Genomic DNA, 71,072 nt, shown 5'->3' with positions numbered 1-71,072 from the left:
GTGTTCTGTATCATGTATTTGCAGTGTCCAGTATTGGCCAACACAAGAGCACATGCTGTAAACAAATGAGTCATGTGAAGATCACCCTTTACTATTTGAATGTGATGCTGACAGTTCTGGGGTCTTGCCTCGTCATACATCACTGGGCTTTCACTGGCATCTTGGCAGGACGTTATGTTACAAGTGTGTTTCAGTCTTATGTAATGACAACATAACACACCCAAATACTCACAACTCACAGGATGAACCCTGAACTCAGTGAGCAGAACATTCAACAGCAGGGTGTAATAAGAAAATATTGTGTTGCTGTTACATCAAAGTTCACAGTCTGAACTTTGGAAAAAGGGTTCTTGATCACAATGTATTTACAATGACAACTGGGCAATGCCTACATTAACTTTACAACTGCTGTTCTTATGTGCACATGTGTGTCACTACCTGCATATTGTTAAATTATTCAAATATGAAATGTTTTTGACATGCACAATGACAACTTGACAATGTCAATATGAACTTTACAACTTCATTGTGTATCAGTAACTATCATGTAAAAGATGCAAATGCAATAAACCATAACCCTAACCCTAACCTAACCCTAACCCTAACCCTAACCCTAACCCTTATCTTAAATAAATCTTTTTATTTGTAAAAATGTTGATAGCAATGTGCTTAAATGACAACGTCAACATAAACTATAACTTCAACATGTCAATTTTGTGTTGATTTTCATGTACAATAAATATAGTGTTGGGGCTTCGTTCAGGAGCAGATTTGGTTATTAGCAATAATTAATAATTAAAGATAATTATTAATTATTAAAATCAATAGAACATTGATTAGAATCAACATTAGCTTATTAATCCTTCAAATCAACAATCATCAAGGATAACTATCAATGATCAAAATCAATAGAATATTAATAAGAATTCATATTGCCAGGCAACACCCTGGAATCAGGGACTAATAACCAGACAGTATAGCAGTCTCAATATACATATACATTTATGCATTTGGTAGATGCTTTTATCCTAAGCGACTTACAGTGCCCTGATTACAGGGACAATTCCCCTGGAGCAACCTGGAGTTAAGTGCCTTGCTCAAGGACACAATGGTGGTGGCTGTGGGGATTGAACCAACAACCTTTTTGCTTACCAGTTCAGTGCTTTAGTCCACTACACCACCACCACCAGTATGGATTGTTCTGTTAGGAAAGTCGACATCCGGAGAACATCGACATTCAAAAGGAAAACAATGAAGACTTGAATCCAAGCACTGACATCCCCTGCCAGCCCTTGACACAGGTGCATGCTGAACAATACCAAAACACTTCTCTTGAAAGTATAACAAAGTTTATTGATGCAGTAATATCAATTAATAATCAATACAATGCAGTTGATAAACTTCCGACTTCCAACTACAAACTAAACAGTAACATGATTAGATATGGTAACAGATAAGCCTATAATACATGAGAGGAGGGTAGAGGTGTGTGTGTGAATGGGTGTATGTGTGTGTGTGTGTGTGTAAGGAGAGAAGGAGTGCAGCAAATGGCAGGCGTGACACACGCGAGGTTTCCAGCCAGAGAATGTGGCAGCAAATGTGGGCAGAGAGACTGGTTAATGGCATCTGCCATTTTAACATGTGTCTCTGCTGGTACGATAACTTAGGGACAAAGCGGGGCTCTATCGCCAAGTTATCTGTTCACCAAATGTGTGTGCGTGTATGTTTGTGAGGGGTCTTGTGTGTGTGTGTGGTTAGTACGAGAGAGAGAGAACAGGGTGACGGCACCGAAGCCAGTTTAGTGATCATGGGAGAGATGGCAATTGTTAGTTTTATCACTCAGAGATGCGGTGAACAGTTCGTAATCCTTCCGCCATGATCATTGGTTCTTTAATGGATAAACTCAGTGCGCCAGTCTCACCCGCGATGGCGGAAATGCACAAATAGCCCAACATGGTTGGATGACAACACAGCAAATCTTATTCGTGGTAACAGTAAGATAGAGCAAAACCTTTGAGTATTATTAGCAGCTATGAAAGGACTCGGCAGTCCGTAAACTGTACAAGCAATAACACTGATACACAAGAATAACACACTGTGGGGGCCTGGGTAGCTCAGCGAGTAAAGACGCTGACTACCACCCCTGGAGTCGCGGGTTTGAATCCAGGGTGTGCTGAGTGACTCCAGCCAGGTCTCCTAAGCAACCAAATTGGCCCGGTTCTAGGAAGAATAGAGTCACATGGGGTAACCTCCTTGTGGTCGCTATAATGTGGTTCACTCTCGATGGGGCGTGTGGTGAGTTGTGCATGGATGGCTGAAGAATAGAATAGAATAGCATGAAGCCTCCACACGCGCTATGTCTCCACGGTAACATACTCAACAAGCCACATGATAAGATGCGCAGATTGACGGTCTCAGACGCGGTGGCAACTGGGATTCGTCCTCCACCATCCGGATTGAGGCGAGTCACTACACCACCACGAGGACTTAGAGCGCATTGGGAATTGGGCATTCCAAATTGGGGAGAAAAGGGGAGAAAATTCAAAAAAGAAAAGAAAAAAGAACGGCAGGCGGTACGACAGCTGATTCTTGGCGGGTTGGCGGGGAAAACAGCGAAGTCGACTTGGTTGAAGAAGGAAAAGAAATCTTCTTTCTTCACTTCTGCAGGCAAAAGGGTGAGACGCGGATTGCTCAGCAGTCTTCTTCGGATCTGTTAGCGTGCTCTGTGGAACACGGAGAATCTCGGCTCGTGCTGCGAGATGGAGATTGTATGGCCAAAGTTCAGGTATGTACTTTACTTCTTTGGGCAGCGAGGCTACACCTGAGAGCAGCAGGGCTGCAACTGGACATGGCGCATACTGTTGCTGGAAGCAAGGCTTAGGGGGAATCTCCGGGGTTTTATGCTCCGGATGACATCATGGTTGAGGGACGCTTTCTGTTGTGCGTTTCATCCAATAGGAGTTGAGTTCGATCCTTCAGAATTTCAAACCTAGGTGTAAAGTGAGCAAGGCTTGATGGGATCTGTAATCTGTTTGGACTCCCTTTGTTTGATTTTGGCGCTGTTTTTGTGTTATCAGGCTTTGAGTGTTCCTACAGGCCTCAGTCAGGCTTTATGACTGTATGTAGGCCTGCCTTTGTCTCCTGTCTGAGCACATGAGGCCCAACAATAGGTTAATAGTTGTCTCTTGTAAATGTCAAATATTAAGTGGATTTTTTTGTATCGCTTACTTTGGTAGTTATTATTTAGAAATCAGGGACACATAATAATAATAATAATAATAATAATAATAATAATAATAATAAAAGTTAGATTTTTACTGTTTATATCTGTCTTTATAGAGTTTTATTTAAAGATTTTTCCATTGAAAATGTGCTATTCTAATAAATTAGTAACTAAAGAGCCTCTATACAGGATTTCTTTAAGTTTACCTTTTCTCCTGTTTTTTGCTGATAACAGCATTTGAACCTCTGCAAAATCTTTGTTGACAGCTTTTTGTGATTCAGTGTCCCGTTACTGAGGGACACACAGTGACGGTGATGTAACTGCACGTAAAGTAGAAGATCCTGTTGTTCACCTGTCAATCTCACCTCTCGGTAAAGTTTATTGGATGTACTTCAAGGGATCAGGCGTAATCCAGTACGAGATCAAAACAAACACAGGACATTTGATGCACGTTAACCTGGAACTTGACCTTAGCCCTGTACTGTGGTTAATATACACCTTTATTGGAGTTGGGCATCAGGTTGAATGTATGAAAGTTTTTATGAATGGGCTGTTTACATCTTCATGTATAGGATTAGGATGTATCCATCCGTGACATAACAGATAACGCTGAGGTCTTATCAGTATACAGTCAGCAGAATGCAGTCTGTTCAATGTTACCTGAAAAACAAGTTAGTTTGTTTCATCATTTGTTTTCAGAATAGCATTATCATCTCATGCCCTGATTATGACTGATTGAAAAAAAAAAAAAAATCTTTAATAAGGCAAAATAGTTTATATGAGATTAATTAAACACACACACACACACACACACAAATTAAATACTGTAAATGTTCATTTTGGATTTGATAAATTATCATGACCATTTATTTAATTTAAGATAAAGACTGCAGGTGAAATTTATAAAGGGAGTTGAAATGGGCTAAAGGCACTTTTGATTTTATTTTCACCCAAAACAGCAACAAAAACTACCACGGTACTTTCATAAACACCTGGGTAAACAACCCCATAAAACACATTGTTTTTCTTAAAAACAGATCAAATAGATTTGTTATGAAAAATGTTCAAAGTGGGCTCACATTGACTGATCCAATCACAATGGAGATTAATGTGTTTATAAACTACTATTTTATAAACAAACTATTATTTAAAATTTCACAACTCAGTACCGCTGTCCACATATGTGGACATAATTTTTTTTCTGCATGTTTATTAAGTGCTACTAGTTATGGAAAATGGAAAATGCACACAGCAGTCACGCTCGGGTCTCAGGAGGTTAAGTTACAGATTAAATTGCTCTATAAATATTCAATAAAAAGATATGAATCTTTTTCAATCTTGATACACTTTGCGACCAGAAAACAGCAAATTTTCTTAAAGAAATCGTTCACCCAAAAATTTACTTTTTAATTTAAGTTTTCATTATCGACTTGTTAATTACAGAAACCTACCGATTCGCTTTAGAAGATATTCATTGATCGACTGGAGTCGTGTGGGTTACTTTTATGCTGCCTAAATGTGACTTTTGGACCGTCAAAGTGCTGGGACGCGTGTACTTGCATTATAAGGACCTGACAGAGCTCTATCTTCTCCTAAAAATCTTCATTTGTGTTCTGCTGAAGCAAGACAGTCATACACATCTGGAACGGCATCAGGATAAGTGAATAATGAGAGAATGTTCATTTTTGGGTGAACTATTCCTTTAAAGGGTGCCTTTAGCCAGTTGTACCATATGTATAGGATAAAGTTCATGTTTTTGAAGCTGTAACTTGCCACTGGGTTTTATTATTTTTTTTATTACCTTTTAGCTTCTTTTGCAGTTTATTTCAATAGCCCTGCAGTCACATATGATTTTATTTTATTTTTTAAGTACAAATGCATGCTTAATAATTAGCAAAATGCTGTTTAAAATACCTTTAGATGGAGTACAGCCTGTCAACACCAGGATATGGTGACTTCCAAAAAGTATTTTATGTACATTTGGTCCTAACATATAGATTCACTCTGCAGTTTGCATGCTTTAACTGTCGTGAATAAATAAAACATCACTGTGAAGGTATCACAGGACCAAAAGGTTGTTTCTCTCTCTCCATCCCACATCCCTGTTTGATGAAATTAGAGAGCTGTACCGACTCCTAAAGCCTGGGTTCAGTGTATTTCACCTGTGTTTCGTGATCCCCTCTGTGTGACTTGGCTAAATTTAGTTTTTCGAGATCACTGGAGTCAAATGGTATCACAAGACCGGTGTGATACCCCCCTTGGGTCAGTCTAAAGCATATGAGTACTGAGACGTTAGTGAAGGAAAGCTGGTTTATATTACAAAGCTGAGCTCTTTTGACAAATGTTATGACATTACCCATTCTGGTTTGGGAGTAGTAAAGTAAAGGTTGATGAGTTCACTCAGTAATTACTCTCTCGTGTGACACACTATCATTAACCCCACTTTCATAGATTAAAATGAAAGCTAAATGAAAGAGTAATTAAAAAGTAATATTGTTTTATCTTACATTTGTTATTTTGAAGAGATACTTAATGTTATTATCACATGCTACATTGGTGCCGTTAGTGGATGAAATGATACATAGTTTCATGACGTTTGAGTTCAAGTTTTCCTGTAATAATTGTGAATTTTGATATTTGAACAGGTCTAATTCACAGCCATTTCAAGACTGGGCTTTTCCCTCGCAGTGTGCAAAATATCTCTGCCGGTTACAGATGGTTAATAAGTTAGTGTCCCCCTCGGCATAGACTACCTTATAAATCTCTCTGGAACTTGTCTTGGCAGGATCACTTGTCCTCCAACAGACTCTGATGTAAGATTGCAACTCGAGCAGACGGCTTTGCTGCAGCATTATGCCTAAGAAAGCACAGCAACAGTAAATTAGGAAACAACCTACTTAGTGGCCATTTATATAACATTAATTGCTGCTACTAACCATTACAACGTCCTATATGGACCTGCTGGCATTTTTAACTAATATTTAAGCCTTATCACTGAGAAACAAGTGCTATTTGAAAGTATGCCACTTTTTTTTTTACAAGCAATTTGAACAGATAAATCACAGGTGGAGCTATGCAAGTACGAATATCATTTCAATTTCAATCAGGATCATATTAATTTGCACTTATGGATAATTCAACATTCTGAGTCACTCCTACAGTCACAGTACACAATAAAATACATTATAGTATGAAGGTACAGATATCAGGAGAAATCATGAAATGGAGTGCAATAGTGTTGTTCATGTTATAGGAAAGTAATATCAAATATTATTATATTATTATATATACGTATATAAACAGTGATGGGCAGTAGCTTCGTTACAAATCGCTCTCACTTCTCAACAAGTTCATGTAATATTTTATAACACGGCAAATAAAGATAACGCTGGTTGCAGTGGATCTACAATCAATCAATGGAAACCAAACCTGCAAATCCATATCGTTTGCCAGTGATGAAGAAAGCCTTTATTAAGTTCAATACATGTGCAGCTTGTGAATGACTTCTGCAGGTGAATACATTTTCCAACCAAAAGAGTATCAAAACACTTATTAGCCTACACGAAAGGACTTAAAAAGTACCATGACATTACCATGTTTTTTGGACATGTACCATTACCTAGACGCATCATGTTAATACAGTGGTATATGAATGTTGTAATATAGCGAAGTACCATGGTAGTTGTATATCAAAGTACCATGATATTACCATCTGATACCATCAGAAATCACATTGTTATTGCCCAGATGTGCTCACACACACACACACACACACACACAAGGAATTTGGCCTCTTATCAAAAGCTTCCAGTACATACAGAAATACAACAGCTTGACACAGAATTACAGGATAAGATGAATAGTATACTGTATGTTTGCAAATTAAATTATGTTTAAATGGAAATTATGTTTAAATCCCCGTATGCCACTGTCTCCTCTTCTTAAATACTCCCTGGAACTGGATGGGGGGAGGGGGTTATGATGTGAAGATGTCGACCGGGGTGGTGGGGGTAGGTTGTGGCAATGTGTTTTGCTGTCATCTTCGCAATATTGTGGCACCATTTCACGGACCCCTACAGCATATCGTGGCCCACTTTGGCATATCGCAGCCCTGTTTCACGGCTGGCCCACCGGAAAAAGTCCCGGTTCTCCCAGTGACCTCTGGGCGATAGAACAAGATCTAGAACTCAACACTTGGTGCATAAAACACGATGACAGTAACAAACAACAGATTTGTATTTATTTATTTATTTTTAATCATGAACAGGTCATTTTAAGTAGAAAATGAACTTCAGACTTCACAAAACAAGAAGTTACCAATCGTAAAAACAAAATCAACAATAATACTAGTGTAAGTCAACTTGCAAACAGAGAAACAATGCAAGCTCATTAATTATTCAAGCCTGGTGCATGCTGGGAACACCAGCTTCGAAAAGTTCAGTAAAATTTACTTATTTTATTTACCTGTGAACTTTGCTCAAATTAGCAAATAAATATGACAATGTTTTTTTTCTTTCTTTTATTTATTTATTTTTTTTAATTTTTTTTTTTTCAGTATGAAACATTTTGCCTAAAATCAGACAGAATGTTTGGAACAATATTAGGGTGAGTAAATAGTTTAATTTTATTTTTAACTCCGTATTTTGGTCCGACATATCCTAAATGTCTCTCACTCTGTCATATGACAGATTTCTGTATGCTTTGGAGAGTTTCGACATTTTCGGAAACTGTACAGTATCACATGGTTCTTTCTGGCAGCTCATGCTGGAATTCACCCCGCCCTGAGTAGTGGAATGGGCGGGTCCCTTTCAATGGAACTGACCTGTGATTGGACATTCAGAATCCGCCATCATGGCCAGGCGTTCAAATGTACGCATGCGTACGAAACTCTAGCCAATCAGAGTGCGCCGCTCTTTACTAGATGGGCGTGTCTGAGGGTTTTTCTCGGCGTGATCAGCTACTTTACCGGCATTTCAGCGTTTCAACACCGGCAGGCTAGATTGTCCCTTGTACTATTTATTTATTGTCGAAGACTTTTATATAACGTTAAATATGTTGTGCCTTTGCCTTTATGTGCCTGTCCACAACTCCGATCAAATCGAAGTGGAGTATTTCGAATCGAAAGGATTACCGTCCGAGCTCAAGTCGCTCTTTAAACTCAGCGTTCTTCTGCCGTCCCAGGAATTCTCGACATACCAAAAATGGAGAAAGGTAAGAACTGATAAAATGTGCTTTTCTCATTAACATACATGCAGTGTATATATACATTTTAATACATTGTGACTGATAATAATATTCACTAATAAAGAGTGCGAACGCTAATGATTTAATATACATATTTGTATGTTAAAATTAAAATTAGTTTAGAATTTTTAAATAAATGCACTTTTTCGTCATGACTCATAACATTTCCGGTTCTCGTTTCTCTCTTTGCGCACTTTCCGTTCAAATGACCATATATGGAGTTCCACGTCCTAAAATTATAATCTGACATTGTGTGTGGCGCCCCTAGCGGTGCAGTTTAAACAAGGGAATACCATTGATCATGTCCATAGATTAAAAATGTATAATGAACTTCTGCAGTTAAATTCTTATCTGTGTTGTATCTGGATGAGTGCATTAACAAGACCGTGATCTCATGAGCTAATCTGAGAATAATTTCAGCAAGTCTTGTATGTAGAGGAATTTATTATGGTTGATTTAAAGTCTGATGAACATTTAGGGTTTTATGTTTAAACCTTCCTTTGCAGTACCAGTAAAATCACATATTTTTCCAAGACCTTATTGACAAGGCTAATAGTGGTAAGATGTTGGGTGTCCTTTAAAATGAGATGACCGCAATGAGGTTTGTTCAATTTACCCATGCAATAAACCTCTCGTGATTGGGATTTGTACTAGTTTGACAGCTGTTGGCATTCGCACACTTACCCCTGTTGATTGTGCAATAATTTACAGAAGTGTTTCCCACCTCTGTGTTTGATAAAATCCCAAGCGTATATATATATGCTTGCATTAAAATGCATGCAATCTTTTGCCCCACAGAAAGCCTTTAAATCCGAAGAGAGAGAACATGATGGGCAACTGGACTTCGAGGAGTTTGTTCACTACCTTCAAGACCACGAGAAAGACCTGAAGCTCGTCTTTAAAACCCTGGATAGGAAGAATGCCGGTATTACATCTTGATTTACAAAACTGCCTCTCATAGCACAGCTTGCTGGTTAAAATCTGCCTTTATTATTGAAAAGCTTTTCTTTTAATGGCTTTTCAAAGTCTGATGGACACTGTTTTTGTTTCATGTTAGGTCAAGTGAACGCCAATGACATTGTGAACTCCTTGCAAGATCTTGGAGTCCATATTTCCCTGCCGCAAGCAGAGAGAGTGCTTAAAAGGTGAGTTTGAAAGGCGTTTCTTTTAGAGATTTTCTGATAGGGCTGTGACTAATCATGATGGCGATTAAAGTCTTGAAGCTGCCATCAGTATATGTGCTCAAATACTGCCTGACTCGTTTCATATAAAGCATCAAGAATTTTAAACATCATAGTTTCGTGAGAATTATTTTAATTATAACATTATAAAGAAACCAATCCCTTCATTAATGACTCCTGTCAGTACTCATCAGAAATGGCTGAGAAATTTGAAAGGTTCTTGATGATTTTATGTATTAATGGTAAGAGCGGAGAGGTTTTTATTATCGCTTGCTATGCAATTTGGGCTTTACAGGCTTTTAAAGAGTTCTCTTTCTGTCTTTTTCTGTTTTTGCTCCTGTAGCATGGACAGAAATGGAACAATGACCATTGACTGGAATGAATGGAAGAAGGATCCATCGCAACAGCCTGCTGAGAACATCCCGGAAATCATCCTCTACTGGAAACACTCGACTGTAAGAATTCCTCTTTTCCCACACATTCACCGTATTTCAACCAATACCAGTCAAAATCCCAAGACGCTTACAGAACAATCTACAAATGTTGTGTAGTTAAAAGCTGCTTTACTCGTGACTGCAAATGGTTGTTTGTCTCTGTTTTGACTGCTGGGAATGATTTAAAATTCCTGTGTCTCAATTATGCTGTTTAGAAATTTTCACTGGTTAATAAAGATTTTATAAGCATAATGCCAGGTTGTAAAGCATTAGGCCTTATGGTATAGGTTAGTGACAGTCTTAAAAGACCTAAAAATATCCAGTCCCATTGGAACACTGTGATCTAGGACAGGGTCCAGTTTAATAGGTGTTGTGTTGCAGCTACTAAATCTCGACTAGTCCGTCTCCTAGGTATCCTCTAATCCTGTCTGGCATGAGTTTACTGCTATTAATGTGGCTGCTACAGTCAGAGCATACATCTGCCAATCAAAAATGTCTAGCAAATGTCAAATTACCCCAATTAAATGGGGGCTACTTGTCCTGGCTAATGGGAGACCACCTTATGCAATGAGTCTTCTTGATTTCTGTGCTGAATGTTGCTAGTATTAAGCCCTTGAGGCAGTAGACTTGGTGTGGTGGTTTAAATCTTGAATTTCAATCAGTGACCTACTTTAAACTCTTAACACTTGTTTAAACCGGACCGCAACCTTCAGACTTTGTCCGTATGTGACCGAGTAAGTGCGTAATGAGACGGACACAGAAAGTTCACAAGAGTTTGCAAAGTCTGCAATGGATTTTTGGATGAAGTGGCACATTTGTGCCCTAAAAAATATGTAGACTAGCTCTGACATTTTGGCTGCGTCAGTGGTCAGGTCAGATCCCGCTGACGCACATGCTTTTGCTGCCAGGTCATTGCACCTTACTGTGAAGTGAACTTAACTGAAGCAATGCTTTATGGATATTTAAACATTTCAGGATTGATTTAATTATGAATATAAAATGGCAGTTATTATTTTAAAGTTATTTTATTTTTTTTTTAAGATGGAATTTCCATGGTTATGGAAAACCTGACCATATCATGGAATAATAAAACTGGTTTCTAGACCATGAAAAGTAATTTAAATTTAAGTCACTGGGTCATGAAAATCTTCGATTTATGCTCCGTTCAAAAGTATTTCATGAGCTATAAATGTAGTAATTTTCCATTTGTTTATGATTACTGGATAGATCACAAATTCATTGGTCAATTCGTGTGAGACCCCTGTAAAGTAGAGATCAACTGAGTTTTTCAGATAATCAATTTAATAGAATGTTAAACTTTCTTAGCCTTTCCTTACTAAGATGGGCACATTTTATAAAATCCCAGATGCAGTTTGTGAAACTGAAAAATTAAGATTCGGAGCAAAACGCTGGACTACGATAGATCCCGAAATACACTTCGGGGCTCTTAATTTGAAATGACAGAGACTTGGCTCCGTTACAATGCTATATATTTAACTATTTACCAAGTTAAGCTTTTTATAGCCTTTAAAATTCACCAGATGAGGTTTTGTATTATTTACAAGATATGAAGTTGGAGACTCAATGTATGCACTGATGACGTGTGGTTGTATAGTTGCATTTTTCTTGTCCTGCTCTTGTCAATTTGGAACATTTGATTATCTAACTAAAACAACCAAATTTCCGTTTGAAGTGAGGATAAAAAATATAGATGAATATTGTCTGTCAGTGATTGTTTTAATTTCACCTCTAGAGGCCGTTGTAATACTGAACCAAGTTGTTCTAACTAGAGTCCTCCAGTGCCATCCTACAGAGGAATCGATCATTCCAAAAAGCAACTATCGGCACAATCTGTAAAACCGATATATCGTTCTACCTAGAATGTAAATATATTTATCTCTTTCTCTGTAGATCTTCGATGTTGGTGAGAACCTGATGGTTCCGGATGAGTTCACAACACAGGAACACATAACAGGGATGTGGTGGAGACACCTGGTAGCAGGTGGAGGTGCTGGAGCTATTTCTCGAACCTTCACTGCTCCACTTGACCGACTCAAAGTCCTTATGCAGGTGAGACTATGCATAGCAACACCTTTCATTACCTGCAAAAAGATGAAATCACACCGTAATCCTTTTGCCGGAGTACTTCTAGGTTCAATAGATCTACATTAGTGTTCTATCTTGTGTACTTTGATCATTCTTGATCATTGTATCCTATATTCAAATGTTGCATTCATCTTGCAGTATTATTGAGTAACTTGCTCTATCAGGTGTGTAAGGTTTTAATACATGCCAATTCTAACTTCTCTATACACCGAATGAGGTCATTTTTAATTATTTACCAAAGCAGTTTCCTTCATTTTATAAGCAGAGGAAAGTTGGTTTCATAACATTATGGGGATTTTAGTCAAATTGGAACAAATGGTCTTGTTGCCTAAGAGCCATAAATAAGTTCATTTGTATCAGTTCACAAGTTTATGTTCCAGGGAAAGGATCTTGACTCTTTGAATAGTTATACGGTCGAGTCAAGCACCCAATCAGAATCGGAGAAGTCCAGCACACCCTCTGTCTTGTGCTCTGATTGGTTACAGACAGGACTGTGTTTTGCAAGACCACCTTTGGTTTGATGTCACAGCTTGTGCAATAGTGAAGATAGGTCAGTTAATCACGTTTACGTCAGTTGTTGCGCAATCAGACTTTGTTCGTTCAGTGATTCGGTCCAAAACCTTTCACCCAGTTACTGGAGGTGTTTTTTTTTTTTTTTTTTTTTTTTTTTTTTTTTTATACACACTGAACATTTAACTGTGTTCCCTGTTGTCAAGTGAGTGAAAAGGCCCAATTTTTTTTGTATGTTTTTAGATGATTAGTGTCTTCATGATACACAATCTGATCAATGAAACCAAAAGGCAATGCAACAAATTATGCTATTTAATATTCTTGGCTGTTTTCAATATCCTTAACATCTGTTCTTTTGCTTTTTATATTTTTTTTCATCATAGGTTCATGGTTCCCATAGCAACAACATGTGCATCATGACCGGTCTCACCCAGATGATCAAGGAAGGAGGGATGCGATCGTTGTGGAGGGGCAACGGCATCAACGTCATCAAAATCGCCCCCGAGTCGGCCCTCAAATTCATGGCTTATGAGCAGGTACTAAGCTCTGACACGCTTCCTTTATGGTTGGATTTTGAAATAATATTTGTATAAATTTATTCATCACTTGTTTTTCCTTTCTTTACAGATTAAGCGACTGATGGGCAGCAGTCAGGAAACTTTAGGCATCACAGAACGTTTTGTAGCCGGTTCTCTGGCAGGAGTCATTGCCCAAAGTGCAATTTACCCCATGGAGGTGAGTAGCTGTCCAATATTGCCCCATATGTTATTTTTAGGACCATTTAGGGTCCTTCCTCATGCTTACAAATGGACCGTAAACTGCCACTGTACTTACATTTGTAATCCTGTTCTGTTCAGGTTCTCAAAACTCGCCTGGCGTTAAGAAAGACGGGCCAGTACAAGGGCATCTCTGACTGTGCCAAACAGATCCTGAGGGGTGAGGGAGTCTGTGCATTCTACAAAGGCTACGTACCAAACATGCTGGGCATCATTCCTTACGCTGGCATCGATCTAGCCGTCTATGAGGTAGGAAATGGAAAATGGTCTACTGGTACAAACATAAAGGGTCCAAGAATAAGCTCATTTTCTTTTTTGGTCTATTCTTGTTAGACGTTGAAGAACACATGGCTTCAGCGCTACGGTACGGACAGTGCAGATCCTGGTGTGTTTGTGCTTCTAGCCTGCGGTGCTGTTTCCAGCACAGGCGGCCAACTCGCAAGCTACCCGCTTGCTCTCGTTCGAACACGCATGCAAGCACAAGGTAAGCTCTCAGACCAGCATTTATATTCTTGTTTTTTCCTTGTTCTTTGGTTTACAAAATGTATTCCAATCAAAATCTTTTATTCTTCAGCCACATTTGAAGGTGCTTCCCAGGTCTCCATGACTGGGCTCTTCAAACAGATCTTGAAGACCGAAGGTCCCATGGGCCTCTACCGGGGTCTGACCCCAAACTTCCTGAAGGTCATCCCTGCTGTCAGCATCAGCTATGTTGTATATGAGCACATCAAGTCAATATTAGGAGTGCAGTCAAGATGAGGAGCATATGAAGGGACTTTGGGGCGTAAATCTTGGGGTTTTGAACCTTGAGGTGTGATCGCCATCTCATTCTGTGAATGTGAGTGGGTACGGGATGAAACCGTTAATTAACGTGCACAAAAGAAGTATTTTTATGGAGAAAGGGGAAGAATTTACTCCCCAAACCTAACATCTCATTTATTGTTCTAGAAAAGTAAGAAAATAGCCACAGTGTTAAAGTTGTTCTAAAGCTGAAATCAGGGACCAAACTTTTGGATTTCATGTGGTGATATGCTGATCTCTACAAAGGTGCCACTGTGAGAGTGAATCGAATGCTGTTATGATCCATTTGGGTAGTGCAGAAAGGTGTCAAACACTACAACCAAAACTGTCCAGTTTGTACTGTGAAATATTTTCATTATTACATGCACATCGAACTTGCACTGCCCGTGTTCTTACAAATGCTGCTTTATATTGACTAAAGTAATATATTTATGTACCTTAACCAGATATTTATTTGTTGTGGCATCCAGTGAAGAGTTTTACAAATGCATTTCTTGGCACATCTTAAAGCCTCTTTGTCAGCAGTGTTAACTGTTATAGGGTCAAACTGCTGTCTAATTTAATTTTAAATTGGCACACACTTGAAGTACTTTGCCTTAATATAAGAGAATGTCTGGTTGATTTGGAAAATGAATGCACTTTAATTGCTTTGGTCAATTTGGAATGTGAGCTTTAATAAGGAAACAGAAGTGTTAACATTGTCAGTAGGTGTGAATGATTTGTAATCGGGGACCACGTGTTCAACAAATAAATGCACATGATATGCTTTCAGTATTGTTTGGGTGAAGAGGCTTTGCGTACACTAATTTAAGCAAAAGTATGTGTTTTGAGATTAATTGGTGTGGCTGGATTTGTGGAAAGCTCTATCCAGTATACCTGGAACTGCTTTGAGGTGGATGGTGTGTGTTTTTTTTTTTTTTTTTTTTTTTTTTTTTGTCATGTCTGGTTTCATTGTAACGACAATGATGCCAGCGTGGCTCTTGTTTTAGTTTATTTTAAACTTTTTGTAATTTATTTTTCAATAAAGTGTAATATTTATGTTTTGTCTCTAGTGTTTAACTTATGCAAACAAATGAGCTACTTTTTAATGTCCTACAGTAAGTTTTGTTAACAAGAACTCTTCTAGTGGTAAATTAATATATGTTTTGTTAAAAATAGTGTTTATATAAATATGTGTGTGAAGGAGATTTATAATAAAAAGACTGCCCATTTTCTATTAAGAAAGCACACTGTTCAGGGAACATGTATTATGTGAATAATAATATTTAACCTATAACAGCTAGTAGTATTATGAATAACGGCTTTAAAGCCATCTAATACAATTATGAGCATTAATCTGGGTTGCTTTGGGGCTCGATACAAGAATCTGTTATGCCATCATTACATAATGTGTTGGTGATTAAGCCAGTGTGGCCGGCTTATTTTCACAAGGTTACAGCTTCAGCCCTAGTTAGATATGACCTGGTCTCTGAAGAGAAACGGATAATATCTCTGTTTTATCTTTACTGTTACTAACCACGGTAGTGCACGCCTTGCTATGTTTCTGATAGGTGTTTGAACCCTGCCACCTGTAGTTTAACTTTTATCACTTCAAATAACACCCATGTGTTCATTAAAGGTAAAAGACATGGTGGTTTGGCATCATTTTCTATAATAAATTAAGCTAATTTTTCCTTTTCTGGTTTAAACATACAGTGCATCCGGAAAGTATTCACAGCGCTTCACTTTTTCCACATTTTGTTATGTTACAGCCTTATTCCAAAATTGATTAAATTCATTATTTTCCTCAAAATTCTACAAACAATACCCCATAATGACAACATGAAAGAAGTTTGTTTGAAATCTTTGCAAATGTATTAAAAATAAAAAACGAAAAATATCACATGTACATAAGTATTCACAGCCTTTGCCATGACACTCAAAATTGAGCTCAGGTGCATCCTGTTTCCACTGATCATCCTTGAGATGTTTCTACAACTTGATTGGAGTCCACCTGTGGTAAATTCAGTTGATTGGACATGATTTGGAAAGGCACACACTTGTCTATATAAGGTCCCACAATTCACAGTGCATGTCAGAGCACAAACCAAGCCATGAAGTCCAAGGAATTGTCTGTAGACCTCCGAGACAGGATTGTATCGAGGCTCAGATCTGGGGAAGGGTACAGAAAAATCTCTGCTGCATTGAAGGTCCCAATGAGCAAAGTGGCCTCCATCATCCGTAAATGGAAGAAGTTTGGAACCACCAGGACTCTTCCTAGAGCTGGCCGCCTGGCCAAACTGAGCGATCGGGGGAGAAAGGCCTTAGTCAGGGAGGTGACCAAGAACCTGATGGTCACTCTGACAGAGCTCCAGCATTTCTCTGTGGAGAGAGGAGAACCTTCCAGAAGAACAATCATCTCTGCAGCACTCCACCAATCAGGTCTGTATGGTAGAGTGGCCAGACGGAAGCCACTCCTCAGTAAAAGGCACATGACAGCCCACCTGGAGTTTGCCAAAAGGCACCTGAAGGACTCTCAGACCATGAGAAACAAAGATTGAACTCTTTGGCCTGAATGGCAAGCATCATGTCTGGAGGAAACCAGGCACCGCTCATCACCTGGACAATACCATCCCTACAGTGAAGCATGGTGGTGGCAGCATCATGCTGTGGGGATGTTTTTCAGCGGCAGGAACTGGGAGACTAGTCAGGATCGAGGGAAAGATGAATGCAGCAATGTACAGAGACATCCTTGATGAAAACCTGCTCCAGAGCGCTCTGGACCTCAGACTGGGGCGAAGGTTCATCTTCCAACAGGACAATGACCCTAAGCACACAGCCATGATAACAAAGGAGTGGCTCCAGGACAACTCTGTGAATGTCCTTGAGTGGCCCAGCCAGAGCCCAGACTTGAACCCGATTGAACATCTCTGGAGAGATCTGAAAATGGCTGTGCACCGACGCTCCCCATCCAACCTGATGGAGCTTGAGAGGTCCTGCAAAGAAGAATTGGAGAAACTGCCCAAAAATAGGTGTGCCAAGCTTGTAGCATCATACTCAAAAAGATTTGAGGCTGTAATTGTTGCCAAAGGTGCTTCAACAAAGTATTGAGCAAAGGCTGTGAATACTTATGTACATGTGATTTTTTTTTATTTATTTTTTTTATACATTTGCAAAGATTTCAAACAAACTTCTTTCACGTTGTCATTATGTGGTATTGTTTGTAGAATTGAGGAAAATAATGAATTTAATCCATTTTGGAATAAGGCTGTAACATAACAAAATGTGGAAAAAGTGAAGTGCTGTGAATACTTTCCGGATGCACTGTAACATCTGTTTGATTTTTAATAACTCCTTTAATCACTTTATACATCACAGTTCTATAGTAATGAAGATTTGTAAGTAATGAGTGTTTAGTTTTTTTTTGAGGCTGCAGACACCAATCTGGATGAGCACACAGATGCTGTAACATATATCAGTTTCTGTGAGGATAAGTGTATTCCTACTAGGACTTATTTAACATACAAGGACAAACCGTGGTTTACAGCAGAACTCGGGCAGCTTCGTCAGGCAAAAGAGGATGCTTACAGGGGTGGGGATAAAATCTTGTACAATCAGGCCAGGAACACACTGAATAAGGGAATCAGAGAGGCTAAAAGAAGATACTCTGAGAAACTGAAAAACAAGTTTTCAGCTAACGACCCTGCATCAGTGTGGAGTGGCATGAAACAACGTACTAACTGTAAGACACCTACCCCCAACCCTGTGGTGGACCAACAACTGGCTGACGACCTGAATGTGTTGAGGACTCTTATTTTGAAGTCGGTTTTATTGAGGACTCGTATTTTGAAATCTGCTTTATTGAGGACTGCTGTTTTGAAATCAGTTTTATTGAGGACTCTTATTTTGAAGTCGGTTTTATTGAGGACTCTTATTTTGAAATCTGTTTTGAGGACAAATTTTTTTAAATTGGTTTTATTGAAAACTTGTATTTTGAAATCTGTTTTATTGAGGGCTCTTATTTTGAAATCTGTTTCATTGAGGTCTCTTATTTTGAATTCGGTTTTAATGAGGACTCTTATTTTGAAATATGTTTTATTGAGAATCAGAATCAGCTTTATTGCCAAGTATGCTTACACATACAAGGAATTTGTCTTGGTGACAGGAGCTTCCAGTGTACAACAATACAAAAACAGCACCAAGACATAGATAATAATAAAAAATAAAAAAAAAAAAAATAATTATACACATACGTACAGACACACACATACCTACATACACATCCACATGGGTAGTGCAAATCTAATACAATCTGTTATGTACGGTGCAAATACAAATCTGTTATGTACAGTGCAGAAGTTTTTTTTTTTTTTTTTTTTTTCTTCCCAGAGGAATGAAATGGCAGAAGAGGTTGGATAAATATAAGAAAGACTAAACTGTGTATTGCACATAGTTATTGCTCAATGGGGCAGTTTAACTCTTCATGAGATGGATAGCCTGAGAGTAAAAACTGTTCCTGTGCCTGACGGTTCTGGTGCTCAGAGCTCTGAAGCGTTGGTCAGAAGGCATCAGTTCAAAAAGGTAGTGGGCAGGGTGAGTGGGGTCCAGAGTGATTTTTCCAGCCTTTTTCCTCACTCTGGGAGTGTACAGTTCTGGAAGGGGGGGCAGGGGGCAACCAATAATCCTCTCAGCAGTCCAAATTGTCCTTTGTAGTCTTCTGATGTCTGATTTCGTATCTGAACAAAACCAGATAGTTACTGAAGTGCAGAGGACAGACCCAATGACTGCTGAGTAAAACCGTATCAGCAGTGTCTGTGGCAGGTTGAATTTCCTCAGCTGGCGAAGGAAGTACAACCTCTGCTGGGTCTTTTTCAAAATTGAGTCAATGTGGGTCTCCCACTTCAGGTCCTGTGAGTGCCCAGGAACCTGAATGACTCCACTGCTGCCACAGTGCTGTTTAGAATGGAGAGGGGTTCAGTGTTGGGGTGTTCCTCCTAAAGTCCACAATCATCTCCACCATTTTGAGCATGTTCAGATCAAGGTTGTTTTGAATGCACCAGACAGCCAGCTGTTCAACCTCCCTTCTGAATGCAGACTCATCGTCATCTCAGATGAGGCCGATGACAGTGGTGTCATCAGCAAACTTCAGGAGTTTGACAGAGGGGTCCTTGGCGATGCAGTCACTGGTGTAGAGGGAGAAGAGTAGTAGGGAGAGCACACATCCCTGGGGGGCACCAGTGCTGATTGTACAGGTGCTAGAAGTGAGTTCCCCTGTCTCACAAGCTGCTGCCTGTCCATCAGAAAACTGGTAATCCACTGACAGATAGACATGGGAACAGAGAGTTGGTGTAATTTATTCTGGAGTATAGCTGGGATGATGGTGTTGAAAGCTGAACTGAAGTCCACAAAAAGGATCATTGCATATGTCCCTGGTCTGTCCAGATGTTGCAGGATATGATGCAATCCTATGTTGACTGCATTATCCACAGACCTGTTTGCTCAATAAGCGAATTGAAGGGGATCTAGAAAGGGTCCAGTGATGATCTTCAGGTGGGCCAACACCAGTCTCTCAAATGATTTCATGACCACAGACATCAGGGCGACAGGTCTGTAGTCATTAAGTCCTGTGATTTTTGGTTTCTTTGGGACAGGAATAATGATTGAGCGTTTGAAGCAACATGGGACTTCACACTGCTCCAGTGATCTATTGAAGATCTGTGTGAAGATGGGGGCCAGCTTGTTAGCACAGGATCGAAGACACACTGGTGAGACGCCATCTGGGCCTGAAGACTTCTTCGTCTTTTGTTTCCGAAAGACACGGCTCACATCATCTTCACAGATCTTAGGTGCAGGTTAAGTAGCAGGAGGGGGGAAGAGGGGGTTGCAGGAGGTGTTGGTGTTTGTGTGAAGTGAAGTGAAGTGAAGTGAAGTGAAGTGAAGGTCAGAATGGGTGTGGAGTGTGAGATTGGGCCTTTCAAATCTGCAGTAGAACACATTCAGGTCGTCAGCCAGTTGTTGGTCCACCACAGGGTTGGGGGTAGGAGTCCTGTAATTTGTGAGTTGTTTCATGCCACTCCACACTGATGCAGGGTCATTAGCTGAAAACTTGTTTTTCAGCTTCTCAGAGTATCTTCTTTTAGCCACTCTGATTCCCTTATTCAGTGTGTTCCTGGCCTGATTGTACAAGACTTTATCCCCACCCCTGTAAGCATCCTCTTTGGTCTGACGAAGCTGCCTGGGCTCTGCTGTAAACCATGGTTTGTCAATGTTGAACTTTAAATAAGTCCTAGTAGGAATGCACATATCCTCACAGAAACTGATATATGATGTAACAGTATCTGTGAGCTCGTCCAGGTCTGTGGCTGCAGCCTCAAAATCACTCCAATCCGTGCAGTCGAAGCAGGCTTGTAGTTCCCGCTCTGCTTCATTGGTCCATCACTTTACAGTCCTTACTACTGGCTTGGTTGATTTTAATTTCTGCCTGTAGGTTGGAAGAAGATGAACCAGACAGTGATCAGAGAGTCCCAAAGCTGCTCTAGGGACAGAGCGACATGCATCCTTTATTGTTGAGTAGCAATGATCCAGTATGTTCCTGTCTCTGGTGGGGCATGTAATGTGCTGTTTGTATTTGGGCAGTTCACGTGTGAGATTTGCTTTGTTAAAATCTCCAAGAATAATAATAACTGAGTCTGGGTATTGTTGTTCCGTGTCTGTGATTTGATCAGCCAGCTGTTGCAGCGCGGCATTCAAACACACGTTTGGTGCGATATAAACACTCACCAGAATATACGAGGAAAACTCCCGCGGTGAGTAGAAAGTCTTACAGTTAATAAAGAGCGCTTCCAAATTAGGACAGCACATCTTCTTTAACGTTGTTACATCTGTACACCAACTTTCATTGATGTAAAAGCATGTTCCACCGCCTCTCGTTTTCCCCGTTAACTCCGTAATGCGATCCGCTCTGAACAGCTGGAAGCCCGGCAGATGTAACGCGCTGTCCGGTATGGCTTCACTCAGCCAGGTTTCTGTGAAGCACGAGGCAGCAGAGGTTGAAAAGTCCTTGTTTGTGCGGGTGAGGAGATATAATTCGTCCATTTTGTTAGGAAGAGAGTGGAGATTCGCTAAGTGAATACTCTGCAGTGCTGTTCGAAAACCGCGCCGAAGGAGTTCAACCAGCACACCGGCTCGTCTCCCTCGCCTGTGTCTATTGAACAGCAGAGCTGCGCCTCCAACTAAAATGTCTAGCAAAACGTCTGAATATTCGAAAACCGGGAAAAGATTGTCTGGTACATGCTGTCGAATGTTCAGCAGTTCGTCTCTGTTAAAACTGACTGGAAAAATATTACTAAACACAGGACAAACAAACAAAAACAACAAAAGAACTGAGGAGCTCCACACCGAGGCAGCCATCCGCAGCACCATCATGATAGTAATTGAGGACTCGTTTTTTGAAATTGTTTTACTGAAAATTTGTATTTTGAAATGATTTTATTGAGGGCTCTTATTTTGAAATCTGTTTTATTGAGGACTCGTTTTTTGAAATTGGTTTTATTGAAAACTCTTATTTTGAAATCGATTTTAATTGAGGACTCTTATTTTGAAATCTGTTTTATTGAGGACTCGTTTTTTTGAAATTGGTTTTATTGAAAACTCTTATTTTGAAATCGATTTTATTGAGGGCTCTTATTTTGAAATCTGTTTAATTGAGGAATCGTTTTTTGAAATTGTTTTATTGAAAACTCCTTTTTTTTAAATCGATTTTATTGAGGGCTCTTATTTTGAAATCTGTTTAATTGAGGACTCGTTTTTTTAAATTGGTTTTATTGAAAACTCTTATTTTGAAATCTGTTTTATTGAGGACTCGTTTTTGAAATTGGTTTTATTGAAAACTCGTATTTTGAAATGTTTTATTTATGACTCATTCTGAAATCTGTTTTATTAAGGACTCTTATTTTGAAAAGTGCTCATACCCGGAAATGTCAGACAACGCAGTCTGAGAATTAAAAACATTACCAGCGATTAAATGAGAAATGAATTGAACATTTATCTGAAATGTTTCTGAATATAAGAACACGGACAGCATAGTAATTGCATATTCAGTCTCAGCCATGTTTTGGATGTTTTCTTGTAATATTGGTTTATAACACAGAGGCAGGATGTTTAAAAGCATGTTTAAATCAGGCTGTTTAGTGCGAACTGCACATGTGATTCTCACCTGGCTCACAACTTTAATTCTGTTTCTCCATAACACAGGTACATTTGATTCTATAATGGATGTCTGTGATTTTATTGTGTGTGCCTTTAATGTGGAAATACCTGACAGTGTTATTTAAATGCCAAAGTATTACCATTGCTGAACCCTGGCACTACTTTTTACTATTAAAAGTCTAATAAAAATAATTCTCTAATATCCTCATAAAATCTTGCAGATGTTCGGAAGTGTCAGGAGAGAGGAGAGCTCTTACAGCCTGTGATGTTCACTTCTATAGTTCTGCTCTCAGTACTGCTGCACTTTACTGTGTCACTGATGGATCCTGGTTTTGTTCTGTCTGACAAGGACACAAAGGTAGCCAAGAAACCAAAGTCCTTATCAGATCATTTCTTACTAAAATAACTAGAAAGGTACTCTGAGCATTTCATCAATTTACGTCTATGTGATATTCGACCATTCATTATAGGAAAACCATCTCATCAGTTAGAAAACACACACACTGCCTGCCCCAATTATTTTAAGGTTGCTTCAACTGGTCAGGTCTAGGCTCAGCAACGTTATGCAGCAATAAAATGAAGTCAGCTGACTACCTGAATGTATCACATCAATGGATTTTTTCTTCCCTGACGGCACGGGCATATTCCAGGATGACAATGCCAAGATTCATCGGGCTTAAATTGTGAAAGAGTGATTCAAGGAGCATGAGGAATCATTTTCACACATCACCACAGAGTCCTGACCTTAACCCCATTGAAAGTCTTTGGGATGTGCTGGAAAAGACTTTCTGGAGAGGTTCGACTCTCCCGTCATCAATACAAGATCTCGGCCAAAAATTAATGCAACTCTGGATGGAAATAAATGTTGTGATGTTGCATAAGGTTATCGAAACCTTGACGAATGCATGCCGTAATCAAAGCAAAAGGCGGTCCAATTAAATATTAGATTATGCAACTTTTGTTTTGGCCAGGCAATGTAGTATACTAAGTCAGAACCGGCTGAAGGTCTGTGCCAAGTTTGGATTTAGGTTGAAATCTCTAGTTAGGAAGTCTATTTTATTCTTGGGCTATGGATTTTGACAAAACCGTAACCAAAGTTTGTACAATAGTATATAATTTGTCATGCCTGTATAACTGTTTAAAATAGACATATGTTTGGACTCTTTCAGGGAACCTCAGTGGATAATAATGAAGAATTGGAAAAGATGATTCCTCAAGAGGAAAGTGGCATAAAGCAGCGACGATGTGGCTACTGTTATTTACTGGTACAGTACCTGGGGCCGGATTCACGAAAATTAAAAAATAGGAGGACAGTCTCAGCTTTCTAATGATATAATTCAATGGGGTGGGGTTGGGGGGTAGTGTTCTATTTTTTAGAACAATCTTAAGAAGCTTTCTTAACCCTCATGCACTGTTCGGTCATTTTTGACCGAAATCAATTTTCTTTCTTCAATAAAACTGGTTTCCTTAATCTGACGGGTACGAGACTTGGTGACTTTTCGTCCATTTGCTATCTGAACACACACAAAGAAATTGGAGTTGATTCGATCAGTCTAAGTGGTAGAAAAAAAAAAAAGTTACACTTGTACTGTTCCCGGTCAAAAGTGACCGCCATAGGAAACGAATTTCATTATTTATTATATAAAATCTAAAAAAAAAAAACACACAGACATGAAGGGGTGAGACTACCAAACATCAAGAGTGCAAAACACACAAACGTACACACTCAACTGAAATGGTCAGACTATAAAACAGACAAAACAAAAAAAAAAAGAAAAAAAAATCAGCCACAATGCAGAACACACACACACACACACACACACACACACATTCATCTTGTTACAACCAGGGATAAATTAGGTTATTCTACTCATTTCAGGTATGCAAAAACTGACAAAAATAACCTCAAACTAAATGTTAAACTTTGACAAAAGTAGTCTTTGATCATGTTTAAATATATATCTACTGTAAATGCAGAACTTGACAAAATCTAGAAATCATCTGCTCTACAACCAGGGATGAATAAATTGCTCTCTGCAGCCATCTAGTGTTTATACTTGTAATTTCATCTTTTTATTTATTAATTAATTTATTTTTTATGAACAGCACGGTTTGATTCTTGAGACTTTAAGCTTTTAAAATGTATATAATTTATGAGGATTGGTTCAGTATTTGAGAAAATATTCATAAGAAAAGTAAAAAAAGGTCAATTTTCAAGCTCAAGGTTATATAGGTAAATAAATTAGTAAATTAAATAAAAAAGCAAAAAAAAAAAAACAAAGCAACTTTAGTGCTTTTACATTATTCAACTTAGAGTTGTTACATTTTTTCAATACAATTAAAAGAATTAGCCATTTATTGTTTCCGGTCACTTTTGACCGGGAACAACTAGAACATGATTTAATGATGAACAGTGCATAAGGGTTAAGAATTTTTTTTTTTCGGGAATTCAGAATATTCGTAACTTTTTCGTAAAGTTAGAAATTTAGAAGGAAATGGTAGTTAAGAAGAATTTTCTTCATAATAATGTTTTGTGAATCTGGCCCCAATCATAATTGATGATTATTTCGCTTGATATTGTAATTGCGATTATTCATTTCGATTAAAATACTTTTTGTGGGGCAACTGCGTGCCATATTCTTTATGTAGGCTACACATCTAAAACAAGCTGAGAAGTGTTCCTGAAGTGTTTTCAAATTTTGAATAAATTATACACGGAAAGTGTGAAACACAACAATAATTGTAATTTTGATTATTTTTTAGATTAATTGTGCAGCCCTATTTTATACCATGCACAATTTGAAATAGTTTATCAATCTATTACTTTCCCGCAATAAACTGAACATTGCCCATTTTATGTGGTGGAGTATGGGTGGTAGACATTAAATAATTAGCCAATTCCTTTATAATTATTATGTTTTTATGACCCATATTAAATGAAAGACTACATGGAATATTTGTACTTTTAAAAATGCATTTGACACACTGCAGGACCATTTAAAAGGAACTATTGAAGACAGAATATTGAAAAAACAGTTACAGAACCTAATATAAATGCTTTCCCCTTATATGTAATATTTTGTACATAGATTTTAAGTGCACAAGTCCATGGACATGCTCTGCATCAACTACTAAAAGACATTCTTGTTTCTCTTTTATGTGAACCAGCAACCAATGAGGGCAAAGCACTGTAGGATATGTAAGTGCTGTGTGAGGCGTTTTGACCATCATTGCCCCTGGATAGACAACTGTGTTGGTGAAAGAAACCACAGATGGTTCCTGTTGTATCTGTGTGTGCAGTTCATTGCTGTATTCTGGGGTCTACAGGCTGCATGGTGAGCAAAACAGAACCAGTATAACATGCTGTATTTGTTATTGTACCGCTAAGACAGACACCTATTCAAATACATAAATGGGCTATATTTGGAATAGCACACTAGCATATTAATACCATATTATTTCTGCATTGTTCCGTTTGTATGTTTTGTATACACATTGCCATGGTTCAGACATTTTTACACAAAATTGGATTTTAAGGAATATTCCACAAAAGGAATTGATTACCATATATTTTTAACAGCAGAATTAATATGTGCTTTTATAAAATTATAAGCTTTATACCCTCCAAAAACTGCCCCCATTCACTACCAGTGTAAATGCCTCACTGTAACCTCGAGTTTTGCTTTTTTTTTTTTTTTTTTTTTATGAAGAAAAGGAGGGACGGGTCGAAATAATTTTTTGTGGTAATCAACATATTCCACAAAGGCTGTCCAACAGTGGCATCTTGGCAGGGGCTTGAACCCCCAACCTTCTGATCAGTAACCCAGAGCCTTAACTGCTGAGCCACCACTGCCCCTATTCCACATATCCCAGCCAAGCTGGGTTCAGAGCGCAGAGTCAGCCGTGATTCAGCACCCCTGGAGCAGATGGGGTCAAGGGCCCAACGGTGGCATCATGGCAGTGTTGGGGCTTGAACCCCCAACCATCTGGTCAGTAACCCAGAGCCTTAACCGCCAAGCCACCACTGCCCCTGATGAATGTAATCATGCAAATTAACTGTTTAAAATGTTAATTGTTGCATAATAAGTATGGTTTCATTTCATGAAAAATTTGCATTTTTTTTTTCCTGAAATAGTTTTGCGTTCCCTTGTGATAAATTTACCATAGTTTTACTATAGTAACCATATTTTAACCTTGATATTTGCAAGATTAACCATGGCAATCTATAGTAAAACCATGGTTGCTATATGGATACAGTATACTGTATTAAAACCATTGTTTCCTCCAAAAAAAAAAAAACATAACCTACATAAGTCATAGTTACTACCAGGGGCGTTGCCAGACTTCATTGACATCCGGGTCTTAGCCCACAGGGTATATTAAAATATAAACATAAGAAGAATGCTTCCTTCCATGACATAAAAAATGACCACCCTACCTGTCAAATAACAATTAGGGCCTATGTATATATATTTATGTTTTCTCCCCAATTTGGAATGCCCAATTCCCAGTGCGCTCTAAGTCCTCGTGGTGGCGTAGTGACTCGCCTCAATCCGGGTGGCGGAGGACGAATCTCAGTAGCGCGTGTGGAGGCTTCACGCTATTCTCCGCGGCATAACTCACCACGCGCCCCACCGAGAGCGAGAACCATGTTATAGCGACCACGAGGAGGTTACCCCGTGTGACTCTACCTTCCCTAGCAACTGGGCCAATTTGGTTGCTTAGGAGACCTGGCTGGAGTCACTCAGCACACCTTGGATTCAAACTCGTGACTCCAGGGGTGATAGTCAGCGTCAATACTCGCTGAGCTACACAGGCCCCCAGTTAGGGCCTATATTAAGCGCACAACACTGCCACCTGTTCAGAACATTATATGAGCAAACGTCAAGTGCACAATAAATGGATCAAACACGTTTTTAATTTAAATTGCGGATCAAAGCGAAAATTACAACTTGTCGGCTCATTTGTTCATTGTGCAGAAACGAACTCTAACAATAAAATCAAAGTAATTTAACAATTTAAATTTGCAATTGTCATTTATCATAATATTTTGAGAATAAAGTAAAAATTACGAGAAGAAATTCAAAGCAGTATGGGATTAAAGTCGTCACATTTTGAATAAATCGAATGGAAAGTGATGTGGTGGACAACAGCAAAGTGGAGCGTCTGGGTCTTTACATACAATAGCACTAACCAGGGAGATAACTTGGCTGTACAAACGAGCTGAATTTGTGGGAAGTTTTTGCGAGCTCTCTGTTAATGAATGAGGCGTGCATTAGTACAGGAGTTTTCAACATGGGCGCCTGTCAAGGGAGGCGCGAGATACAGGCTCGCTCTCAAGTGAAACGAAAAATAATTGGAACTGCTGTAAATTATATACAGTAGGTCCATTTCAAGACATTGTATGTGGTAACATCCCCTCAGTTACAGTATTGTTTAGAGAGGAAAACCCAATAACAATGTCAAGTGTGACTGCTCGAATCTGTCTGGTTCTTTGTCCTGAATAAATGTATTTCCTACATAACCGCTGCAGAGTCCGGATACTAATAACTCTGTGCTGATGCGCCAAAAGTCCAAGGATTCCTATCCTGTATAGTATGATTTAACTACGTCCACATCCATCTCTTGCATTAATGAAGCTGCTGGCTCAGTGTCCGTTCTATCGATGTGATAATGGTGCTCTGTTTAGCCTAATATTGAGATTTTTTTTCTCTAATATTTCTACTTTATCCACACAATACTACCTTATTCTAATAATTTTGACTTTATTCTCAAAATATTACGACTATAATCTCAAAATGCTACAACTTCATTCTAATCATTTTGACTTTATTCTCATACGAAATTTAATATCGTAATGCTTCAGTTTTATTCTCAAACTATTACGACTTTTTTTGGGGGGGGGGGATTTTTCCCCTTTTTCTCCCAATTTGGAATGCCTAATTCCCAATGTGCTTTTAAGTCCTCGTGGTCGCGTAGTGATGCGCCTCAGTCCGGGTGGCGGAGGACGAATCCCAGTTGCCTCCGCGTCTGAGATCGTCAACCCGTGCATCTTATCACGTGGCTTGTTGAGCGCGTTGCCACGGAGACATAGTGCGTGTGGAGGCTTCACGCCATCCACCGCGGCAACCACGCTCAACTCAGCACGCGCCCCACTGAGAACGAATCACATTATAGCGACCACAAGGAGGTTACCCCATGTGACTCTACCCTCCCTAGCAACCAGGCCAATTTGGTTGCTTAGGAGATCTGACTGGAGTCACTCAGCACGCCCTGGATTTGAACTAGCGAACTAGCGAACTCCAGGGGTGGTAGGCAGCGTCTTTTAACACTGAGCTTTACGAGTTTAATCTCATAATGCTTCAACTTAATTCTCGTCATTTTTACTTTATTCACGAAATATTACAACTTTATTACCGAAATCTTTTTCTTTTTACCTGACAATAAAATGCCATCGTGGGATCACCGTCTAAAGTTAAAAAAAAATTTTTTTAAACGCATCTCGAAACACCTCCGTTGGGTTTCATGATTCCGGGTTGTTTATAACAAAGCAAAGTTTCAACGCGTGATAAACAGTAAGACCTTTTTTCTCTGGTGTGCAGACTTAAGTACAGTCATTTGACAAGTTCAGTGTAATTTTATTTTATACCTCTTAAAAATCAAGGCACCCCAAAGAGGCTATTTAAACGCAGCAGTTTAACTCCACGCACATGACATGGAAATGTCAACCAGCATGGGCAGAGCACATATACAGGCAGTGGCAGTTTGATCATTTTTGTTTGACTTTAATGTGAGACTTAGCATTTTAAAACCTTTGTATTGTGCTATTTAGGCTTATAGCTCACTGTGCTGCTAATCTGAGTAGCATTTGAGGAAATTCCACTGCAATAAACATTCTTTATTCCCGACTAAACCCGAGTAACCGAACAAGTTGACTGGTGCATGCATTAAAATCTACTTGGTGTGTGAAATGTTAAAAACAAATGAAGATTAGAAATGAGGCTTATAGATTATGTATTTAGAAATAAGGCTTGTGTAATAAAACCTCAGTGTCTCTGATACAGAATAGCTGCACCTGTGATAGAAAATAGAACAAGGCGTTCATTACGTGTCTGATGAACTTGTGCATGAACAGCTATAAAAGTCAAATCGCGAACTATCAATTAATGCAATGTTAATGTAATGTTGGGCTCATTGATCGGAATTAATTTACATTTGAAGCCACAATTGCAGCCTGCCTTGTTGCTTTTGTACCCTGATGTAATGAACATTAAGCCTTGCTTATTTTTCTTTCTTTTGCATCACAAAAAAACATTCGGGGCTATTAACAAATGATCTGTGGCTTCAGCCCTATCAGCCAAGGTCCAGCTACGCCACTGGTTACTACAGTATTACTATAGTAAAACTATGATTTCACCAAAAATATATAATCGTAAAAATATGGTTACTGTAGTAAAGCCATGGTAAATTATAGAGAGGGCAGCATGACACGCAAAACGTGAATGTGGCTGCTTGCTACGGAGCCCCTTAGAGGACAGGATGGGATTTTATTTCTAAAATAGTTTTGTGTATCCCTTTAAGCTGATTTACACTTTCCACCTTATTGATCAAATGAAGCTGCTTAACTGTCTTCACCAAGATTCTGTGAAATACAGATGATTCTGATCTACACTCCACTTGCAAAGAGCAGTAATGTATCACTTACAGTATGAATTAACCTCAAGCTTATGTGTCTGGAAGGTCTGGCATTGTCTTTGCGCCCACCTGGCAGCAGTGGTTCACTCAGAATGTCTTCCTGCTCGGGGCGCTTATAGTGACCGCTGTGTTTACTGTGGTCATGTTCCTCCTGCTGTGTATTCACCTGTACCTGGCCTCCGTCAACATCACCATCTGGGAGTTCATGTCACGCCATCGAATCCCGTACCTCAAACACTGTGACTCAGAGGAGAACCCCTTCGACCGAGGTGTGATCTGCAACCTGTGGAACTTCTTCTGTATCTGTGGAACTGTAACATGGGAGAGAATCTATATCAGACACACTAATGAGACTGTATGACTGATTTTTACTCTATTTTATTAAAGTCCAATAGAGAACTTTGATTGTTTTTTTAATAATACTGATGGGATGTATTGATTGTGACTACTAGGTAAGGAATCTGTGCTCTAAAACAAAGCTTATTTACAGAGAGTAAACCTGCAGGAAAATATACAGATTCTACGTTTATGAATTAACTAAGCCATTCATAATTTTTGTACCACAATTACTGTTGTTAATAAAAGAAGGGCATGTACCCTTTTTTATTAAAGGAATGGTGCACCCATTATTTACTCAGCCTCATTTTTTATTCGATAAGAAGAATAAACCGAATATATTCCTATAGAAATTGTATAGGAATATAGATGCACATTTAAAAAGTCATGTGACGGGGTCTGGGTAGCTCAGCGAGTATTGACACTGGCTACCACCCCTGGAGTTGAGAATCCAGGACGTGTTGAGTGACTCCAGCCAGGTCTCCTAAGCAACCAAATTGGCCCGGTTGCTAGGGAGGGTAGAGTCACATGGGGTAACCTCCTTGTGGTCGCTATAATGTGGTTCTCATTCTCGGTGGGGCGCATGGTGAGTTGTGTGTGGATGCCGCCAGGGGCGGACTGGGAAGAGAAATCGGCCTGGGATTTTACATAGAAACTGGCCCAAAAGTTGTTGGGGGGGGGGTGTCGCTTTCCTATTGTCCTATTGCAGCACCGTTTTGTGGCCCGTTCTGCATAACACGGTGGCCCGTTTCAGCTTATCGCAGCCCATTCGGCCCCGTTTCGTGGCCAGCCCTTCGGGTAAAGTCCCGGTTCTCCTGATGGCCAGCCCGCCCCTGGATGCCGTGGAGAATAGCGTGAAGCCTCTACACGCGATATGTCTCCGCAGTAACATGCTCAACAAGCCATGTAATAAGATGCGCGGATTGACGGCCTCAGACGTGGAGGCAACTGAGATTCGTCCTCCGCCACCCGGATTGAGGCGAGTCACTACGTCACCACGAGGACTTAGAGCGCATTGGGAATTGGGCATTCCAAATTGGGGAGAAAAAAAAATATATATATAAATATATATATAAATAAAAATGTAACGTGACTTTTCCTCAAGTTGTGTGAATACAACACAACAATATAATCGCATGGCATCTGAAATGTTGCTCTGGTTATTCTGAAACGCCAGACTGTACAGTCACAATCCTAAGAACGAGAGCTTTCATTTGATATATGACAGTGTGTGAAGTACTTTTATATTAATAGTACTACCACTTTACCTCTAGGTGGCGCTTATTTGCGACAAGGATTATTTCAGACCTTATTTTGTTACTGTATGTAGTATGAATGCAAAAGTGACTGTGTGCAATGGAAAGTTCAGATTCTACGCTTTCAAATGATACCACATATGCCTGACTTATGTAACCAGAGACTTTAATGTTTTAAGCGTAATTCTACTTTGCAATATAGCGAAAAAAATTGGCATAGGATCCCACGGATAACTTTATTTTCTGAGCAGAGGCACTGCTGTTTCTCACAGAAGAGACGCAACCATCCCGCTCACGGAGGATGTGTGAACCTGGCGTTAAAACTGACATATTTTGTACATAATTTGAAATGAGTTGTGTTAATTTTCTGTTGTTCAAAGTTTTGTGTGGATGACTGAAAAATACATCTGGATGAAGCATATTTTGTCCACTCATGTTTATAAAGATATTGCGATTAATCGCGATTAACTACAAAAAATTATGCGATTAATCACGATTAAATATTTTAAACGTTTGACAGCCCTAGTTTTTATATCACATATTATAATAGTTAAAAACTATTAAATATTATATTATCGCTGGCGGATCCACAGAGTTTAAGCATATAACTGCTTTATTCGCAATTTTTTTTTTATATATTCCGATTTTTCACAGAAAATTTAGTTTGTGAGAAACAAATCAATATTTAATGGAATTTTTACTATAAATTCTGCTCCCTGCCCAGTAGCTGACAATATGCACGAAGAATGCGAATCACCAAACGCAAAAGAATTGGAAAGTGAAAGTGGAGATTTATGGTACAAAGGACTTTAAAATTTGTTTCTCACCCACACTTATCATATCACTTCTGAAGACATGGATTAAACCACTGGAGTTGTATGGGTCACTTTTATGATGCCTTTATATGGTTTTTGGGTCTTTAAAGTTCTGGTCACCATTCACTTATGTTGTATGGACCTACAGAGCTTTGATGTTTTTTCTTAAAATCTTCAACTGAAAAGTAATTGCATTACTTATTACTAATTACTTTCTAAAACCCAGATCAACCTCGACCAGATGAAAAATACAAGGATAGACATGAATCTGTTCTTTTAATTCTTTCAAATAAATAATATAAAATCACATAAATTATTCATGAACTGGCCAAAGAATTTAAAGGGCAGCGTTAAATTAGAAAACACATATTTTAACATTAGACATTCAATTTCGATTTTAAATTTACTATTGTTTTATATAGAATTGTTCTATATTTAACACAATTACATCAGAAGTAACTGTAATTAAATGACTGAAAAATTAAGAATAATCCCTTGTTTTCTCAATGAAAAAGTAATTTATAGTAAGTAATTACTTAGTAATGCATTACACCCAACACTGCTTTAGACCCATTTAACCACGACTAGCTGACATGTTATGAGTTGCACTGAAGTCCCGCCCTTTTAGAGGCGGTTCCACGCTACGCCCCGCCTTCCCCTTGCGCCGCCCAATCAGAGCTCCGGACCGGGAGCGAGCGTCAAGCTCGGCGGGTTGTTCTGGAAGGGGCGGAGTTCATTTGTCGAGCGCATGTGAGTGCAAGTTTGTGTGTGGAGAAGTGCAGGTTCACTCATTTCAGTTCTTGTTCTAAATAAATCTACACAAACCGAGTTCAAGGAGGACGATCTTCTACCTCAAGGAGTTTGAAACCTCACAGTCACACTCAGTGAAATCATGTCTGCCTCAGCGGCGAAAGTCACTAAGAAGGAACTGAACTCGAACCACGACGGAGCGGACGAGACCTCGGGTGAGTGGCGGCCATTTTCACTTTCTCATGTATCTTAGAAGGGCTTTTAATCGCCATTATCGCCAGATAAATAGCGGGGACATGCGTATGCCTCGTTTATGTCGACAGTGGCAGTTTGGTGACCTCTCGATTGTCCGTTGCTCCAGTTGGAAGCTCGCTGAGAGGAAGAGCGGCTGCAGTAACCGCATGTTTGATATTCAGCGCGCCACAAAGCCCCAACATGACACGCACGAGAGCCGCATCGCGCGGGAGTTTATTTGTCGTCCGCGAGCGGATGGAATGTTTAAAGAGGCGCGTGAGAATAAAGAGCGTAAAACGCGCCGCATGTGGAGCTGAAGCGTCCGCGCGCTGCTTTTATTGTTGTTGTGCTTTAGCTTTAGCTTAGCGTCTCCGCCATGATGTAGCGCGTGCTAATGATTGCTTGTGCACTTAAAATGGGGAATGATGGAGGAAATAAATATTAAAGCGTCTTTAATCTTGATTCGGCATTTTAGGTAGTTGAAGCTCACTGCGGAAGCCAAAGGTGTGTTTTGGGGGGAATTTTTATATTTCAACCTCAGTTCCTATAATACATCTGTAATACACTGTGTACACAAAATAGTTACACTCAGGACCTTCCGGACAAAAATGTCCCCATTGAAACCCATTAAAACTGCAATATTTGATCCCAGTGCCAATAAAGCATAAAATCATGAATTCTATGATATGCTTTCATTCTGGAGCCCTGGAGTCAAAATGTAAATTTTTATATTTTCCACCAGATGGCGCCATTATTCTCATGTTTAGCCTATGGAGCAAATACAAGCTTTTTTCCTGTTTTCTGTTTGCTGTATTATAGAGCACTGCAGGCCAATTTAATAAATGATGCAGCTAAAATTGTGTGGGTGTGTTGGGATGGATGTCAGAGTGTGTTTTGTATGTGTGTATTGAGAAGTGTGTGTGTGTTAAAAAAAACAATAGTGGCATTATGTAAACAAACTGGCATTTAAAGGGTAAAAATCCTGAAAATGAGTGGATATTTGGTAGTTATGATTAGGACAGATGTTGGTTAAAAAATCTAAGTCAGCTCACACTTTCACTTAGCGCCTCGCAACTTTCGTACCGTCGCAGTTCAAGGCAGGTGTTCAAATGGCAGCTGTCTTGCCGCTGCAATCATGCTACAATATTAGGAACTCTGTCTGTGCTTTGCGGACATGTTTTACTGTTGTGCTACATTGATAAAATGCTTAGCACATGTATCAGCATAATGTTTCCCACAATCCGTTTTCCCTACCGTCAATGCATGTGACGTTTGCGCGTATTGACTCGCTTCTCATGAGGTTTGTTCAAAGGGTCATATTACGCGTTAACGACATAAAAAAAAATTTTGTGGCATTAAATGAATTTTGCGTTAACGTGTAAACTCCGATAGCACTAATAAAAACGCATTTTTGTACTTGCACTAGTTTTTTGCTGTTATTTAATACAGGAAAAACTGTTGGCTATGTTATGTGCATTGTATTTTCTATAACAATGTTTTCTCATTTATCCAGAAAAAGAGCAACAAGAAGCCATTGAGCACATTGATGAAGTACAGAATGAAATTGACAGGTATGTTGAATATTTATTGAATGCTTAAGTGTTTACTTTTACAATGTTCCCATTGTAACGTTGTAGGGAACACTGTTTGAAAGGTTAAAGTGTGTTTTGTGCCTTATTCTGTCCAGGCTGAACGAGCAGGCGAGTGAGGAAATTCTCAAAGTTGAACAGAAATACAACAAACTCCGTCAGCCATTCTTTCAGAAGAGATCCGAACTCATAGCTAAAATCCCCAACTTCTGGGTCACAACATTTGTCAACCACCCACAAGGTAATATCCAGTACGACCTGTTATACTTTAATATATTTCAATGGATAATTCAATTAACCTTTTGTGCACTGTTCGTTTTAGACTCGCCCTTTTACTGTTTGCGGTCAAATTTGACCGAAAACAATAAACTTGTATTTTTATTTTTATGAATGAAATGTAATAGCTCTAACTTCAATAAAGGAAAAACACTAAAGTTGTGCATATTTGGGGGGGATTTTATGCTTTTTAGACCGTATCTACCTTTTAGTATTCGCTAACCTTTCGGCTAGTCACCTTTTCTGAAGCTAATTTGCCCAGATTTCATGACTTGAATGATCATTTCATGACAAAAATAGCCAGTAAATGGCTGCAGAGATCCACTAATTAATTTGTTATTGTAACAAGATGAATTTGTACGTGTTTGTTCTGCACTGTGGCTGAATTATTGATTTTAAATAAAAAAATTGCTCTGTGTTATAGTCTCTCCCATTCATTTCCTATGGTGGTGTCAAAAGTGTCACTTTGTTACTTTGTCTACACTCATCAAATCCAGTCCAGATTATTATTTTTGTTCAGATGGCAGATGAAAATAAAGTAACCAAGCCTCAAGCCACTCAGATGAAGTATATAATTTTTATTAAAGAAACAAAATTGATTTCGGTCAAAACTGACCGAACAGTACAAAAGGGTTAATCAGTGCCGGTTGTTTGTATGAACATTTTAATGAATGAAATCTTGTGTAATTTGTTTGTTTCTCTAGTTTCAGCTCTTCTTGGTGAGGAGGATGAGGAAGCACTTCACTATCTGACCAGAGTAGAAGTGACAGAGTTTGAAGACATCAAATCTGGCTACAGAATAGATTTTGTAAGTATTAATAATTTGAATATTTTCATGGTTCAAGCTGCTTTACTTTCATACCTCACTGCCTCCTTTCTGTTGTTGTCTTTTAGTATTTCGATGAAAACATGTATTTCGAGAACAAAGTTCTCTCCAAAGAAATTCACCTGAATGAAAGTGGAGACCCAACTTCAAAGTCAACAGAGATCAAATGGAAACCAGGAAAAGTACGTATGATGTTTATCATTGGTGAATTCCTTGCTCCATTTGTCTTGCTTCTCTCAGTTTTACAGGCCTGGGGTTTTATATGAAATATTTGTTCTTTTTGAAAGGATCTCACAAGTCGCTCCGGTCCGACACCGAGTAAAGCCGGCAAGAAGAGGCAACATGAAGAACCGGAGAGTTTCTTCACCTGGTTTACCGATCATGCCGATTCAGGGGCGGACGAGTTGGGCGAAGTTATTAAAGACGACATCTGGCCAAATCCTCTCCAGTACTATTTGGTGAGAACATTTACATGCAAACGGAAAATGTGGTTGGATAGTTCTTCCTTGTGAAGCAGCTGAATGGAAATTCAGATTAATTTGCATTCAAACCACACCTGACACCAATATCAATCTGCATGCAGGTCCCAGACATGGAGGATGAAGAAGGAGAGGGTGAGGATGAGGAAGATGATGAGGAAGGTCTGGACGATATTGACGAGGAGGGAGAGGATGATGGAGAGGAAGATGATGACGATGGAGAGGTTTGTCATGTGCTGCAGCTGACTTCAGTAGAATTGATACTGAAATTACACCTTTTCAAATCTGAATGTTATTTGACAATGGGATAAAAAGTGCATTTAAAGTATTACCTCATCCCCAAAAATTAGAATTATATAATTTACTCACCCATATGTCTTTCCAAACCTGACATTAATTACACTACATATTTAAATTCTTTTGATCAGATCAGCGTTGCTGACTTTTAAAGTACATTACTTGAGTTACACATTTCCTAAATATTTGTAGAATTAGGGCTCTCTCGTTAACGTGCGCTAATTTAAAGACGCTGTTTACAGAAATGCCGGGTTTCCTTAAAGAGACAGTACCGGGTTTTTTTAGCACGTGTTCAACAATTCAATGTAAATACCTACAAAGTATGCAGTTAAACAATACAAGTTTTACAAAATATATATGCAATATATTTATTGATTTGTTCATTTAAAAAAAAAAGCTGAAATGTGACACAAATGATGAAAAACGAATACAGTATTATTAGTAAAATAAATGTTCGTATTGTATCTAGATCATTTTTAATATGCAAGCAAAAGGGACATTATAACTGAAATATACTCATATGAATCAATATCGAATCGAGAAATCTGTATTGATACCTAGCTCTATGTAGAATACTTTTAAAACGTGAATTATTAAAATGTATGTTTGTTTGCGTTTCTGTGCCCGCTGAAGTGCGTGCAACAAAACATACGGTGGCCCAGGGGTGCACAACAAAACAAAATTAGCAAAGTAAATAAAAGCTGAAGACACAAAGGCAATAATCCACAGCACAACGAAACTAAGCCACAACAGAACGGAAATAAACCACACATTGAATGAAATCATGACTGAGTCAGAACTCCACGCAAATTAAAATGCACTGTTAAAAAATCGTTATTTTCTGTTATTTATATAATATTGAGTTGTGGTTTATTTCTGTCGTGTTGCGGCTTAATTATGTTTTATTTTCAGTGTTTTCAACTTTTTTGCATTGCTGATTTTTTTTGTTGCGCACCCCTGCGCCACTGAAGAAAAAGGAAATATAGACGTTTTGAATTTGAGTTGAAAATCGTAACATTTCTACGAAAACGTTTTTTTTTTTTTTTTTTTTTGTTTTTTTTAAGAAAGTAACGAAAGTAGTTGGCAATCTGATTACATAGCAATGAAGCAATTTGTAATCTGGTTAGATTTTAGTTAATTTGTAGTGGATTACTTTTGAGTAATTTACCAAACACAGATGAATGAAAATGTCAGTATATCATTTGTCAACGCTGATGTAAAACGTATATTATAAAGTGCTTTTCTGCTTGCTTATACCTGATTTGCCTTTCGTTACAGGATGATGAAGGCGAGGATGACTGAAACCGAAGTCGAGGAGGAATATAATCCCGTAATTTCCCCAGTCCCACTTCCAAATCGCTTCTTTGGCTTTTTTTGTTATTGTTTTTGGGGAGCTAGATGCTTCGTTTTTTTTTTTTTTTTTTTTTTCTTCAGTTTTGTTTTTTGGTTCTGTGCTTCATCACATTTTCCTCTATCCTGATCTCGCCATGTTCAAGTCCCCCTCGAACAGACTCACAATAGACTGACTGCAAGATCTTGCCGACATGGCATCTCAGTTCCCAAATGCATTTCAAGGTTTATAGCAAAACACTGTAGTTATTGGCAGTACGCTGTCTGGAGTAGAATTGCAAGTAGTGTTTTTTCTTTATTTTTGTTTTTTAATAAATATATATATGTACAAATATGTATAATTTTCCTTTGTTTTGTGTGGTTAATTGAACTGAAGCCATGAAGCGCAGTAATTGCTAGTTCTCCACGGTTTTGTTACTTTATTCTTGGTGTTTAATCAGCAGATAGACATCAGTAGTTGTATCAGTGTTGCCTCTTGTAACCATGTCTGTTCAGGAGGGTTGAGGAAAGAGGGGTGTGACCACCATCATTGTGGGTTTTTGATTTTTATCTTGTCTTGTTTTACAGACACCAGATTTCAAATCATTTTTGATAAAGAAAATAAAATCTTCAAAAAAAAAGTCAACATGCTTGTAACTTTTGACCCCACTGCCTCATTCAAGTTTTGTTTAGTGGCTGTATGTACATCCATTTAAACCATGTTTGGGATTCGTCCAATGGCAAAGCTAAGAAAATAAAAGTTTTGTAACAAAGTGAACAAAAGATTTTCATTTCCTTTGGGTCACTCAAAAATAAAGGCAGGCAATCTAGTCATAATAAACAATTCCCATAAAAGTAGCTTTATTAAAAATTGACGGGACAAATTGTCAACTTCTATAAGACTTAGGTGTCATCAGAAGTGTTGCTGCGGTGATGAGCGCCACAAATGTGTGATCGGAATCTTCAAACTCTTCTCGGGTCACCGTCCTGGGCCAGTTGCTGGGCTGAAACGCCCAACCTTAAGAAAGAAGAAACAACGTTATACCATACACTACATTTCTAAAACTGAAGGTATTTTTAAAGCACCCCAGTATGAAGTTACTATGTAATTGACAATGTTATTAACGTCAGGATTTTGTGTTAAATGAATAAGGGAAAGTGTGTATTTTAGGTGTTGTGACTGCTCTCTTAAGTTTTTAAATGCCTTTAAGGGATTTGCATTTCACTTAACCCTCGGGTCAAATTTGACCGGGGAGCAGTAGATAATTTGTAAATGCCACATAGTTTTTAGTACGGTAACCAAACATTTGGGACTTTGACAAGACTATCAAAATACACATTTTTTTCCACATTTTTTAAAAAAAGAGATATAACCATTTAATTGTCCACGTTTATACTCTGCAGCCATCTGATGCCGAACCAGCTTACAGCATATGCGTTTGACAGTTCATGAGAGTAAATAGAATAGATTTAGCTTAAAAACTTTGTAAAGAAGTATTAATGTTGTATACTTGAGTTGTAAAGTTGTTCAAAATTATGTTTAGTTGAAAAAGAGTACGTTGATTTCATAACTTTTGACAACCAAGTTGTATAGAGCAGTTATAAGTAATAGGAAATAAATTCAAATGACTAATTCTCATTTTATATGTTAATATAAATTACATATTATATTTAGATTAAATTTTATAGAAATGTTGATAAAAAAAAATGTCTTCACATGTATCACACTGGTTTTGCTGTAGTTAATGTATATTTTGAAATGTCAAAGAATTTCTACATTTTATAATTCCTAAAAAAAAAAAAAAGGCATATTAAGAACTTTTGGTCAGTTAACATGCCAAAAATGTCAATCATGTATGAACAGTTAAGAACCTATTAATGACTTACAATATAGTTTTAGATGAAAACCATGGGGTTATGAATGATTTATAAGCTTAAAATCCACCGGGTCAAAATTGACCCTCGAATGCAAAATGTTATATGCATATTCTGAATGCAATAGGAGGGATAAATGGTCATGTTTTGTGACAAAACATTTTTTTAAAGTGCAAATAGTGCATGCAGTGTCTAAATTAATTATTTCATAAGAATTGTGTAGAATGATAAATACAAGTCGGGATGAAATCAAATGATTACAGATACGTCACGTTTACTTTGTTTACATACCAATAGCCAAAATACCATAGTTGCTACCAGGGTCTGAAATTAATATTATAATACAATATTTGCCCCATGCATTTGATACTCAGGGGCATTTTTACCTTTATGAGGGCTTTTTATTCTAACTATATAATAATAATATGACTAACTAGGCCTAGAATACATTTTTGCCCCAACATTTTAAATTATGGGGGTATTTTAGTCACTTTCAGGGCCATTGGTTGCTACAGTTACTGTATTGCTACAACAATAAAACTAGTTAATTGGTATCAATCACCACTGTAATACATTAATATAATAACAAAATGAAACATTCTGAAAGCTCATTCTGTTCCATGGAAGATTCCATATGATTTTACAGCAGGAACAATAATTCCAGTAAGTAACTATGATATTTTGGATAAAATTGGTTATCATTATCATATGATTTTTATTTATTTATTGTTGCTTTGGTAACACTGGGTTAAAGGGATAGTTCACCCAAAAATGAAAATTCTCTCATATTTACTCACCCTCATGCCATCCCAGATGTCTGACTTACTTTCTTCTGCAGAACACAAATTAAGATTTTTAGAAGAATATTTCAGCTCTGTAGGTCCATACAATGCAAGTGAATGGTGACCAGAACTTTGAATGTCTAAAAAGCACATAAAGGCATCATAAAAGTGATCCATATGACTCCAGTGGTTTAATCCATGTCTTCAGAAGAAATATGATAGGTGTGGGTGAGAAACAGATTTATATTTAAGTCCTTTGTCTACCGTTAATCACTTTCACTTCCACGTTCTGGTGTGGAAGTGACTTTCACATACCTACTGGTTGGGGCTGGTCAAAGGTGGAGATTTATAGTAAAAAAAGGACTTCAATATTGATCTGTTTCTCACCCACACCTATCATATCACTTCTGAAAACATGGATTAAGACCACTAGTTTTATGGATTACTTTTATGCTGCCTTTATGTGCTTTTTGGACATTCTGATTTCTGGTCACCATCCACTTACATTGTTAGGACCTACAGAGCTGAAATATTCTTCTAAAAATCTTCACATGTTTTCTGTATAAGAAAGTAAGTCACACACATCTGGGATGGCATGACGGTGAGTAAATGATGAGATAATTTTCATTTTTGGGTGAATCATTCCTTCTAAATGTTCTAATTGTTAATTTGAAATTACATTGTTTTTAATAAACATGTAATCTACATGACTATTAATATCTTGATATTAAATTGAAAAAAAATAGTTTGCTGCCCAAAGCCATGGGGCATCTTGATATATATATCACGTGTCTAGAAGGTAACCCCCCAGTAACCTAAAGTCTCGCAAGAGCCGCATTGAATGTTCACACACTGTGTTTATTTAGAGTCCTACAGAAACCCTACACATGAGAGTCTCATTTGCTGTTACTAAGGTTAGGTTTAGATTTAGTGGTAGGGTTAGGTTTAGGGGTATGTGTAGGGCACAGCTATTCAACTGGCAACCCGTGGGCCAAATCCGGCCCATTTGAAATTTTCAGTGGCCCACATGAGGTTGTCAGTTGTCTTAGGGGCTGTTCACACTGAACGCGTTTTGTGTCTGTTCCTATGTCAATTCGCGCTAGACGGACGTTGTGCCACGTCTCGATGTTTTTACAGTGTCTCGTTCAAGAGAGCCGAAAAATTCTGTTCGTTAATTTGGTCGAGAAAACATTCGATTTGGAAAGTCAAAAGTTTAAATCATAACATATATGGGGCCTGGGTAGCTCAGCGAGTATTGACGCTGACTACCACCCCTGGAGTCACGAGTTCGAATCCAGGGCGTGCTGAGTGACTCCAGCCAGGTCTCCTAAGCAACCAAATTGGCCCGGTTGCTAGGGAGGGTAGAGTCACATGGGGTAACCTCCTAGTGGTCACGATTAAGTGGTTCTCGCTCTCAATGGGGTGCGTGGCAAGTTGTCCGTGGTCGAGGAGAGTAGCATGAGCCTCCACATGCTGCGAGTCTCCGTGGTGTCATGCACGACACGCCACGTGATAAGATGCGCGGATTGACGTTCTGAGAAGCGACTGAGACTTGTCGCTTTGATTGAGGCGAGTAACCGCGCCACCACAAGGACCTACTAAGTAGTGGGAATTGGGCATTCCAAATTGGGGAGAAAATTATGTAATTCAATACGGCTCAAAAATTCACATTTGAGGTATGAAAGTGTGTAATTCGCTAAACGTCCACGGGCACGTATCGTCAAGTAATGTTTACAACAAACCTTATTTTACTCATAAGTTTAAAAACCCCATTATAAACACCCATGGTGAATTCTCTTCCGAATCTATTTATAGAAAATGCTGCCTGGAAGCGTTCCAAAGATGGCGAGTGGACTGACTTGCCTTGAAAAGCACTTTGGCATTACAGTACATAAAAGCAATATGTAGCTCATTAAAATATTTAGAGAAAAACTAGAAAAATATAGACTCAATATAAACATTTCCATGACTTTTCCAGGCCTCGAAAACACAATTTAAACAAACATTACTTGAAGTGACTTTAATGTTTTGTTTCATCTTCTGCACAAACCTTATCTTACATTACAGTGAAGATAAATGAAAGCCACTTTCTATGTAACAAAGCAGTGAATCAGTATACTCTTAAATATCCATGTCAATGTACAATTCATCCATATACATGCACATGAGATTAAATTCCATCATCCTATTCCAAAAATAAGGCTTGCGTTCAGGGGTGAACAACAAAAACAAAGCATTTACTTGCTTTTGGGATAACTGGAAATTGGATGGATACAGTGGTTAAAATGAGGATACTCGCAAATATTAAAAACCAATTCAGAAAGTCAATAGTTCCTCAAACGCACTGATAAAAGAAAATACAATTGAACTTAGGACGGCATGATACTAACATGAAATTAATCCTACAGACGCTTATGTACACAGTAACTGCGTATTTGATTGGTTAATATCCAGCAGAGGTACACAGTTGTCCACCAATCAGGACCTCCAGAACGCAGAGGTCAGCTGGCCCTTGGGAGAGGGGATCTGCTTTGTTCTTAGAGAGGTCTAGGGAAGAGAAAGATATAGCGTTGAGTATCACAATGGCGCACAAAGCAGTGTGCACAAAATATGCAATAAAAGACATAGCCTGCCTCTAAAAACTGCTTCAGTCTGGTTACAGAGCCCATCTGACCTGAACTGGTGACTGCTTCAATTCTGAAAAAATCAGATGAGGTTTAGAAGACAAAAATACAGTACACTGAGGTGACATGTGGTCATGTCATACCTTGGAAAATATTCTTCTTTAATGAGCAGTAGCAGTTTCCAGAACTGGCCTTGATATTGCTTCATAAGGGCATTTCCACAAACCTAAACAAGTAAACAGATACATATGATATATGGATGTCCTCACGAAGCAAAGATATAATATTACTGATTATTTTCAGAGAAAAGCAGAATTTACCTCCAGGAAGTCGAAGAGAATCGTTGCAGTGACATCAGCGAGAGGCTCCAAGTTGAGTATCTGTGCCAGCCAGCGCCAGCCGTGATTCAACCCATGAGGATGAGGCTGTTAAACCAGTACAGACACACACGAGCACAAGTGCATAGCAAAGATCATTTAGATAGAAATGTCAAAAGAATAGTTTCCCAAAAACAGTCATTATTTATTCACCCTCGTGTCATTCCAAACTCATATGCTGCTATTATTTATGTGGATCGCAAAAGTAGAATTTTTTTAATACATATGTCCCAATATAATTTTTTTTGAGAACGAGTATAAGTACCGATACTTCCTTTTTACTTCCATTTACCGATATGATTACTGTATTTAAAAAAAACAACAACAAAAAAAAATTCTTAATTCTATATCAACCGTTTATTTACATTTTTGTCTAAATAAATGAATTCATTAATACTATTAAAATAAAATATAAAATAGAAAGATACATTTTCAACATAATAATGTATTATTTTTATCAAATGAAGTGCTTTATATGGAACCTCACAGCATTGGATTTATATTTTGTCAAATAAAGTGCTGCGTAACAGAGCATCACAGATGTAAGCTATTGATTAAATATTAGGGATGCACCGATGTATCGCCTGCAAATATTTATCGGCCAATTATTGACTAAATTAAAACCATCGGCATATCGATAATAAGCATGAAAACGCCATTATGAAAAACTGATGTTTTATTTATAATTAATTAATAACACTCTTTTTTAAAAACTCCATACAGAAATAATAGCCACAATATGTAGAAGGGTTGGCACTCCTAAGAACATGTAACATTTAATTTATATTCTTTCTCGTCCTTATGTTAATGCAGAAGAAATGCCATAAATGGACGTGACAGTAGTGAAAGCGGCACTTACCTATACAGGCTACACGATGAGGGAAACCATCCAAAACGCTTTAGAAACCAGCAGGCTTTGACTTCTGAGATATCGGTATCATATACATTAATTCTGCATGATTGATTGAATTAAGATTGAAATTGCAATATGGCCTTGTGCGATTACTAAATCTTAAAAGGCTGCTTTTCAAATGCAAAAATGATTTAGATCATTTTTCATATCAATCATCATGTTATCATATTTAGTTATTTTTTGTCTTTTATGTATCCATCACTGTGGCTCTCTTTAAAATTTTGGGCCTGTCAGGTGTTTGACAGTGCATCCCTATTAGATATTACAATTACTATTGATTTATTACTATTAATAAAGTAGTAGTAGTAGTATTACAGTGAATATTACATAACTTTACAGTAGTGACATATTTCTGTGGTACTTTTTTCCATTTAAATAGCGCTTTTATTTTGGCAGAAGCTTTTATTTTGAAGCCCTTTTCCGTTTCGGTGTTTTTGACGTTAGCTTCTCACTTCTGGAAAAGCAAGTCACTACGTGACACAATGTGATTATTAGATCACCAAAGGCTGCTATTTAATTAAATAAATATGTAGTCTGTATGTTTACGCTACAAAGTGAATTAGCATTCTAATCACTAACTACGTTTCCATCCAAGAATTTTTTGCTAAAAAATAAAAATAAAGCCGATGGAAACGCAAATTATCGATAAAATTTCACAAGTGTCGACATAATATTAAATGATAATAATAATACTACATTCTGTATGGAAATGGCTCAAGGGCAGATTTCTTTTGCGCTAAACCAAAACTTATGCGACAAAGTGTTTTTTTTATTTTTAAGAATGATGTCATGACGCACACCATGTTATCGGTAAAAGGCCATTTGAATGGAAACGAGCAGGAGACAGCAATTTTTGCAATTTTCTTTTTTACGCATTTTCACTTTTTCGATAACGGAACAGCGAAAAAAGTGGATGGAAACATAGTTACCGTCATCTGCTACAAACAGAGCGCGTGATGCTCATGATGGTGTTTTCCGTAAATTAGTCAAGAAGCTCTAAAAGGTTTGAGTGGCTGGCGTCGGCACAACATTCACTTTGAAGTGCACAGCACATGCAAACTATGTATTTATCTCATTCAATCGCAGCCTTTGCCCTTTTAATAACCTCACTAGGACATCACGTGATTTTTATTTTATTTATGACATTCGTACGACAGAGGGTATCAGCTTTCAATATTGGTGCATTTTTACGAGTACAAGTGCATGAGCACAGCATCGGACCTGATTCCGATACCAGTATCAGTAACGGGACAGCCCTAATTTTTACTAATCTTTTTTTTTTTTATATAAAACAACAGGTTCTAGTGACCACGACTGTCAAACTCCAAAAAGGACAAAAACAGTTCTATAAAATTATCTTTTGTTCCACTGAACAAAAAGTAATACGGGTTTGGAACAACACGTTTTGGGTGAACGATTCCTTTAGGTTATGTTGACGTGTTGTAATGTAAATGAAAGAGCATGTGTTTGATGGCACACACCCCTTGTTTGTTAGTATAAGGCCATCTCAGCTGGATTATCGCCGCATACAGACGAATCATTCCCGACATTCTTTTCAGAAAACTATCCTGACCCTCTACTTGCGAGTCATCCACACGGTATCCCAGAATCCTGTTGGGCAAGGACATTCAACATACGTCACACCAGATTCTGAGTTTTAGGGGCTCTTAACACAGGACATGTTTTTGCATTTAAAAACAGCTGGATTGGAATCTTGAAACACGTTTTTTAAAGTTGAACTATTTTTACATTCATACGGCATCATTAAAATGCTGCGCTCATCGCACAAGATGTCCATCTGGCACGTGCACATAAACCATTAAAAAAAAACAGTGCAGATACAATGCAAATGCATCCTGTGGGAACGGCCCCTTAATAGTTTTTTGTTTGTTGGATTTTTCTCCCCTTTTCTCCCCAATTTGGAATGCCCAATTCCCAATGCGCTCTAAGTCCTCGTGGTGGCATAGTGACTCGCCTCAATCCGTCTGAGACAGTCAATCCGTGCATCTTATCATGCGGTTTGTTGAACGTGTTACCGCGGAGACGTAGCGCGTGGAGGCTTCACGCTATTCTCCGCGGCATCCAGGCACAACTCACCACGCACCCCCACCGAGAGCGAACCACATTATAGCGACCACGAGGAGGTTACCCCATGTGACTCTACCCTCCCTAGCAACCAGGCCAATTTGGTTGCTTAGGAGACCTGACTGGAGTCACTCAGCACGCCCTGGATTCGAACTTGTGACTCCAGGTGTGATAGTCAGCATCTTTACTTGCTGAGCTACCCAGGCCCTCCCTTAATAGTTTCTTAAAAGTTTTCTTGCGATAAATTACAGATAAATCAGGGCAAATAAACAAATGTTTTCACAGACGTTTGGTGTAATATTCATACTTCTGATACTCCTCTACAGACATGCCATCTTTCATAGGTGGGTAGTGTGGCACAGCATACGGGCACATCTTATGGATGTGAGCCAGTATAAGGTCTCCAACTTTAGGGTGAAGTTCCCATACGCCTGATGCCACGACTGCAATAGGGAACGCTGCCTCATGATGAGACGCCACCTCCTCTTCTCCTTGTTTCTGCAAATGGATTTCTGCCATCAGTTTTATGAGTTTGCAGCTTTTGATTCTTTGAAACACAAATGCACTTTAGATCAAAAGGTTTTTAAGTTTTATGTCCAAACATTTGACTGGTAGTGAAGGAAGTGATTTTCTCACCACAAACTTTTCTGCCAGTTTATAGCTGACAAACTCTTGCCCGTGTGGATGCTGCGATGTGGACACTGACTTTCCACTGGACGTTACTGATCGCCCTGATAACAGCTTATCGATCTTATCAAAGATCTCCCTCAGTGGGGAACCTGCATGCAATCAAGGAAAAGTTGCAAACATGAGGTGTAAAATCCGCCTTGGATAAATGAGACTTTATGTTGGCATTTCACACTATATGAAAATGGCATTGACTGTGTTTACATGCACAACAATATGCTGATAACTATCAAAAATCAGCTCATTCGAAAAACCAGACAACACAAGAAACTGTGATTGCATGAGATATGAAATGATCAGTGTTTTGACATAAATAGATATGCACACAATAAGACAATGAGAAACAAGGCGAAATTAGGTTATTGTGAAAATCTTTTGAACATTTATTGCTTTCGGTAAAATTACTGAAATTTCAACTTTTTACCGTATGCCTTCAGAGGACTTGGAAAATGACACTTAGGGTCCTTCAAGCTTTAAACTGTTAAAAAGGCAGCACTGAAGTAATACATATGACTCAAGTGTTTTAATCCAGGTCTTATGAAGCGATATGATCGGTTTAGGCTGAGAACAGACCACAATTTAAGTCCTTATTCACGATAAATCTTGACATCCAGCTTAACTGGAACACAATGCAGGCTGCAAGACGATGATTCTTTGACGCTGCATGCGAGTATTCCGGGTATCATAATACATCAATAAGACGTTGCATTTTCATTTTCTAGTGTTAATCATTAACCGTTTGCCAACCGCGGTACATTTTAAAGAGTATCCCCCCCACCCAAAAAAAAACTCAACCCACGACTTAATTTTAACTCGCGTCTGCATTTTCTTTTTTTGGGGGGGGGGGGGGGATTTTTCCCCTTTTTCTCCCAGTTTGGAATACCCAATTCCCAATGCGCTCTAAGTCCTCGTGGTCGCATAGTGATTCGCTTCAGTCCAGGTGGCGGAGGACGAATCCCAGTTGCCTCCGCGTCTGAGACAGTCAACCCGCGCATCTTAATCACATAGCTTGTTGAGCACGTTGCCATGGAGACATAGCGCGTGTGGAGGCTTCACGCCATCCGCCGCGGCAACCACGCACAGCTCACCACGCGCCCCACCGAGAACAAACCACATTACAGTGACCACGAGGAGGTTACCCCATGTGACTCTACCCTCCCTAGCAACCGGGGCAATTTGGTTGCTTAGGAGACCTGGCTGGAGTCACTCAGCACGCCCTGGGATTCGAACTAGTGAACTCCAGGGGTGGTAGCCAGCGTATTTTACCACTGAGCTATCCAGGCCCCCTGCGTCTGCATTTTCAAAATAGCCCATGGGGGCACAAAAAAAATGCGAACCTTGCGACACAGTGTCTGATTGCGTACAGCGCTCTGTGCATATGTAAAGCACGAGGAAGTGTGTGAATAAGCCTTAAGTAAGGGACTCAGAGGTCCTTAGAGGACAAAAATGCCAGCTTCAAAAACTGCCAAAATAATGTTATATATTAATATTATTTTCCACTTTCAATGAGTTAATAACCATCATCAGTCCTGATCATAACTACCTAATATTCATTCATTTTCAGGATTTTAACCCTTTAAATGCCAGTTTGTTTACATAATGCCACTGTTGTTTTTTACACACACACACACACACACACACACACAAAACACAAAACACAAAACACAAAACACAAAACACAAAACACACTCTGGCATCCATACCAACACACCCACACAATTTTAGCTGCATCATTTATTCAATTGGCCTGCAGTGCTCTATAATACAGCAAACAGAAAATAGGGGAAAAGCTTGTATTTGCTCCATAGGCTAAACATGAGAAAAATGGTGCCATCTGGTGGAAAATATAAAATATTTTGATTTTGAAGCCAGGGCTCCAGAATGAAAGCATAATATCATAGAATTCATTATTGTATGCTTTAATGGCACTGGGATCAAATAATTGCAGTTTTAATGGGTTTCAATGGGGACATTTTTGTCCTGAAGGTCCTGAGTGTAACTATTTTGTGTATACAGTGTATTATAGATGTATTATAGGAACTGAGGTTGAAATATCAAAATACCCCTAAAAATACACACCTTTGACAAAATGTATGCTGTTGGCATTAACACAGCCAAAATAATTGAAAAAATGAAAAAGACAAAAATGTCCTGAAGGTCGCACAAGGGTTAAAGCATAATCTGTGTGCATATAAACACGCCTGTTGTCTCACCTGAAGTGCTTGCTATCTGGCTAACAGGAATGGTTGCAGCCTTTTGGAGCTCCATTTTTAATTTCTTCGTCTGCACACATTCATAATATAAAAACCAAAAGGAGAAAGAAAAGATAATTTTCCAATAGAACACCATACCACATCGAACAGAATGACACACAAAGCTGATAGACGTCTCACCTGTATGTCTTTAGTGTTGAGGTCTTCAAAAGACTGAGCACACTGACTGGCCGCTTCCTGTAGCTCGTTGTACCACTTTAAAGTGCTGTCATCTGCTCTCATCTGTAGTCCTGTAGAGATGAAGACCATGTGTTCAGAGAGGCATTAATGGGATAGTTCCCCAAAAATAAACTGTCATCATTTACTCACCCTCATGTTGTTCAAAAACCCATATTAGGTTCTTACTTCCGTGGAACACAAATTGAATGGCAAAAAGATGCAGTGAGAGCGAATGGTGATTTAAGTTAACATTCTGCCTAACATCTGGGTTTGGAACAACATGAGGGTGGATAAAAATAAATGTTTTCATGCATGTTCATTTGCTTCATTCTTCACCCTCTTTTCTGGCTTTCTCTTTAGCAGACTGTTCTGCATTTCTCTTCTGCTCTTCTTGTTGGGCTTTCAGCTCAGCCTGTCGTTTCCTCTCTTCCTCTACCTCCTGTTCCTTCCTCTTCCTCTCTGCAGCCTGTGCCACCTCTTCCTGCAGAGCTCTGACCAGTGACCTCATTTCCTGTAGTGCTCGCTCTGCCACGGTCATATTCTCCACACTGAGAAACTGACCCTACACAATTATATATATATATATATATATATATATATATATATAAAATATATGGATGTAAATAAGGTGGCTCCGAAAAACTTTTGTTTTGTTCCCAATTATGTAATCTGTATCTGAGAAAACGTTTGTGTTGATACAACAAAGCAATCAAAAGTTATCGCATTACTAAAATCATAGTGTCCAAAAACGTCTCCAAACAAGTAAAACATAATAATTGTACATAAGAACTAATTACACATGCAAACACAACAACGACTTAAGGTTTGCATAGCATGCAGACATGATTTTAGTAATGAGATTTCACAGAATGAGTTTCATTCTGTGCCATTTGAGTCATCAAGTCTGTCATGTACTTGGCGCCATCTTCTGGTGGCCATATGTAATTACAATGAATGATCACATGACTCTCTGCCCAAATATGGAGGACTATCACCACTAGTTTGAGCATTCTGAAGCCAATCCGATTGGTTTAGCATTACATGATGCTACAGCATTTCCAATGATGTCATTTGATCCAGGAAAGCTAACGTGTTTGTAGTCAGATAGCAAAATTCTGTGAGGACATTGTGCTTCAGTGTGGATTATCTAATGATCTATGCATCCGATTACCTTGTGTGTGGACTATATTTTATGTTCTGTTTATTTTTCGTGAAGTTATAACCGAAAATGGGGCATATAAGCAACACCTGTTTACATGTAACACGTATGTCAAATACGTATCCTCGCTATATTTTTGTCTGGGAGTAAAAGAAATAGGCTGGTTGTATTCTACTCTTTGAGAGCTTTACAACAACATATGACACATGGCTATTTGATGAGTTTGATGTTTTTTTTCCCAATTACAATAATATGTATAGTACAAAATTATTATTAAATTATCAAAATTTAACACTTCTGATTTGTCTGCAAATTTAAAAGCATTTATTCAGTTTTGGTCATAATGTCTGCAAGCATTGTAAAGTAGCGATTCTAAACTTTAAAACAATTCCTATTTTGTGTTGGTCAAGACTGTAGTTATTAATATTTTGATGTTAATAATTTAAGCTTGGGCCCTTCCTCATGAAGGACCCACAAATCTCATGGTAAGATGAAACAGATGTTGATTCACCTCTGATGTGGTCCGCACCACCTCTGACACCTGAGAGCAAAGCTGGTTACTGCGGGTGATGTAAGAGGTATGGTCAGGGGCGGGGCCTGTCTGTGTGGGCGGGGCCGACTGCAAGAGCTGGTTGAGCTGTAGCACTTCCTCTTGAATGGCATTAAGCGCTCGGAGTCTCTCTCTGCCCTCCATCTGCCTCTGCCGCTCAAGCTCCGCCTCCCGCAGGCGCTGTTGCTCCGCCTCCCTCAGACGCAGGTTCAAGATCTGTTGCACAGGCAATCAAAGTCACTATACACTCACAACAGAATGTTTTTGAGAACTGAGAAACTGACCGACTGATTCTTCGTTTAAAAAAATCTTATTTTCGCTGCCTGTTCTAATATCTTGAGGGCAGGGTGACTGATGGCCGATATGTCGAAGATGTATACATGATTCTTGATCTTGAGGATTGCAAATGAGATGGATACTTAATTGCTGAAGGAACACTTCTTATCCATAACTCACCTTCATTCTGTGTCTGTGTTCCTCTCGCAGTTTCTCTTGACGGCCGAGACTCTCCTGTGTCCTTTAAATACATCATCAATGCTCATGAAATATCATCATTGTAAATCTCTGACACTTAACTATAATGAACACGTCAGTGTAACAGAGCCAGGTCAGAGGTCACCTACTCTTTCTCCATCATGTCTCTCATACTCTGGTATTCTTGTCTCTGTTTGAGCTCCATGAACTCCTCGAAGCGTTTGAGCTGCTCTAACTCGCGACATGCCACCGCAGACACCACACGCTCCTGCTGCTCCTGTCTCAAACTCAACTCCACCTGTGATAGACAGAGAGAGAAAACATACGTACCTCCGTTTATGTGTCGCCATTGACCCTTTAGACCTGATATTAACGTGTGTCTCCAATGAACACTTGTGTTGGGATTTCATGTCGACATACATCAATCATTACGTCAAAGCGTTACTGCATGACGATAAAGCGCAAAAAGTTAAAACAGTGCACCATTTCTCCCTATTATACTTGAATTGTATAATAGGGAGATTTAGTGTAGATGTGCGTGCTTGTCATCCGTGTCCCTGCATATTGATAGACACACTGAAGAAAGTCTGCGGAGTTCTTGTGCATGTACATGCCTCCTGTATGCAGCTCTTCTACCTCCATTTTATCTCCTCTGACTGAAACTGAGGTCTCTTAACTCCTCTCCAACCACCCCACCACATGTTCCCTTGACCCCATTCCTTACCACCTTCTCCAAGCCATCGCTCCATCCATCCTACCTGCACTCACACACATAATTAACATCTCTACTTACAGGCATTTTTCCCACTATATTTAAGCAGGCTCGAGTAACCCCAATGCTTAAAACACCTGCACTTAACCCCACACAAGTAGAACACTACAGACCAGTCTCTCTCATCCCATTCATGGCGAAAACACTCAAAAGCGCAGTTTTCAATCAGATCTCAGCCTATCTCTCGCAGAACAAGCTGCTGGATGACAATCAGTCAGGCTTCAAAAGTGGACACTCCTCCGAGACTGCCCTGCTGAGTCGCTGATACAGGCGAGAGCTAGATCGAGATCATCCATCCTGATTCTGCTGGACCTTTCTGCAGCCTTTGACACAGTCAACCATCAGATCCTACTCTCCACCCTCTCTACTCTGGGCATCACAGGAACTGTGCTTGACTGGTTTAAGTCCTATCTCTCAGGTAGGTCCTTCAAGGTAGCCTGGAGAGGTGAGGTGTCCAAGTCACACCAGCTACTTACTGGGGTACCTCAGGGCTCAGTGCTTGGGCCACTTCTCTTCTCTATATACACAACATCACTGGGACCCATCATTCAGGCACATGGGTTCTCTTACCACTGCTACGCTGATGACACACAGCTCTACTTGTCTTTCCAGCCCAACGACCCCACGGTGACTGCTCGAATCTCTGCCTGTTTGGCAGACATCTCGGCCTGGATGAAGGAGCACCACCTGCAACTCAACCCAGCCAAGACTGAGCTCCTCGTCTTTCCAGCCAACCCTGCTGTTGAACACAACATCACCTGGGTTCAACTACAGTAATGCCTTCCAAAATGGTCAGTAATCTAGGAATGACCTTCGATAACCAACTCAATTTCACAGACCACATCTCAAAGACAGCACGATCATGTAGATTTACACTCTACAACATCAGGAAAATAAGACTCTTCCTCTCTGAACATGCCAAACAACTGCTTGTTCAGTCACTTGTCATAACTAGACTGGACTACTGTAACGCTCTCATTGCAGGCCTCCCTGCATGTGCAATTAGACCCCTGCAAATGATCCAGAATGCAGCAGGACGTCTGGTCTTTAATGAACCAAAGGGAGCACATGTTACACCACTCCTTGTCTCTCTTCAATGGTTGCCAGTTGATGCACGTATCAAATTCAAGGCTCTGATTCTGGCATACAGAACAGTCACTGGGTATGCTAAAATCCTAAATACCTAAAATCATTTCTGCAGAGCTACGTTCCCACCAGAAACCTGCAGTCGACAAATGAGTGGCGCCTTGTTGTACTAACACAAAGAGGCACCAAAACACTTTCCCGGACTTTCGGTTTCATTGTACCACGTTAGTGGAATGACCATCCCAACACCATCCATGAAGCAGACTCTCTGTCTTCAAAAAACAGCTAAAAACACATCTTTTCCATGTGCACTTAACCATTTACTCACATAAAAAAAAAAATAATAATAATAATTAGATATATTCTTGTTGCACTCTAATCTGTCTTGGATATTTCTATTCTGATGCTAGTGAAAATTTGTAATGCAGCACTTTTCCAACCAATGTCTCAAGATGAATCGCTAATGATGTATTATTGCTCTTTTGTAAGTCACTTTGGATAAAAGCATCTGCCAAATGAATAAATGTAAAATGTACACGTATGCGCTTCTTTACATTTTCAGTTCAGACGGTTATTTCCTTTTAAAGCCATATGGAATTGTAAGTTTAAAATCTTGTTTTAGCGCAGCTGTTCAATGACAGGTGAGGGGTGGTGCATCGCTGCTGCCTGGGACGCATCTGGATGGATTAGCGTTTACAATTCAAATGCAATGTGGTAACATGTTTTTGACTGCCTCTGAATGTGCTTTTTGTTATCCGATCACAGAACATTTTAGACCCCCTTTCCTCTTGTATTTAGCATGGACCACTAAATACATCTTAATACCAGGTTTAACCAGGACTTAAACAACTGAAAGATGTTTTAAATTTGTGGTCTGAATCTTGCAAATCTTATCAAACATGTAAAGAATATATCTGGGCCTGGGTAGTTCAGTGGTAAAGACACTGGCTACCACCCATGGAGTTCGCTAGCTCGCTAGTTCGAATCCCAGGTCTCCTAGGCAACCAAATTGGCCCGGTTGCTAGGGAGGGTAGAGTCACATGGGGTAACCTCCTCATGGTCCCTATAATGTGGTTAGTTCTCGGTGGGGCGTGGTGAGTTGAGCATGGGTTCCGCCGTGGATGGCGTGAAGCCTCCACACGCACTATGTCTCCGTGGCAACATGTCCTTGTGTTAGTGCATTATTACATTGTTTTCATACAAATAAAATACCCCATGGCACCAGGTATTTGTGGACAGAGGAGGACATGTTAAAATAAAGAGCAGATTATACAGATATTGTGAACTTTGATACAACCAGAAACTGTTCCTGCATTTCCAGCCAAAATAAAAGTTTTATATATATTACTTTTGTATAATAATTATAATAATAAATATTATATTACAATAACATATAATAATATATTTATATATATTTATAATTTATAAATATGTATAAGTATGTTAACATTTATAAGTATGTAATTTCTGCACCACTGAACGGAATTGCAAAAATAAACGTCGTTTTTTATTAATATGCCCCTCGTCTGCAGTTGTTTAAACAGTCAGATAGTCCCGCCCCCAACTCACACCATTGGTTGAGTAATGTTTTTGAGGCGGGTCCAAGTGGGTCACTCAAAACAAACAGTGCAATTTTGTTATAGTGCCACGCAGAGACAGTGTTTACAGTTTTCGAGACAATTAACATATGAATGGCTTACCTATAGTTGTCTCTGCATATTAAGCAAGGATAGAAGTATTTTAACACTGATAAAGTTACATACATCAGCTTTAAAAATAGGATTAAAAAAAAATTGTACTTTTTTATCATATCACAGTTTAAATCGAAACTGCAATATTTTTCAAAATAATCACAATATGAGTTTTTGTCCAAATCGCACAGTCCTATTGTGTAGTTTAGTATTCATGCATCATGGTTTGCATCATAGCTTTTGTTGTACTGCCTGAATTGCAAAAAAACTAAAAGAAAGAAAAGAAAAAAAAAGAGAAAAGTTTGTTCATTTTGTGGTAAAGTTAGACCTGGAAATGTTGGTGTGAGATTCACCCAAGTGAACAGAAAATGCTCAGATCACTTTTACATTTGCAGTAAACAAAAACATACAGATTAAAGTCTTAATTGGTGTGTTTTATGCTACAGTGGTACCTTTGCTTTAGCCCTGTGTTTTTGTTCACACATGCTGATGCAACCGGCCATCTGTGTTGCTCGAGGCGACAGGACGGAGATCGCTGGAGGAGGACTGACAGTCATAACAGGACTGACATCCACAACTGGAGCTTCCTGTGTGTCCTCTGCTCTCTGATATCATAATACATAAAAACAAATGCATGATGACAGTTTCGAAGTGACCAGCTGTGCAATGTCAAAGCAGCTTTGATGTCACCTTCTCCTCCTCTTCAGTGTGGATGGAGGATGGAGGTGCAGAGGTGCTGGGTGAGATCTGATCTGGACTAATGGGAACCGAACGGCAGACTGGAGCATCATCAGATACACTGGGACTCACGTCACGGATGGAGGAACCCAGAGAGCAGCTCTTTAGCAGCGGTTGAGGGCTCAGTCTCTTTAAGATCTGACCTGACAGAGGAGACAGACTGGAGATCTCAATACAGCCTGAGAGAATATCCTGCAAAACAAGACAGCAAAGAATCAAGATAAAAGGGTGAAATACAATTCTATATACTATAATTGTTATTACTTTTAAAACTGCTTTAACCCTTTAAGGCCCGCTGGTGGGCCCATGAGAAAAAAAACAATTGTCAATATATTAATAACTACAGTCTTGACCAACATAGGTGTCGTTTGAAAGTTTAGAAGCTCCACTTTCCAATGCATGTACACATTATGACCAAAAACTGAACAAGTGCTTTGACATTTTTGCCGACAAATCAGAAGTGTTCCGTTTTGACAATTTATAACACAAATTGCACTGTACATGTTATTGCAATCAGTAAAAACACCAAACTGATCAAATAGCCATGTGTCTTATATTGTTGGAAAGCTCTCAAAAAGTACAACCAGCCAATTTGTTTTACTCACAGACAAAAATTAAGCAAGTAATAGCTAAGTATATGTCTTTGACAATTATGTTGCTGTTGCTTATATGCCGCGTTTTTACTTATAACTTCATGAAAAATAAGTGGAAAATAAAATCACATACCATTACTTAAAGGAGGCGATTATCTTTCAAACGAGCCCACACACAAGGTAATCGGATGCATAGATCATCAGATTATCCACATGACGCACAATGTTACATATGGCCACCAGGAGATGGCGCCAAATACATGACACAGACTCAATGATGACTCAAATGACACAGAATGAAACTCATTCTGTGAAATTTCATTACTAAAATCATGTCTGCAGGAAGTCTTTAAAAACACCTTCAGAGCTTAAAGGGTTAAAGAACATTTTGCTAATTCTTTTATAATTATTAGTATTATTTATGCACCTTTTTTGAGCTCATATGAGTGTTAATATGATTTTAGTGTGATATATTATCATCTCCAATTTAAAAAAAACAAAAAACAAACTATGTCAAATTTCATCATACCATCAGCAAATGTTATAATGGTTTCTATTTAAATATTTATTCCATTTAGCTGAAGTTGAGTGCTATAACTTAGAAAAAGAACAGCCAGTAATGATATCAGATGGTCATACAATAGTACTATTATATACTATACACTATGACACATAAATCTCACTCCAATGTATTTGCATGGCTCTACAAGAGTAGGATAGTACAATGTAAAAAGCGTGGTAATACCATGGTATATTGGCATTTTTTTGTTGGTGAAAAATGTTATCACCCCATCATAATCTACTTAAAATATGAATGTATAATTATGTTAATAGTTCTCGGTGTTGAAGCATGTCTTACCTCTCCTTTCTCCTGCCATTCAGTGCTGTATTTTAGTTTCCCCTTCGGAGAGTTTTTCAAAGCTTCTAAAGTCTCCCATCTCAGGTTTTCTGTGGGCATTTTGAGGAATTAGTGTGAATTGTTGCCCCTCGCGTTTATTTTAACCTCCAGACTCAAAATAAGTCGCCGGTGCTCACTTCCGCTTCCGCTTCCGCCTAAAGCAAAATAAAAGTCTGACGAGCAACTTAAGTAATACTAAAGTTTCCCTCAAGGAGAATCAGTCCACTCGGCGGCAAACTTTTGGACGCGCCCGTGCAGATATTTTCTTTGTAAATAAGCGGCACAGCTCCAGCATCTACTTGAATGGGGAAAGATCAAAACCTCCAAAACGGTTGATCGATAATACGATCAAAGAACATGTATCAAATTAGAGGTAAATTCTGACAACAATTGTATCATACATTGTGCTTCTTTAGCTCAGATCAAGCATAAAGAAAAAAAAAAAAAAAAAAAAAAAGGCTTGTTTAGCTAAGACGCATGCGTGTTCTCGAGTTGATTGACAGGCGATCTCTGTATCTAAAGGCTGATTGGCTCCTTTACCTGAAGGCGGGACCATTTATTTTAATACAAGTGCTCCGTCTCGGGGTGAATACTCTCTGGTAAAACAGATGACGCTTAAACCGAATATCCAGTGCATGCAATAATTAATTGATAATTTATAAAAAAAAAATATATATATATATATATATATATATACACACACACACACACACAGGTGGCCAAAAGTTTGGAATAATGTACAGATTTTGCTGTTTCAGAAGGAAATTGGTACTTTAATTCACCAAAGTGGCATTCAGCTGATCACAAAGTATAGTCAGGACATTACTGATGTAAAAAACAGCACCATCACTATTTGAAAAAAGTCATTTTTGATCAAATCTAGACAGCAGCCATCACTCCAACACCTTATCCTTGAGTAATAATGCTAAACTGCTATTTTGGTACTAGAAAATCACTTGCCATTATATCAAACACAGTTGAGAGATATTTGGTTCATTAAATGAAGCTTAACGTTGTCTTTGTGTTTGTTTTTGAGTTGCCACAGTATGCAATAGACTGGCATGTCTTAAGGTCAATATTAGATCAAAAATGGCCAAAAAGAAACGGCTTTCTCTAGAAACTCATCAGTCAATCATTGTTTTGAGGAATGAAGGCTACACAATGCTTGAAATTGCCAAAAAACTGAAGATTTCATACAAAGGTGTACACTACAGTCTTCAAAGATAAAGGACAACTGACTCTAACAAGGACAGAAAGAGATGTGGAAGACCAGATGTACAACTAAACAAGAGGATAAGTACATCAGAGTCTCTAGTTTGAGAAATAGACACCTCACATGTCCTCAGCTGACAGCTTCATTGAATTCTACCCGCTCAACACCAGTTTCATGTACAACAGTAAAGAGAAGACTCAGGGGTGCAGGTCTTATGGGAAGAATTGCAGAGAAAAAGCCACTTTTGAAACAGAAAAACAAAAAGAAAAGGTTCGAGTGGGCAAAGAAACACAGACATTGGACAACAGATAATTGGAAAAGAGTGTTCTGGATCTTAACCCCATTGAGCTTTTGTGGGATCAGCTAGACTGTAAGGTGCGTGAGAAGTGTATATATATATATATTAAACAATACAAAATCTAAATAAACATATAGGAAATAAATACAACTGGCATGGAATAAATCAGATCGGAACTGGCGATTTTAGTCAGCACTTGCCATTTTACCTTACTCATCCATTATTCTTTCTCATCCGGCTTCAGGAATCTCTCCAGGAGAGCGAAAGGAAACGTGTCGCTGAACAGAGGAAGTTCATGCCAGTCTGGAAGTTACGACAGACTCCTCCAGCTGACTGGCACCTGCCACTCAACCAGGGCAAACCACAGGACTCATGAACACACACACACACATTTATGATTGCATATGTAACAAACTTCCAGCAGCTTCAGTCCTCTCCAGAGTGTGCTGCAGATGTTCCTGCAGGGAATCACATGACACTGCCTCTCCTGGACTCTTATGCTCCTGTTGTGTTCAAGAGAATCTCCAAGATCAATATATACAACAGAAAAATAAGTACTCAAAACGGGGGATTCTACATTTAAAACCTCTTGTAATTGAAGAACAGGCTTCATCTAAATCTAGGAAACCGTTTTTTTTTTTCACATTACAACTCGCTACCAAAAATCGAAAAAGCGTCATTTAAATGTGCAAACATTTTTACATATTTATGGTATAAACATGGTCTTTTTGTTTTCTTTATGCAAAATAATTTCTAATAATTTCTTAATTTGCCAAATAAAATAAAATGCTGATTTACAGACCACATCAAGGTTTGTGAAAAATATAATTTATTTTTTTCTTGTACTCCAGATACAAGTTTCTGGTCTGTCACCAAATGTAATGAGTTTTGACAAATATAAAGTTGTAACATTATTTTATGGAACACTCAAACAAAATGGATTAACAAATTGCTAATCTGGCTCTTGCTTCTCTCAGTCCTTATTTTCCTGATTTAGATGTTTGACAGATCTTCCCCAGCTGTTCTTCATCATAATCATCAGTCATATTCTACTTCAAACACTTATTTCACTCTCACTGTGTGTACACTCGTGTTGTGTCGGTGTATTTGCCGCCTGGGGCCTCGTAGTTTTCAACTGGAGGCGTGTAACAGGGACCCTGCTTCTGTAAGGGGAACATGTCAGTATCTGGTCTGATCGCTGCTTTATAAAGCTCCTCTGATTCCAGTTTCAGCTCCTCCAGCGCCTGTCTCTGGGCCTCCAGGGCATCCTTAATAGTGGCCATCTCAGCCTGGTGCTGGATGTGTTTGTATCTGGACCATTTCTTCAGCAGAAGAGCTCTGCGTTCACTTTCTTCAAAAGAGAGTTTAGGAGCCTCACGGATCCTGAAACATACAAAGAATTCAGGTTAGATAAGAGTTTCGTTAAATGACCAATTAGAGCCTTTCAGGTAAACCCAATTTAAGATTATTTAACTTTGCTTCAAAAACAGTAGCTGGTCTGATTTACACTACCACTACTAATCATCAGAATTTCAACACTTGATCTTAAGGCTTCTGCTTAAATGCATGAAAGCAGTTTGTAGACAAATATAAATTGTGCATACTGTACATGTCTTTTCAAATCAAATACCTAACATTTTTAATTAATTTTTAAATAAAGTTGCTTGAGAGTGTGAAGAGCTGGTATTTACACAAACAACCACTTCAAATACAAGAAAGCTTTCATTTGTGTCATTTCAAAGTTTTGATGGCTTTAGGGTCATTGACAAATAAGGTCGTCCAAGGTGATAAAAATGAGAATTCTAGTTTAACCCTTTAAGCTCTGAAGGTGTTTTTAAAGATTTCCTGTTTCAGTAGCATACACAAAATTAAAGGAGGGTCAAGTGTTTGATATCATTGTAAAGAAAACATTAAAACATTTTTAATGATATAAATTATGATATATTCTGAGACTCTCAGCCTAAGAAACTGCTGAAAGATCAGAATTTTTTTTGCCAAAACCTTATTTTTGACATTATATATCTCTGGGTGTAAATAAGGCGGCTCCGAAAACATTTGTTTTGTTCCCAATCATGTCAACTGTATCTGAGAAAAATGTTGTGTTTGATACAACAAAGCAATCGAAAGTTATAGCATTACAAAAATAATTTATCATAGTGTCCAAAAGCCTCTCCAAACAAATAAAACATAATAATTGTACATAAGAACTAATTACACATGCAAACACAACAATGACTAAAGGTTTGCATAGCATGCAGACATGATTTTAGTAATGAGATTTCACAGAATGAGTTTCATTCTGTGTCATTTGAGTCATCATTGAGTCTGTGTCATGTTTTTGGCGCCATCTCCTGGTGGTCATATGTAACATTGTGCTTCATGTGGATTATCTAATGATCTATACATCTGATTACCTTGTGTGTGGACTCGTTTGAAAGATAATCGGCTCCTGATATTTTATGTACCGTTAGTTTTTTCTTAAGTTATAAGCAAAAACATGGTATATAAGCAACAGCAACATAATTGTCACACACATATACTTAGCTATTACTCACTATATGAGTAAAAAAAAAGGCTGTTTGTATTCTACTTTTTGAGAGCTTTCCAACAACATATGACACATGGATATTTGATCAGTTTGATGTTTTTACTGATTGCAATAATATGTGCAGAGCAATTTTCTTTATAAATGATCAAAACTGAACAATTCTGATTTGTCTGCAAATTTCAAAGCACTTGTTCAGTTTTGGTCATAATGTGTACATGCATTGGAAAGTAGAGCTTCTACACTTTCAAACGATACCTATTTTGTGTTGGTGAAGACTGTAGTTATTAATATATTGACAAAAACTTTCTTTCTCGCGGCCCCCCGCTTAAAGGATTAAAACACAAGTTTGTAGAAATGTAATCTTTGTGTCTTCCTGTAAAATATTTTCCTTGCACATTAAATACAAGAGAGTGTACGCAACTTAATCATTAATTTCAATAAAGTATTCAAAGATATTTTAAAAGTTTAAAAATATTTTTTACAATTATCATGAATTTTTGAGTTAAGAATATCAAGACATTTTCTCAGGGTTGCACCACATGACCTGAACAAAATAAAATGTAAATTGATATTTAATGATCTTTTTCTTTATTTCACACACATTCTTGAAGGTCTAAAGGGGTCTGTTTTACCTTTTATAGTCACTTGACAACAAAATATCTACCTACTTGTTAGTTACACCACATTACTCTGATTTGGTGGACAAACGTCTTTCAAATATTAATCCTATTAAAACAAAATTATAAATCAATTGCTAATTTAAAAATTTAAATTTAATAAAAGATTACTCTGCATTACTCATGCAAACATGTCTTTTTTCCAGAACTTCAGCTTGAGACTTTGATATTTATTTAACCGTCTCTGGACGGTTACACCACATGACATTTTTTAATTTAAGCCTCAGAACAAATATAAAAATTACTTTTAACTCAGAAATTGAAAACATGTTCATCATGTATTTTTTGTATACTGTCACTGAACAAAACAAATTGTGATGTCATTGACACTTTACTGTTATTCTAAAATGTAAATCGTCATAATAAAGAGTAAGTAAGTGTGTCCAGACTGTAGTTATGGGTTCTTCTGCGTATTTATTTGACCTGGTCTCATCGAAGCATTTGGCAGGTGTAACAAAGTCTTCAACAGGAATCAGTTCAGGTGGAACTTTCTCCAGTTTTTTCAGCTTCTTCTTCAGGCGTTCCTTCATCATTTGTTCTCGCCGTGGATCAGTTTTCTTTTTCTTTTTAGGCTCGGCTCCTGAGAGCATGACAGAGAGGTCAAAGGCTTCTTAAATTACTGTGCATCACAATGATCATACATTCCTAATAATACATTCTCATAACAATTCCCAAACATATAGAAGCCCTTTTACACCACAAAAAACATCTGTGCTTTGGTAAGTCAAAACTATGAGATAAAAAGTCAAAATTGTATGAGATTTTAAATCATAATTACGAGAAATTGTGATTAACATTTTTTGTTGATTCATACAATAAACAAAGAATAGCAAAACATGTACACACGAATCAATATTTAACCACCACTATTACCCCTCCCAATCCCCAACCCCACCCTGACCCCCAACAAACATCCCTGTGGTCACACATGAGTGTATACACACACACACACAAAAGAATAATAATCACACACATTTACAACTATACCTCTCTCTCCACTGCCCCTCCCCGAGAGCCCTCCAAAAATGCTAAATAGTTGCCCCATTTCCCAACAAATTCATCCAAATTCCCCAGTCTTCTAGATGATGCTTTCTCGAAAGCTACCACCCTCCCCATCTCTGTGCACCATTCTTGAAATGAGGGCGCTCCAGCCGACTTCCATCCCCTTAAAACAATCTGTCTACCAATCATAACACATACATTTTTAATGTGTTTATTCCCTATATTATTGACCACCCCATTGCCTAAAATACAGAGTCTGGGGCAAAATGAAATTTGAGTGCCCAATACGTCACACACAAAACTCTGAATTATTGTAGCATAATACTTTGATATATATATACCATTGGACTTATTACCATATTCACATATAATAGTATTTACATGGCACTTTAAATAATACCATATATTACCATGGTACATGTAATTGAGTTGTGCACTAACCTTAAAGGCATTGATGTTTTCAGTGGAAGCACTGATGTAAACCAGTGACTGTGTCTGACAGCAACCACAGAACTGCAACTGTAATAAAAGAGAATAATCATAATTATTATGACGTCTATGAGAGATTTAGAGACGTTTACACATGCACGTGATTATATAAACTCGAATGCATACCATGATGATTGAGTCTGGCTGGATATGATCCGGCTCACGGTACGGCACACAATCCCTGCCATAATTTACATTAATCTCGATTACAAAAACATCAGCGATGAGACGTTAACGTTGTTTTTTAACGCTTTAATACGGTCAGTGTGGATCTCTGCTGGTCAAATGCGCACTTTCCACAAAAAACATATTAAGTAATAATAAAACATATTTCCAAAAAACATATTAAGATATCATATTTAAGACACTAATAATCTATTATAGAATTATATATGCAAACAGCAGCATTTTTTAACTGTTTAATAATCTGATAAATGTGTCGAATGTTGTGATGTAAATGTTGAGATTATCACTGCGGTTAAACTGGTTTCACATTCGCACATTCGGATTTCCTCGTTCAATAACTTTCTAATTATGCATTTAAAAAATATATAATTCTGGTAAATTACCATTACTGGCCATTATGACAATAAACTACGACACCTTTTTCTCCAGAAGTCGACGTTTTTCAAGAGCGGATAATCAAGGGTTGATCTCTATGGAATGCTGTGACGTCACGATTTCTGAGGGACCGTCTACAAATTACAGGATACTTTTACGGCAACCTGCTGAGGACGCTTGTGAACTGAACTTCTCTGCTTGTCTAAAAGTTGTAAAACATTTGGATATCTGCACACACACACACACACACACACACACACACACACACACACATATATATATATATATATATATATATATATATATATATATATATATATATATATATATATACATATATAATCTTATTAATAAAAACAATAAAAAAAAATAAAACAAAACTTTGATGGACAATCAATGACTCATCTAAATGACTGAAACTGTTGTTGTTGTTTTTTTCTACTTAAAATAGAATATATATACATGCCCAAATCCCAATGTGCTCTAAGTCCTCGTGGTGGCGTAGTGACTCGCCTCAATCCGGGTGGAGGAGGACGAATCTCAGTTGCCTCCGCGTCTGAGACCGTCAACCTGCGCATTTTATCACGTGGCTTGTTGAGCGCGTTACTGCGGTGACTTAGCGTGTGTGGCCGCCCACGCCATCCACCGCGGCATCCACGCACAACCCACCATGCTCCCCACCGAGAGTGAGAACCACATTATAGCGACCGAGGAGGTTACCCCATGTGACTCTACCCTCCCTAGCAACCGGGCTAATTCGGTTGCTTAGGAGTCCTGGCTGGAGTCACTCAGCACTAAAATAGATTATTTAAACATAATCTCTATTTAAATTTTAAACTCACTGACACCTAGTAGTGTGGATGCAGCATCATTCAAACTGAAGGGTTTTCAGTTACTAATGCCTTTGTAGAAATGTGCTATTTACAGTCAGATACGATTACTTAGATCCATGACAGAAAGTGTCCAATAACAGGGTGGTTCTTGAGATTAAGTGATTAGTATTTGGCTGGTTATGTGGTCTATATATGACAGCGCCTATGAGGAGACTGCTTCATCTCATGAGTCTTCATCTCATGTGACTGATCACGATTGTATACATATATTTCAAATTTGCAATTAAGTTAATTAAGAGTAAAACTTTTTTAACAAGGGAAAAATTATTTAGTGCACTTTTAAATACATATATATATATATATATATATATATATATAGATAGATAGATATATATATATAGATATATAGATATATATAGATAGATATATATATATAGATAGATATATAGATATGTATGTATTTTTATATATTTTATTTATTCATTTAATTATTGGAATTTTATAGTTTGTTGCCTCAAGGGAACATATACCATTATGTTACAATGAAGCATGTTTCCAGGGCGTGCTGAGTGACTCCAGTCAGGTCTCCTAAGCAACCAAATTGGCCCGGTTGCTAGGGAGGGTAGAGTCACATGGGGTAACCTCCTCGTGGTCACTATAATGTGGTTCTCCCTCTTGGTGGGGCGCGTGGTGAGTTGTGCGTGGATGCCGCGGAGAATAGCGTGAAGCCTCCACACGCGCTACGTCTCCGTGGTAACGTGCTCAACAAGCCACGTGATAAGATGCGCGGATTGACGGTCTCAGACGCGGAGGCAACTGAGATTCGTCCTCTGCCACCTGGATTGAGGCGAGTCACTACGCCACCATGAGGACTTAGAGCGCATTGAGAATTGAGTATTCCAAATTGGGAGAAAAAGGGGAGAAAAACAAAAAAGCAAAAAACAATGAAGCATGTTACAGTGTTCTATAGGTATTAATTTAAAGGATTGGAGAGACCATCTTTTGTGTTTTCCAACATTTTCAAACTCCCACAATATCATAATCTGTGTGAATTGATTGATGTTTACAGTCTTTCGACAACGTCGCTGTCCATGGTGCTGAATTCATCATATTATAGAAATATCAAACAGTGTTTATTTAGACAAACACTTCAATAACTTTTAACTAGTTGAAACAATTTCTTCATGACATTTTGGAAAGTTCAATAGATTTTGAAAGGACAGACTACTTCAAAACAAGCAGATAGATTCCCATCCCACTTGAATTAAATGCAAAAGTAATAACTTTTCAAGAGTAATTCAGCAAAATTACAATTCAGCAGGAACAGCTGGCAGCAGTCAAGGGGTGTAGTACTGTATGATAATGTTAAAAGTTGTTTAAAAGTTGAAATCTCTCAAACAATTAAAAAAATTATTGAACTTTTGATATGTGAGAAATAATTTGAACTAACACTTCTTGCAGACTTTTGTATTTTTAAATACTTTTCAGTGGTTGGACAGATTGTTGCAATTACAAAAGTAATGACACCACTGTATTCCTGAAAGTTCACAAGTGTGACCAGATTTAGAAAATAAATCAACAAACAATTAGATTGCAGACATTCAGAAATGCAAGCAACTTGTTTTGTGTAGATGTAGAATGAAAAACCAGCTGTAGCACTTCACTTAATTTACTCAAACCTTACCAAGCCATCTGTTCTCTTTTCCCATGCAAAATGGCTCTTGTAGTGAAATGACTCAGTAGATATTTCCATTTGCATCACAGGAATTAAGAATGGCCCGGAAGTAACTCTCTCCTGCCTGATTATGGAGTGAGAAGTTAAAAAGGTCATTGCATTTAAACTAAACTAAATTTCCACATCAAATATACATTGAGTATACAATGCTTGCTTCATTGTGTGAATTGATATTTTTCTCATATTTATTTCTATTACCTCGTCCTCTACATAAATTACTTCTGAAGAAAGATTACAGGGCTCAAGTCTTGATCCACTCTCATGGCTCTTTGAATCTAAAATTGTCACATCCTTGTCAAAGCTCTGTGTCTTTCTCTTTTCTGGGGGAGGAAATCCTTTCATTTATTGAAACACATTATCATGGCTCACTAAACAACTGTGAAAGTGTATTGAAGTCTATACACTTCCATCACCAAATGAAGTTTGATCTGTCAAACTTTTGAGCTGTGGTAGGCTAAACTGACTTTTTTAGGGCACTATATAAAATGTAATGAACTCGGTTTGTTGCCAAATTAGAAAGTCAACAAAACATATTAAATGGGACAATAGCCCAGCTGTGAGGTGTAGTATGTCTTTGAAGAGGTGCTTGATAATGTAGGCATAAAATTTGTTTTGGGGCACTCTGTGCAACCACTGACAAGCCATTGAAATCTTGAGGCAAAAGTTCTGAAATTGAGAGATGTAGCACATCCTCTAGGTTACTCCAAATGTTTTCGAAGGTTTTTTGGAGCAATTCAAAAATTCCATAAATTCCAAGCCTATTTTGCATTTCTTGCCTGATTAAAAAATGTATATTAAACTTATGCTAAATTAAACTTAAGCATAATTTCAAAAGCCAAACAGCAATATACAGTGCCTTGCAAAAGTATTCAGACCCCTGACCAATTATCTCATATTACTAAATTACAAATGGTGCAATGGCGTTTCATTCTGTTTGATATTTTATTTTAAAACACTGGAACTCAAAATCAATTATTGTTAGGTGACATTGGTTTTATGTTGGGAAATAGTTTTTAAAAATAAATAAAAAACTGAAATATCTTGCTTGCATAAGTATTCAACCCCTGTGCTGTGGAAGCTACCAGGTTACACAGATGAAAGAAATTGCCCTAACGAGGACACAATTACTTTACCATTGGCATCCACCTCTGAATCATTAAAGTTGCAATCACATTTTCTGGATAAAAACCCATTGTTGAAGGATCATTGGTCAGGCTGTGAATCTGAAGGAAAATGAAGACCAAAGAGCATTCCACAGAAGTTAGAGATAAAGTAATAAAAATGCATAGATTAGGGAAATGGTACAAAATAATATCCAAATGTTTGGATATCCCAGTGAGCACAGTTTTTTGCACCACCCAGGCACTGTCAAGAAAAGGCCGTCCCTCAAAACTCAGCGCTCTAACAAAAAGGAGACTTGTGAGAGAAGCCACAGAGAGGCCGACGATCACTTTGAAGGAGCTCCAGAATTCAGTGGCTGGGAGTGGAGTAATTATGCAACAGTCAACCATATCAAGAGCACTGCATAACGCTGGCCTGTATGGGAGGGTGGCAAGAAAGAAGCCGTTACTCAAAAAGTACCATCTGAAAGCACGTCTGGAGTTTACAAGAAAGCATGTGAGTGACCCAGCTGCGATGTGGGAGAAGGTTTTGTGGTCAGATGAGACCAAGATAGAGCCATAGATTTTGGCCAAAACTCAAAGCGTTATGTGTGGCGCAAACCTAACACTTCCTATGCCTCAAGACACACCATCCCTACAGTGAAGTATGTTGGTGGCAGCATCATGCTCTGGGGATGCTTGTCATTAGCAGGGGCTGGGCTTATTAGAATTGAAGGAAGAATGGATGGAGCAAAATATAGGGAAATACTGCAAGAGAACCTGCTTCAGTCCGCTAAAAAATGTAAACTTGAGGAAATTCACCTTTCAGCAGGACAATGATCCCAAGTACAAGGCCAAAGCAACATTGGAGTGGCTCAAGAACAAAAATATAAAAGTCCTGCAGTGGCCCAGTCAAAGTCCTGATCTCAATCCTACTGAGAATCTGTGGCACTATCTGAAAATTGCAGTCCACAAGTGTCACCCAACCAACCTGAACAACCTGGAGCAAATCTGCCAAGAAGAATGGGCCAAAATCACTTCGTCACGGTGTGCAAACCTGATACATATGTACCCTAAAAGACTTAAAGCAGTTATTGCAGCAAAAGGTGGCTCGACCAAATATTAATGCGTGGGGGTTGAAGACTTATGCAAGCAACATATTTCAGTTTTTTATTTTTCATAAAAATATTTCCCAACAAAAAAACAATGTCACCTTGCAATAACTGATTTTGAGTTTCAGTGTTTTAAAATAAAATATCAATCAGAATGAAATTTCAGTGTACCATTTGTAATTCGGTAATATGAGAGAATTGGTCAGGGGTCTGAATACTTTTGCAAGGCACTGTATATGGAATGTCCTTTAGAGGTGCTTGATAATGCTGAAGTTGTTTTAGAACAATCTGTCAAACCACTAAAGGGGTATTGAAATAGCAAAGGTAAATATATCATACAAATGTCATGAAGAAATTGTTTCAACTAGTTCAAAGTTATTGAAGTGTTTGTCTAAATAAACACTGTTTGATGTCATGCCCTCTGAGTATTTTTCTGTAATGTGACGAATTCAGCACCATGGACAGCGATGGTACCGCAAGATTATAAAAATCAATCAATTCACACAGATTATGATATTGTGGGAGTTTAATGTTAACCGAACATGGCATGCACTAGGAAAACACAAAGGATAGTATGTCCAATCCCTTCATTCAATCCTGTAGAACATTATAACATGCCTCATTATAATGACCACAACTCTTTATCACACTGAAAACAACAAAATTCAACTGAGGTGAAATATTAGGAGGACATGGGCTGTAGTATGTTCTGTAGGGTGCTCTAAAGATGTTTTGGAGCAGTCTGTCCTTCCTTTCAAAATCTATTGCACTTGATCTTGTGTCATTGAAGAAGTCAATACAAGATGATGCTTGTAGAAATTGAACATCTGATGCAAAAAAACAAAAAACAAAATAGTATAATGAAGAGATTTAATATGTTCTGTAGGTTACTCATAAGGTTTTCCAACTTGTCTGGTTTGTTTCCAAATTACAGTAATCTGTTCCATCAATTTACATTTACATTTATTCATTTGGCAGATGCTTTTATCCAAAGTGACTTACAAAAGAGGAATACATTATAAGCGAATCGTTTTAAGGAGACAGTGGTACGAAAAGTGCTGCATTACAAAGTTTCACTAGCACCAGAATAGTAATATTCAAGACAGATTAAAGTGCAACAAGAATTTTATTTTTATTTTTTTAGTGACTGGTTAAGTGCTCATGGAAAAGATGTGTTTTTAGCTGTTTTTTGAAGACAGAAAGTGAGTCAGCTTCATGGATGGAGTTGGGAAGGTCATTCCACCAATGTGGTACGGTGAAACCAAAAGTCCAGGAGAGTGTTTTGGTGCATCTTTGTGTTGGTTAAACTTGGTTAACTTTGTGTTGGTTAAGCTCTGCAGAAATGATTTTAGGTATGCTGGAGCAGACCCAGTGACTGTTCTGTATGCCAGCATCAGAGCCTTGAATTTGATACATGCATCAAA

General features: G+C 38.3%; 5 protein-coding genes across 10 annotated transcripts; 3 read left to right on the top strand and 2 right to left on the bottom strand.

The window, feature by feature from the left end:
• Positions 1-8,188: 8,188 nt before the first annotated feature.
• On the top strand, positions 8,189-15,463 carry LOC127414510 (calcium-binding mitochondrial carrier protein SCaMC-2-A). Its single transcript, XM_051652574.1, has 10 exons — positions 8,189-8,434; positions 9,266-9,392; positions 9,525-9,612; positions 9,992-10,103; positions 11,994-12,152; positions 13,082-13,234; positions 13,326-13,433; positions 13,556-13,723; positions 13,808-13,958; positions 14,049-15,463. The coding sequence occupies exons 1-10, from the start codon at positions 8,276-8,278 to the stop codon at positions 14,231-14,233; spliced, it is 1,410 nt and encodes a 469-aa protein (XP_051508534.1). The 5' UTR covers positions 8,189-8,275; the 3' UTR covers positions 14,234-15,463.
• A 6,767-nt stretch (positions 15,464-22,230) lies between these two features.
• Positions 22,231-30,865, top strand: LOC127414515 (palmitoyltransferase ZDHHC12-A-like). The gene is made up of 5 exons (XM_051652580.1): positions 22,231-22,507; positions 22,684-22,820; positions 23,632-23,727; positions 25,631-25,797; positions 30,203-30,865. Exons 1-5 carry the CDS (start codon positions 22,411-22,413, stop codon positions 30,516-30,518), a joined length of 813 nt encoding a protein of 270 aa, XP_051508540.1. The 5' UTR covers positions 22,231-22,410; the 3' UTR covers positions 30,519-30,865.
• A 2,413-nt stretch (positions 30,866-33,278) lies between these two features.
• Positions 33,279-39,127, top strand: LOC127414516 (protein SET-like). 2 transcript variants are annotated; one of them, XM_051652582.1, is made up of 8 exons: positions 33,279-33,529; positions 35,062-35,119; positions 35,236-35,378; positions 36,124-36,221; positions 36,308-36,421; positions 36,527-36,697; positions 36,823-36,942; positions 38,294-39,127. In XM_051652582.1, exons 1-8 carry the CDS (start codon positions 33,457-33,459, stop codon positions 38,315-38,317), a joined length of 801 nt encoding a protein of 266 aa, XP_051508542.1. In that variant the 5' UTR covers positions 33,279-33,456; the 3' UTR covers positions 38,318-39,127. The 2 variants fall into 2 exon arrangements, with proteins under 2 accessions (XP_051508542.1, XP_051508541.1); XM_051652581.1 differs by having other exon boundaries at positions 33,282-33,529; positions 36,118-36,221.
• Positions 39,128-42,995: 3,868 nt separating this feature from the next.
• LOC127414509 (mRNA export factor GLE1-like) lies at positions 42,996-59,974 on the bottom strand. 4 transcript variants are annotated; one of them, XM_051652573.1, is made up of 17 exons: positions 59,800-59,974; positions 58,042-58,130; positions 56,542-56,732; positions 56,304-56,456; positions 52,452-52,600; positions 52,285-52,345; positions 51,790-52,044; positions 50,456-50,681; positions 50,081-50,190; positions 49,901-49,970; positions 47,637-47,779; positions 47,308-47,498; positions 46,397-46,526; positions 43,946-44,050; positions 43,769-43,851; positions 43,635-43,698; positions 42,996-43,548 (listed from the first exon to the last, which is right to left on the bottom strand). In XM_051652573.1, exons 2-17 carry the CDS (start codon positions 58,058-58,060, stop codon positions 43,480-43,482), a joined length of 2,019 nt encoding a protein of 672 aa, XP_051508533.1. In that variant the 5' UTR covers positions 58,061-58,130; positions 59,800-59,974; the 3' UTR covers positions 42,996-43,479. The 4 variants fall into 4 exon arrangements, 3 of the variants coding, with proteins under 3 accessions (XP_051508533.1, XP_051508531.1, XP_051508532.1); XM_051652571.1 differs by lacking the exon at positions 59,800-59,974 and having other exon boundaries at positions 56,542-56,781; positions 58,042-58,223; XM_051652572.1 differs by lacking the exon at positions 59,800-59,974 and having other exon boundaries at positions 58,042-58,203.
• Positions 59,975-60,403: 429 nt separating this feature from the next.
• On the bottom strand, positions 60,404-64,694 carry LOC127414517 (39S ribosomal protein L40, mitochondrial-like). Of its 2 annotated transcripts, XM_051652583.1 has the most exons (5): positions 64,434-64,694; positions 64,260-64,337; positions 63,804-63,805; positions 63,240-63,393; positions 60,404-60,974 (listed from the first exon to the last, which is right to left on the bottom strand). In XM_051652583.1, exons 1-5 carry the CDS (start codon positions 64,493-64,495, stop codon positions 60,665-60,667), a joined length of 606 nt encoding a protein of 201 aa, XP_051508543.1. In that variant the 5' UTR covers positions 64,496-64,694; the 3' UTR covers positions 60,404-60,664. The 2 variants fall into 2 exon arrangements, 1 of the variants encoding a protein (XP_051508543.1); XR_007892807.1 differs by lacking the exons at positions 60,404-60,974; positions 63,804-63,805 and having other exon boundaries at positions 60,981-63,396; positions 64,434-64,617.
• Between the last annotated feature and the right edge of the window lie 6,378 nt (positions 64,695-71,072).

Source organism: Myxocyprinus asiaticus, chromosome 24 (assembly GCF_019703515.2).
Source record: "Myxocyprinus asiaticus isolate MX2 ecotype Aquarium Trade chromosome 24, UBuf_Myxa_2, whole genome shotgun sequence".
In the NCBI taxonomy this organism is placed as follows: Eukaryota; Metazoa; Chordata; class Actinopteri; order Cypriniformes; family Catostomidae; genus Myxocyprinus; species Myxocyprinus asiaticus.
The sequence above is the reverse complement of the archived record's forward strand: the minus strand, read 5'-3'. Positions and strand labels throughout refer to the sequence as shown.

What these genes read in the sequence shown, in the direction of transcription:
- LOC127414509 (XM_051652571.1), bottom strand. Translation starts at nt 58,140, where the DNA reads ATGCCCACAGAAAACCTGAGATGGGAGACTTTAGAAGCTTTGAAAAAC. An exon ending in AATGGCAGGAGAAAGGAGAG is followed by an intron (nt 56,782 to 58,041) that starts GTAAGACATGCT and finishes CTTGTTTTGCAG; the next exon opens with GATATTCTCTCAGGCTGTAT. An exon ending in TCTGTAGAGGAGTATCAGAA is followed by an intron (nt 46,527 to 47,307) that starts GTATGAATATTA and finishes CTTGCCCAACAG; the next exon opens with GATTCTGGGATACCGTGTGG.
- LOC127414515 (XM_051652580.1), top strand. Translation starts at nt 22,411, where the DNA reads ATGTTTAAAAGCATGTTTAAATCAGGCTGTTTAGTGCGAACTGCACAT. An exon ending in GTGGCTACTGTTATTTACTG is followed by an intron (nt 23,728 to 25,630) that starts GTACAGTACCTG and finishes TATGTGAACCAG; the next exon opens with CAACCAATGAGGGCAAAGCA. An exon ending in TGGGGTCTACAGGCTGCATG is followed by an intron (nt 25,798 to 30,202) that starts GTGAGCAAAACA and finishes TGTGTCTGGAAG; the next exon opens with GTCTGGCATTGTCTTTGCGC.
- LOC127414510 (XM_051652574.1), top strand. Translation starts at nt 8,276, where the DNA reads ATGTTGTGCCTTTGCCTTTATGTGCCTGTCCACAACTCCGATCAAATC. An exon ending in CCTGGATAGGAAGAATGCCG is followed by an intron (nt 9,393 to 9,524) that starts GTATTACATCTT and finishes GTTTCATGTTAG; the next exon opens with GTCAAGTGAACGCCAATGAC. An exon ending in AACACGCATGCAAGCACAAG is followed by an intron (nt 13,959 to 14,048) that starts GTAAGCTCTCAG and finishes TTTATTCTTCAG; the next exon opens with CCACATTTGAAGGTGCTTCC.
- LOC127414517 (XM_051652583.1), bottom strand. Translation starts at nt 64,495, where the DNA reads ATGGCAGGGATTGTGTGCCGTACCGTGAGCCGGATCATATCCAGCCAG. An exon ending in AGCCAGACTCAATCATCATG is followed by an intron (nt 64,338 to 64,433) that starts GTATGCATTCGA and finishes CTTTTATTACAG; the next exon opens with TTGCAGTTCTGTGGTTGCTG. An exon ending in AAATGCTTCGATGAGACCAG is followed by an intron (nt 60,975 to 63,239) that starts GTCAAATAAATA and finishes TGTATGTTTCAG; the next exon opens with GATCCGTGAGGCTCCTAAAC.
- LOC127414516 (XM_051652581.1), top strand. Translation starts at nt 33,457, where the DNA reads ATGTCTGCCTCAGCGGCGAAAGTCACTAAGAAGGAACTGAACTCGAAC. An exon ending in ATTTGTCAACCACCCACAAG is followed by an intron (nt 35,379 to 36,117) that starts GTAATATCCAGT and finishes TTGTTTCTCTAG; the next exon opens with TTTCAGCTCTTCTTGGTGAG. An exon ending in CTGGCTACAGAATAGATTTT is followed by an intron (nt 36,222 to 36,307) that starts GTAAGTATTAAT and finishes GTTGTCTTTTAG; the next exon opens with TATTTCGATGAAAACATGTA.